At 31.8% G+C, this 72,089-nt stretch overlaps 4 protein-coding genes, 1 long non-coding RNA gene and 1 pseudogene across 6 annotated transcripts; 3 read left to right on the forward strand and 3 right to left on the reverse strand.

Moving 5' to 3' along the window:
• The first annotated feature begins 1,764 nt into the window (after positions 1–1,764).
• LOC105763939 (auxin-responsive protein SAUR32) lies at positions 1,765–2,647 on the forward strand. The gene has a single exon (XM_012582347.2). It carries the CDS (start codon positions 1,954–1,956, stop codon positions 2,320–2,322), a length of 369 nt encoding a protein of 122 aa, XP_012437801.1. The 5' UTR covers positions 1,765–1,953; the 3' UTR covers positions 2,323–2,647.
• Positions 2,648–14,301: 11,654 nt separating this feature from the next.
• On the reverse strand, positions 14,302–17,074 carry LOC105763941 (uncharacterized). The gene is made up of 8 exons (XM_012582348.2): positions 16,919–17,074; positions 16,083–16,403; positions 15,844–15,936; positions 15,556–15,700; positions 15,353–15,463; positions 15,184–15,266; positions 15,047–15,104; positions 14,302–14,691 (listed from the first exon to the last, which is right to left on the reverse strand). The coding sequence occupies exons 2-8, from the start codon at positions 16,377–16,379 to the stop codon at positions 14,612–14,614; spliced, it is 867 nt and encodes a 288-aa protein (XP_012437802.1). The 5' UTR covers positions 16,380–16,403; positions 16,919–17,074; the 3' UTR covers positions 14,302–14,611.
• A 252-nt stretch (positions 17,075–17,326) lies between these two features.
• On the forward strand, positions 17,327–20,109 carry LOC105763940 (nucleolar GTP-binding protein 1-like; annotated as a pseudogene).
• A 5,702-nt stretch (positions 20,110–25,811) lies between these two features.
• Positions 25,812–28,060, forward strand: LOC105763942 (rho GTPase-activating protein 5). The gene is made up of 5 exons (XM_012582349.2): positions 25,812–26,321; positions 26,414–26,534; positions 26,599–26,718; positions 26,820–27,050; positions 27,372–28,060. Exons 1-5 carry the CDS (start codon positions 25,918–25,920, stop codon positions 27,864–27,866), a joined length of 1,371 nt encoding a protein of 456 aa, XP_012437803.1. The 5' UTR covers positions 25,812–25,917; the 3' UTR covers positions 27,867–28,060.
• A 10-nt stretch (positions 28,061–28,070) lies between these two features.
• On the reverse strand, positions 28,071–28,987 carry LOC105763944 (hevamine-A). Its single transcript, XM_012582350.2, has one exon. The coding sequence runs from the start codon at positions 28,965–28,967 to the stop codon at positions 28,071–28,073; it is 897 nt and encodes a 298-aa protein (XP_012437804.1). The 5' UTR covers positions 28,968–28,987.
• A 7,906-nt stretch (positions 28,988–36,893) lies between these two features.
• On the reverse strand, positions 36,894–38,289 carry LOC105763945 (uncharacterized). Of its 2 annotated transcripts, XR_008192031.1 has the most exons (3): positions 37,976–38,178; positions 37,528–37,768; positions 36,894–37,410 (listed from the first exon to the last, which is right to left on the reverse strand). It is a non-coding gene; the product is annotated as an uncharacterized LOC105763945 (long non-coding RNA). The 2 variants fall into 2 exon arrangements; XR_001124482.2 differs by having other exon boundaries at positions 37,528–38,289.
• Positions 38,290–72,089: the final 33,800 nt, after the last annotated feature.

A 72,089-nucleotide genomic window follows, 5' to 3' on the forward strand; every position in this document is an offset into this window, starting at 1 on the left:
TTTTATTGAAACTAATTTTTGGATATATCACTTTTGTGAAACTAATTTTTTTATCAATATATCAAATAATAATTAAATATTTTTTGGATAAACTATAAAAATAGTCACTTTTGTTTGCCTCAAATTACATTTTAGTCACTTACGTTATTGTTTTATCACGAAGTGACCACTCTACTATTAAACTCTATTATCTCCCTAACGACAGACCTACGTGGCAGTCTAAATGGGTTTTAAATGCCAACTTGGATGTCTAGTTGTTGGGATGAAAATAGGTTTTAAATTAAATAAAGTTAATTTGGACTGCTACGTAGGACATCCAAGTTGGTATTTAAAGCTCATTTGGACTGCCACGTAGGATCACCGTTAGGGAGGTAACGAAGCTTAATGGTAAAGTGACCACTTCGTAGCAAAACGATAACGTAAGCGACTAAAATATAACATTTTAAACATAAGTGACTAAAATATAACATGAGGCAAACAAAAGTGACTGTTTTTATAGTTTACCCATATTATTTTACCAAACAAAAATTATATATGTAAAAGAGAGAAACCATTTAACACGTAGTAGCAGGAATACGGTTCCACAGTATTTTTAAAATAGAAAATTTAGAAAAGATTAGATGACATGTGCAATATTGATAGAATGATAAAATAAATAAATATTGAATATTTAAAAATAATCAAGCTGTTTTTTAAAGGTAAACAATTAAATAGTCACTTTTGTTTAGCTCAAGTTACATTTTAGTCGCTTATATTTGAAATGTTAGTTTTAGTCACTTACGTTAACGTGTCGTAACATTTTAGTTACTAAGCCACCTAAAATTTTTGTTTGAAATGATGATTTGACGTTATACCATTACATTTTAGTTTATCGTTATACCGTTGACAACAATTAATGGCCTAGTAACTAAAACGTTATAACACGTTAATGTAAGTAATTAAAACGTAACATTTCAAACATAAGTGACTAAAATGTAACTTGAGATAAACAAAAAAAATGACTATTTTGATAATTTACCCTTTTATTAATCATATAAAGATGAGGAAAATTAAAGTAATTATTTCATTGGTTTATATGTTAGTAATTTTTAAAAAATATTTGTATTTAATGATCACAAAGCTGACGTGACCTTACCACCATTTTCATGTCTGTTTGGACACAGCTTTCCCTTCCCTGACTTCTATTTTAATTACTTTCTAGATCCTATTTTTTAATTTTAAAAATACTAGAAATAACTGAGTATTAAATTATATTATTATTAGAACTGTAAAACGACATCTATGTTGTCGTCTGTCGGCAATCTCTTTCTTTATTTAAAAAATATGCCACATTCGCTTCCACCTCCATCCACGCGTCTTACCCCTTCGATTCGTTATTAATTACACATTACGCCATTCCTACCCCAATATTTATATTCTTTTTATATTAAACTCTAAATTATTTTTAAATTTGAATCAGGTGATATTGGTTTGATTTTTTTTAAACCATTCAACATAATTCGGTTATTGATTTTTTAGTTTGAATTTTTAAATTTATTTTGATAAAATTAAGTCTTTTTTTTATAATTTTTAATATATTTGTAATTATTTAGAACAGAAAAAAACGTAATTAATCTTCCTCTTCTTGTCATCATAAGATTCCCTTTAAAATCAAACGTATGGGAACAAACTTTCTCCAAAAAAAACAAAGAAAAAACCCTAGTCCTTTCCGTAGCATATAACCCCACTCCCCTTCTTCATAAGCCTATAGTGTATAAATAAAGGTAATAAATTTAGATGTTTGGTATGGATTATCAACCATGACTAAACTCCTTCTTTACTCATCACTCCCTATTTTCATACAATCCTTAGCAAAGAACCCTTGGCCTTTCCCTTGTTCTTCCTTATAATACAACCCTTTTCTTTTATAAGCTCTTAGGGTTTTCATTTTTGATCATCACCTTTGTTGAAGAAATGGGTAATGGTGAGAAAAATTCAAGGAACTTTCATTTACACATACCCCATCTTCATCATCATCATCATCATCATCAAGGGAAGAAGCAAGCAAAGGGTGTGCCAAAAGGGTGTTTGGCTATCAAAGTAGGACCAAAAGAAGAAGAACAACAAAGGTTTGTGGTGCCGGTTTTGTATTTTAATCATCCTTTGTTCATGCAATTGTTGAAAGAAGCTGAGGAAGAGTATGGGTTTGAGCAGAAGGGTATGATTACCATCCCTTGTCATGTAGAAGAGTTTAGGAATGTTCGTGGGCTGATTGATGGTGAAAAGTCACTTCATCATCATCATCATCACCATCACCATCATGTTGGCTGTTTTAGGGTTTGATGAAAAGAAGAAGAAGAAGTTGTTATTAACACCTCAAATGAAAGAAAGAAAAAGGGGTTTTTATGGTTTTGCAAGTGCCAAACAATACTAGGCCAACTTAACCGTAAATGAAATAGGTTTGATTGTTAATTATTAGTGTATTAGTTTTGTAAATTTATGAATGTTTTCTTTTAATTTGAGAGAGATAAAATTGTAAATTGATGACTTGATTAATACGAATATTTTATCCCATATATATTTGGTTGGTGGATATATGGGGATGGTTATAAAAAAGGTTGATCATAATGGAAAAAGGAGGAGCAAATGCCCATTTTTTTGTTCTTTCTATCCATTTATATATATTTTTCAATGCTAAAGATGAAAACAAAGTGAAGACAAGGTCCATTGGTAGGGACATGATTGCTTTAAGTTTTTTAAATGTGGAAATCAGTCTAAGCCATCATGGCTTTAAAGTATACCAAAAATATTCTTTTAACAATTTAGTCCTAGATGGTGGCTTTAAAAGTTTTTTATAAAGCTATTTTGGATGAAAATTTCAATATTCATAGTTGCCGATAGGAATTGAAAGCAAGTCAAAATTACAGTATGGACCATATTCACGAAATCCGGAGTCACTGGTAATTAATTCCTTAAAATAAGCGCAACACTTAAAGCTTCGGTGATTCGAATCATAAATATTTTGATATCCATAAATAAAATTTTGGATTCCAATAAAAATTTTATGCTACTTTAGGTCATCAATTTTGTAATAAATTCCATAAACTATTTTAAGAATGGTTGATGTGTTTGTCGAAATTAATTTTTTGAAAATAAAAATTTAGTTGTCGACTTTAAAAAATAAAAATTGGAGTCGCCATCTATCCTTGATGGAGGTGTGATCGGCTCACCTTAAAAACGGTTTTGGTCTACGAAACTTGAGAAAACGGGTTCGGGAGCCAGTTACGTACGAGGAAGGGGTTAGCACCCTCGTAACGCCCAAAATCGGTACCGAATTGATCGTTTAATGTCTTGGTGTTGAAAATTTGAAAAGATTTTAAAAGGAAACTTTTTTATCCTGAATGAATTTAAAAAATAAGACGTTCTTATTTCAAATAATTTAAACGTCACACCCACTAAGTTAGGCGCAATATTTTTAATCTTCAAAATTAAGTTTGTCTTTTGATTTTTAAAACTCGTGCATTTAAACCTAAGAAGGGTATTTGGTTATTTAGGTAAAATGAAGAAAATCGAAACCCAGTAAGTTAGGGCACAATTTCTCAAAATTCCAAATACCGAACATTGCCTTTATTTATTTACCTTTTTTAAAAATTCTTATTTCGAGATGACAAAATGTCATGTCCAGTAAGTTAGGACCCAACATGTTCGAATTCCCGAGAATAAGCTTTTATTTGGTTATTTAGGTAAAATGAAGAGAATCGAAACCCAGTAAGTTAGGGCACAATTTCTCAAAATTCCAAATACCGAACATTGCCTTTATTTATTTACCTTTTTTAAAAATTCTTATTTCGAGATGACAAAATGTCATGTCCAGTGAGTTAGGACCCAACATTTTTGAATTCCCGAGAATAAGCTTTTATTTGAATCCGTGTGATTTTATTGCAAAATAAATACTTGGCTCTCTAAATTCATCGAAAAAATAATCGAAATCCAGTAAGTTAGGACACGATCTTTCTCGAGAATCATGAATGTCAAATATCTTGAAAACTTACAAAATAAGATAATTTTAATGCTTTAATAAAAACCAACATTGTTTCCTTTAAAAGTGTGATAAAATGTTTAATGTACAACATGAAATCAATACTTTAATTTAAATTATACATGTATATGTACTATAAAATGTCAATGCATATATATACACACGTATACAAAAATTATAACAATAAAATAAAAATAAAAATATATAAAACATATACATGTATTTACAAAATAAAATAAAAATTGTATAAGTATAATATATTAGTAACTTATGAAAATATGAAAATATATATATATATATATATATAAATGCAAAAATATATTTAAAATAATTTTGAATAGTGTATAAAATATATATTATAAAAATATATATATGGATTATATGGTATGGAAAATGTATAAACATTATAAAATATAAATGTATATACGTGTATATGTATATATAAAGACTAAGAAAATAAAATAATAGTAAAATATATAAAATATGTATATGTATTTATTTAAAAAACATTTAAAATATATACATATATATTATAAGATACATATGCGTGTAAATACGTATAGGCATAATAATAAAATAATATAATAGTAATTAATATAACAGAATTAATAATATAAAAAAATGAAAAAAAAATAAAACAACAAATTAGGGATTAAATTGAAAATAAACGAAAATTCAGAGGCAGATTTGAAATAAATAAAATGCAAATGGGCCAAATAGAACACGCGCTTAACAGTGGAGGACCAAAAGGGAAATTAATCCCTCCTTCCAAAACGCTGCGCAGCAACCCGGATTAAATTGAAACAGTAATAGAATATGCAGTAAAATTTAAAAGAAATAAAAAAATTAATTTAGACACATTATAAAACAAGGGGACTAATCGCGCAAATAAACTAGTGCAGTAAAAAACGCAGGTCTGGTCGGGTTCTGGGTCGGGTCACATGGGATATTAGGTTACACTAATACGGTGCCGTTTTTCAAACCAAATAAATCTCATTCAAACCCTAATCAAAACCCTATTCCCCTTTTCAGCAACAATAGCCGCAAGGACTGCTTTCTCCCCCTCTCTGCTCCTCACTGAAACCTCCTCCCTTTTCAATTCCGATTCGAACGAAACGCAGCAAGGGCATCAATGGCGCGCCACTACTAGTAAGAACCTCTCCTCTTCCACTTCGTTTATTTATTTTAAGAAACAAGTAAAAGAAAACAAAAAAACAGTAAAAGGAAAAAAAAACAGAACCAAATCAATCACCTTCCAAAATGTTTTTTTTTTCTTTTCTTTCGTATTTCTTCAATATTTCAATACAATATTTTCTCCCCCTTTTACAGATTTCTATTTGGCTTTAATAGCCGAAATAAGGGAGCCAAAACTCCCAAAAACTGTTCTTTTTTTTTTTTACATTTTTCCTTGTATTTTTCTACTATTGTTCGTGGTCGTGGTTTGTTGTTTGCTGCAGGAAGAACGCGCTGGAGCGCGGGACAACGTGTACGACATGCAAGGGCGACGTGGGGCGGAAGCGGTTGCTGTGGCCTCAAGGCTAGGAAGAAGGCTGCTTCTGAAGACTCTAGGGTTTCCAAATTTTTCAGTTTTGGGCTGATTTGGATTGTAGGGTAATCGGGCTGGTGAAATCGGGCCACATCCATGTAAAAATAGACTATTTAATTTTTTATTTGGGCTTCATTTTTGGTCTGTAATATGGACATTATTTGAATTTGTTTTGTTTTCTGTTTTTGCGGGCCTGGGCCAAAAATTTTGGTATTACAGCTGCCCCTCTTTGCTCGTTATCGTGTAACGAGAACAGAGAAAAGACTAAAAAACCCAATTGTGCCCGGTCACGCTAGCCCTTAGCGCTCTTCTTCTTTAAGTAGCCTCATTCCATCCCACTGCATCCTCAGAGGTGTAGGAACTAGTGCTTCGATCCACTCCGCTGCAACGTCAGAGAGATAGGAGTTGTATCTTGTAGCTTCTCAAAAGAATAAAATTTGCTATATTTAGTCTACTCCACTGCAACTTTAGGGAGATAAGACTAAATGCGATCTGCTCTCTGCAACCTCAGAAAGATAAGATCTGTATGTTTTAATCCACTCCACTACAACCTCAGGGAGATAGGATTTAGGTCTTCAGTTTGCTCCACTGCAACTTCAGGGAGATAAAACTTGATGTGATCTGCTCTCTGTAACCTCAGAAAAATAAGATCTGGATGTTAATCCGCTCTACTGCAACTTCAGAGAAATAGGATTATTTACTTCAATTTGTTTAACTGCAATGTCAGGGAAACAAGATTCGCCGTCACGACTTCAATCTATTCCATTACACCGCCAGGGAAGTAAGATCCACCGTTGTGGCTTCAATCTTTTTAATTGCAATGTCGGGGAAACCAAATCTACCGTCGTAGCTTCAATCTGTTCCACTGCACCGCCAGGGAAGTAAGATCTGTCGTTGTGGCTTCAATCTTTTTAATTGCAATGTCGGGGAAATTAGATTCGCCGTCGTAGCTTCAATTTGTTCCACTGCACCGCTAAGGAAGTAAGACTTGCCGTTGTGGCTTCAATCTTTTTAATTGCAATGTCTGGGAAACAAGATTCATTGTCATAGCTTCAATCTGTTCCACTGCACTACTAAGGAAGTAAGACTCGCCGTTGTGGCTTCAATCTATTTAACTACAATGTTTGGGAAACAAGATCCACCGTCGTAGCTTCAACCTGTTCCACTACATCGCCAGGGAAGCAAGATTCGCCGTAGTGGCTTCAATCTATTCCACTGTAATGCCAAAGAGACAGGATTCGCTGCCGACAGCTTTAATCCACTCCACTTCAGCTAATCCAAGTCTTAACGCCAGGGAGATAAGATTTGCCGTCATGGCTTCAATCTGCTCCGCTGCAACGCTAGGAAAGTAAGATTCGTCGTTGTGGCTTCAATCTATTCCACTGCAACGTCAAGGCAATAAGACTGGTGTCTTCAATCTGCTTCGCTGCCAGTACAAGAAGGCAATATCTGCCATTTTCAACCTACTCCACTGCTGCTCATGGAGACAAGGCTGATATCTTCGATCTACTTCGTTACCAATACAGGAAGACAATATCTGCTATTTTCAACCTACTCCACTGCTACTCAGGGAGATAAGGGTTTATGGTTTCACCAGTTTATTTTTTGGGGAACATAACCTGTATAATTCAATTCATGAACCTAATTATGCCTAGTGATTAGGATGTCATAAACAAAATGAATCAAATGCTCCTAACTAGACGTGTATGAATGACATTTGAATGAATGTAGAATATTATTTTTTCGAGAATGATCTTTCTTTATCGCTTAAGTCGTCATTATTCAAGGTTTATTAAGATTTTATCACTGATATACTACAACGCCTTCTTGCTTGGCTGGCATCTCCGAAGAAACACTTAATCAAATAGCCCCCACTGTAAACTTCAAAGTTCAATCTACTGGGATGCAAAATTTGTACCATCTTTCTCCCGCTGTAACCCAAGGGTAGAAAAATCTGGCATTTTCTCAATCCTCTCCTATCACAGTTCAAGGATACAGAATGTGAAGCTCTTTGGTCCTTTACACCATTCCCAGGGTGTCATACCAAATGCCCATGCACAAATAAAGGCTTTCTTCTCCAAGGAAACCTCTTCCTATTGCTTGGTGATCATTGTTTGCTTGTTCATTGAAGCCTTATCACCGACACAACATCTTGTCATTTTGTTCAATAAATGCTTTGACAACAAAATCTGAAGGGATAGTCTTAATTTAAACTTTTCCTTCCTAGATATTTTAACCTTTAAACTTGGTGCGTTCTAAATAATAGTCCTATTTCAGGTTCCCGTATTATTTAAAAACCTCTAGAGTAATATGCAAAACTTCCCTTGTGAAAGTTTTATTAGTCCATTAATCGTTATTCTAATGCAACATGCTTGCAAAAAGAACCAAACGATGGATAAAATTATACATGAAATGTACTATAAAATGTTTCCTTTAAAAGTATGATTAAATGTTTAATGTACAACATGAAATCAATACTTTAATTTAAATTATACATGTATATGTACTATAAAATGTCAATGCATATATATACACATGTATACAAAATTATAAAAATAAAATAAAAATAAAAATATATAAAAGCAGATACATGTATTTACAAAAAAATAAAAATTGTATAAGTATAATATATTAGTAACTTATGAAAATATGAAAATATATGTATATATAAAAAATGTGAAAAATATATTTAAAATAATTTTGAATAGTGTATAAATATATATATATGGATTATATGGTATGGAAAATGTATAAACATTATAAAATATAAATGTATATACGTGTATATGTATATATAAAGACTAAGAAAATAAAATAATAGTAAAATATATAAAATATGTATGTGTATTTATTTTAAAAAACATTTAAAATATATACATATATATTATAAGATACATATGGGTGTACATATGTATAGGCATAATAATAGTAATAAAATAATATAATAATAATTAATATAATGTAATTAATAATATAAAAAACTGAAAAAAACTAAAACAACAGATTAGGGATTAAATTAAAAATAAACAAAAATTCAGAGGCAGATTTGAAATAATAAAATGCAAATGTGCCAAATAGAACACGCGCTTAACAGTGGAGGACCTAAAGGGAAATTAATCCCTCCCTCCAAAACGCTGCGCAACAACCTGGATTAAATTGAAACAGTAATAGAATATGCAGCAAAATTTAAAAGAAATAAAAAAATTAATTTAGACACATTATAAAACAAAAGGACTAATCGCTCAAATAAACCAGTGCAGTAAAAAACGCAGGTCTGGTCGGGTTCTGGGTCGGGTCACATGGGATATTGGGTTACACTAATACGGTGCCGTTTTTCAAACCAAATAAATACCATTCAAACCCTAATCAAAACCCTATTCCCCTTTTCAGCAACGGCAACCGCAAGGACTGCTTTCTCCCCTTCTCTGCTCCTCACCGAAACCTCCTCCCTTTTCAACTCCGATTCGGACGAAACGCAGCAAGTGCATCGACGACGCGCCACTACTAGTAAGAACCTGTCCTCTTCCACTTCGTTTATTTATTTTAAGAAACAAGTAAAAGAAAACAAAAAAAAACAGTAAAAGGAAAAAAAACAGAACCAAATAAAAAAATAGCAAGGGCTACGTGGGGCGGAAGTGGTTGCTGCGGCGCCAAGGCTAGGAAGAAGGTTGCTGCTGAAGACTCTAGGGTTTCCAAATTTTTCAGTTTTGGGCTGATTTGGATTGTAGGGTAATCGGGCTGGTGTAATCGGGCTACATCCATGTAAAAATGGGCTATTTACTGTTTTATTTGGGTTTATTTTTGGTCTGTAATATGGATATTATTTGAATTTGTTCTGTTTTCTGCTTATACGGGCCCGGGCCCAAAATTGGGTATTATAGTGTTGATTGAGCTATAGCCCGTTCGACATTAATATTGTTGTTAATGTAAGAAAATGTAAATTTGAGTGTTCTAAAGTGTATTATACTTTAGAAAAAGTTATAAATAATTCTAAATTTAATATGAAAGAGCAAAAATTATAACAAACAAAAAAATAGTTGTGGGTGTTAGTGAATGAATAAAGGTAGGTGATGGGAATTGAAAGAGGTGTCGAGAGAATGAAAGTCAGTAAATGGACGGTGGATTCAATTAATACCCCTCCCCCTGTTTTTGGGGTTTAGTTATATGTAACTCCTTTCATTCATCCCAAGGGTTCTTTTTAGGCTTTATATATATTTTTATACTTTAATTTTGTTTTAGTGTTTGGAGTAAAATATATCATATGTTTATGTATTTTTAAAATTTTGGTAATGAGTTCTTATATTTTTATCTTCAGAAATTTAATTTTTATTTTAAAATTTAAGTCTGATAATTCTTTTTTTCTAAAACAATTAGGTTCATCGCAATGTCATATGTGAGGTTTTTTTAAAAAGAAATTTAAAATGTTACACCAATAAATTTAATAAAAATTAACGGTATTAACAATTGGACCTAAATTTTAAAATGTGAAAAGAAAGGGACCAAAGTTTTAAAAATAAAAATACATGGACTAAATTTCAATATTTTAAAGAGTACAACATTTAGCACATGAATTGTAAATTTCAAAATTAAAGGTGTAAAGGAACTAAGATAAATTGAAAAATATTAACTAAATTTACATAGGTAATATAAGACTAATAACATAATTTAATTAATATCATTTCAGTCAAGACTAAAATATTAAAATTTAACAAATATAGAAATTAAAATTTACCAACTTGAAAAATATTAAAATTAAAACTATAATAGATATTAAAATTTTACTTTTTCTATGTTTTCTGTAGGGCACACACATCTGCATGCCCTCAAAACCAGACATTATAGGGAATTTACAAAGGACATTTGGGCCTTCGAGGTGGTGGAATTTGACTTCCAAATTGTGGTTTATATTTTAAATTGATTATTAAATTTTAAAATATTTCAATTAAGTCCTAAAATATTAGTATTGTATCGATCAACTCTTTCTATCAACATAACCATTAGCTTAGACATTAATTGTAAACACATTTATATTTATTGTGTGGGCATCATAAATTTGACGTGTTAAAAAATAGTCTTCCTTAATTTTATTGACACTATCTATTTAACAAGTTAGATCTATTTTGCGTATGCTCAATATTATATTCGAACTGAAATATAATGCCTAGAGTGACATTCAAGTTGAAAAAAGACTTGGTTGATAAAATCGTAATATTTTAAAAACTCAATTAGAATGTTTTGAAATTTAGAGGTTAATTTAAAATCTAACAAGAGTTTGATGGCATTTTATGGAGTTAACCCTTACTTTAATTTTTTTTAAAATTATTGCCAATTCAAACTCAGTCCTCATTAAATTAAATTTTATGGAGTTAACAAAGAGCTGTTATTATTTCAAATTGTTTTAATTAATAGAGGCTTGTGGAGGATTAAATTAAAAAAAAAAGAAGAAGAAGAAGAAGGAGAGAGGCATTATTCTAGCTATATAGCTGACCAAATGTTATATATCAAACTAAGTCCTCATTAAATTAAAAATTATTTTCTAACAACTTACAAAGTTTATTATGAAGATGATGTGATTTATGAACTCATTCAAAGTCTATGGGATTAAATTTAAGATTAATAACCTATTCATGATGCTATAGAGGTATCCAATTGGGACATTAAGATTGGTTCCATGCATAAACTAACATAGTTTTTTAATTGCAAGTTTCAACATCAATTGGGCATTTGTTTTCTGTGATTAGAACCAAGAATTTTGTATGAAACATGCCAATGGGTCAAACAATAAATCAACTTTCTTGGTTGAGTATAAAACTTTGCTTCAACGTTTCATTTTCTCTTCTTTGATTTCACACCTTGATTATGAAATGATAAATGTGACTCATATGTTAATTTTGATTTTGTGTAATTTTATATATGAAATTTTGATTTGATCCGATTCTCACGAATTATTAACACAATTATCAATAGAACATCATTTTATATTTACATATTGCATACACATATAATTACATTTGTCAAATATAAAAATAAAACGATGTATTTATTTATTTAAATGTATATGATTGAATTAAAAGTAAAGTTTCATGGATACATTTGAACCATAACTAAAGTTTAATGTGTATAATTATACCAAATCTAAGTTCATGTATCAAATTACACATTGAATCAAAGTTCATGTATAATTTTGAGATTTATCCTTACTAAAAAGGGATAATTATTTGATACACCGCCAATGGTATTTTTAGACTCTATAAACGGGTTGAGCGTGCAATAAGTGACATTTAAATATTTATTTATTTTATTATATCTATAAAACACTTGTCACACCCTAAATTCGCTTATGAAGTTTTAAAAAACTCTACAGCAGTGTACGAGATAATTTTTCATTAAAAATATATTAAAAATAATATAATTGTGCACTCAGATAATTGGCTTGGTGACCAAGGGTCATTTACTTATAGGGCTTATCTGGGTTCGAGCCTTCAAAAGAGTAAGTGCTATTTGGACAGCTTCCTTTAAACGTAGTGTGATAAGTGATAATTTTTTTATCTTTTTTTTGAACAATTTGATTATAGGTTTTGATCATATCTGCTATTTTTGACACAATACTTAAAACTACTTATAACCCCTCCCCTACACAAAAATAGGAAGATAATGAGCTTTAGCACACTCAAACCCACGTCCTCCTGCTTTAACAATGCCCATATCAATTTTAACATAGTGTAAATATGTTTGTATCGTGTAAGTACTAATTAACTCTCTAATTTTACAGTTAAAAAGACATATAATTCAGTTCGTTTAGCTGTAAAGGTTTAAAATTTCATTAAATTGAGCACTGAATATTCCCTGTGGGCTGATTTGTCCCAAATTCTATTTTTTTTAATATTTTCTTTCCTTTTCTGTGTTTTATGGGCGGTGGGCAGCTATGATTAAATTGTTAATTAAGCCCTACTTCATCATTAAATATTTTGGAATTTTCTACACTAGAGTTGACCAAATTAAGAAATAATACTAATAATACGAAACAAATTAAGTTTTTTTTTAAAATTCATTTAATTAGAAAGAATGTTTTTCTTTTCATCAGGCCAATGCAAAAGAGGTTTAGGCTTGAAAGAAACACATGGAATGCTAGTCATTGGCTAGCAATAAGCGGTCACTCGGTTCTTGGCTATATTTGCGAGATGAAGTTGAAATTTTCAACCTTAAATTTGACTCTCACCATATATAAATTATAAATTATATGTAGGTTAATTGCTTAGTTGAGTTAATTTAAAGTGAGTTTATTAGTGTTTGTAATTACTAATTTAAATTTTATATATTCCTTTTATCCTTTGTTTACCTTTTAAATTTATTGCTTAATTAAGTAAATTTGATACTAAGAATTGGCTGTGAAAAATCGGATTTTTCTAAAAAGAATAAACTCTTTCAATACTATCCCATACATAAAACTCGAACTTAAGATTATAATTAAAGAGCATTGAATTCACTTTACGATTACTTGTCTTTGACAACGTTTAATATATAATATTAAAATATGTTATAAGTTTTATACTCTTCACAAATTTGGAATTCAATCTTTATAATTTTATTTTAAGGAATTTTGTTCATACGGTTAAATTTGTTGGTGTGACATTTCAAAATAAAAATATAACTAAAAAAGATGTTGAATTAAGTTGAATTTAACAAAACAATTTTAACAATATTAACGATTGAATTTGAGTTTTGAAATCTAAAAAGTAAAGGGTTTAAATTCTTAAAATAAAAATACAAAGACTAAATTCTAAATTTATAAAGAATAGAGAGATTTATATCATATCTTAACCAAATATGTAAATTCCCGAAGGTTTACTTTGTTAAGAAAGGAGAATTTTTTTTCTTTCTAAAAGCTGTTGGTATGCCAATTCCAGCTGTGAAATTGTTCACAAGACCACAATATTACTACACTATTCAAACCATGATCATCACATCCTCTTAAATCTTCTTTATTTAATATAGAAATTTTGTATTTTGCATCCAACTAAAACTGTTTGAGCATTCATCGGAGTTCTAGCCGAGTTGTGTTGGAGAATATAAAAATATGCAATGCTTTTACATTCCGAACCATAGTGACTTTGTTCAGGGCTGCTCCTTTTATTGGAAGTGATAAAATTGGACTTACAGCAGTGATGCCTACGGAGTTGGCATTAATGGCTGAGGTTGAGAATGATGAACTACCTGACTTGTCAGGTTTATCTCATCAGGTAAAACGGGGTTGTAAATTTGGGCCGAAAAGAACTAGTCAAGGTTTATACCCATAGCTCTGAGTTTCGAACAAAAATAGTTAGATGCGATAAATGCATGTTTTTCTCTCAAGACTAATACATACTTATACCAATTTAATTCAATTCTTAATGTTTTGACTGGTACAAAATGAACACTTGCAACCGATACAAGGTGAAATTTTCACCAATGCGGAAAAGAAACTAAATGTTAATGATACTTAAGATTTTAATACGGAAATGATGCATAGCAACCAATACAGGCGAAACCAAAGCAAAACTTACCTCACTGGTTTCAAATTCACCCTCAAAGCTATCTATACCAAAAAATACATCATGGGTAAAATTTATACCACTGTGTATCAAATATTAACCTATATTTGTATTATATTATACAAATACTAAAAACCTATATATATTGAAATTGTTATATTTATCAATAAAATATAAATATATAATTAAATTAAAAAAGCACAAGGTTGAGTAACATAACAATTTGAAACGAATTTGGTTTGGATTAGCTTACATGCTAAAATATTTTCAACATCGATACTAACACGTACCGTAATCCCGTCTTGGTCTATTGCTATCCCTATCAAATAACATCTTTTCTCTTGAAAATATTTTTCTAGCTGCTCACTTCCATATATTACCTAAACAAGAAAACTGCATATTCCGTTTTTTTAACATAAAATAAACGTACCACATTATAAATTAAAGTAATTCATCATTGATAATCTATCCCAAAATCGAAGCCATTGCAACAGAGAGAGACATATTATATGGGTGTTACAATATGCTCCACTTATCTGCCAAAGCTTCAGTAATCCTTGCAATGCACATTGCAGCACTTAGCGGATAACCGGAAACTACAATAAGAAATAAAACCATATAAGACAATGATTGTAGGTCTTGTCCCCTTAAGCATGCTAAAAAACAAATTTCATGCTTGTAAAATGTAAGTCTTAGATATTGTAATAAAGCTTGGATTTGGATAATCGTCAACTACAAGTATGGTTCCAGCAAGTGCATATTCTTGGAGAATCATACACCTATATCTATATCCAATATAAGTAAGCATTGGTAATTTAGCTTTCGTCTATCTTATTGCCTTAGCTTGCTCAATTCAATGGTTCTTATGGGATTTGAGGGTTACTAATCAATATCCTTGAAATTTTCGCAAAACAATCTAACAAACATACAGATAAGAAATGTGGAACTTACTCGCTATAAAATCATCTATATAATCTACCTCTATTTTCCCATGGGCCATTGCACCCACCTGAAAAAAATGCACAGAGATAGGATAAGGAAGCGATTATAAATAAAGAGAGAAGGATCCTATGTCGCACAAGACTTACCACAAAAACAAGATTCACATCATCACCAACAGCATCTACGTATTTCCTCATTTTAGCTAATTTGTCTGAGCTATATGAGAAACCTGATGTGCAAGAAAAAGAACTTGAGTTCCGGAAACAACGGATTTTTACAGACAACACGAGAAACAACAATCAAAGTCAAACCCACCTATTTTGCGAGAGTTGACAGGAAAGTAATTGGTTACGGGATTCTTTATCACTCGTAAAAGCTTTTCACGCTTGCCAACGGCAGTTATATTTAGTTTTTGTAGCAGTTGCACTGCATGATTGTTAAATAGGTCAATAAGAAACAGACTAGTAAGAGTTTCAAAATGCAGCAGAAGAGACATAATCTCAGCCATGATAACTTACACATAATACCAGAGAACCGCTTATATGTTCTCGGAATTCTAACATGAGGTTTAACTTCAAAAAGTACACCTTTCTCAGTTCTAACATACACAGCTTGCAATCTCCCAGCCTTATTGACCGGACTATCTAGAATCGACAGTAGAGCCTATAGGGAAATGACAGAAATAGCAGTTAGTTCATCATAGTTTTAACAAAAGAGGATCAAGAATGCAGTATCAATTAATTCATCATAGTTTTAACAAAAGAAATATAAGATAGCAATAAATAACAAAAAAGGAGGAAAATAACCTGATGTGTTATGTCAGGTCTGTAATCAGCAGGATTCTTGTTATTTTTCCGCAAGAAATTGGCATGATCATCTGAGTTCAAGAGTTGAAAACTCTGTAACAATTTACAACCAACAAGATAAATTACAGTTGAAAACCAAACTTCTTTAATGAAAATTATCAATTAAAAACTACAAAAACTCATACTCGTAAACGATAACAGAAGCAGTAAGCACATTACGAAGTCCAAGTTCCATATACCTTTCCAACTTTAGCAACTTCCAATGAAGCCTTCTCAAGAACAAAAATTACACCATTTTTGTTATTCTTTTTATCAGAGGGGGCAATTGGGATTCCCTCAAGTTCATCTGTTCCAGCTTCACCTCCTTCCTCTTCTTCTTTACCTTCGACTTCCTCTGTTGGCTTTTCAATAGCAGCTTGTTTTGCTGGTTCTCTCTCTTCTTCTTCTACTTGTTCTTCATGTTCTTGTTCTTCTTTATCATACTTCTCGCCTCTATTCTTCCGTTTCTTCCCTTTAATAGCATACGGTCGTACCATTTTATCGGCTTGAAATATTTTATCCTTTAAATAAGAAGCAACATAGTAAAAGATAACACTACATTAGATTAAGAAAATAACAAGCTTTTTTAGTGGAATTACTTCCATTGCTATTTTAAGAACCCAATGCCACGTTAGATTAGGACAACAATTGAATTTAAAAAACAAATAGCACAACTCCTATTCAAAGTTAGCTACTCGAAATTCGGTTCAAGCTCTCTGCTCGAGAAACAATCCATGCTTGATGAGTATCGTATACTAATTTTCCAATACTCAAACTCCAGTTTGAACTGGAAATTAAGCTTTTGCATATACAAGACAAAATTTATATCAATTAAATTTAATAAACAAAAGAAAAAACTCAAGAGGGTATAATGATCAGAGTTCACATAGTGGTGCGTAGCGGTGTGTTGGCCGCTTTTTCTTGCGGTGGCGGCGCCTTCCACCACCGCGAAAGACGTCAATAGCGGTGTGAAGAAATAAAACAAAGCAGAAAAGAATGGGAAAAAATCATAAAAGAGAAGTCACGAACAACTTACAGTGGGCGGCGGCGAAGAGGGCGTAAACCGATCGACGGACGGGGGAGGCGTTCAAGGACGGCGATGGGTTCTGTTTAAGCGACGGCTGTGAGAAAAAGAGTGAATAGGTAGAAGAAGAGAACCCTAGAAGGTTTCTGACTTTAGTTTTAATTTGTTCAAAATTTTATTTTGGTTAAATGTCTTATTAGTCCCTGTTGTTATACAGAAGTTGAGATTTAGCTCCTATATTTAAAAAGTTAAAACTCTATCTTATTTTTTTATTTAAAAATCCTAATCAAATTATCACCGCCATTGATTGTTTTCGTTAAAGTGTGCCAAAAAGAAACTTTAAGGATCAAAGTGAAAAAAGGTATACATTAGGGACTAAAGTGTACATTAAGCCATAAATTTAATATGATATAAACATACTCCCGTTCGTTTCACGGGCTTTAGTCGGCTATAAAAACTAAAACTCTAGTGTGCCTCCCTCTTACTCTTCTCTTTGGCTGAGCAGGAGCTTGTGAACTCCATTTCTGTTTGGTTTGAAGGAAAAAGAGGTACTAAACTGAAACCTGTGAGCGTTCTTCCTGTTTTCAGTTCTGATTACTGTATTTTATTGTTAATTTCTAAGCCTCTACTACAAGTTGTCTTATTTTATTGAATATCATATCTCAGTTGATTTGTATACCTATTAACCTGTATGGGTTTTTTTGAGGGCTTTTATATTATTTTTCTAGAAAATTGAATCTGTTTGTGACTTTTCTTTTAAATTTGCTTAGGGTTTTTTTTCTTGAATCTAAGGAAAATAATCTCATGAACATATCTGTGTTTGATTTATTTGGCGGAAAACTAGCTCTTAATCAGATGTCTATTAAGCAACGATTTCAAATTGTTGTTAAAGTCCTTTTCATTTAACCTAACTCGTCTTTGTTTTGCTGCAGGTCAATAGTAAAAATGGTTCAATATAATTTCAAGAAAATCACTGTTGTACCAAATGGGAAGGACTTCATAGACATTATTCTCTCACGTACCCAACGGCAAACTCCAACTGTTGTCCACAAAGGGTATGCGATTTCCCGTCTCCGCCAGTTCTATATGCGTAAAGTTAAATACACCCAGCAGAATTTTCATGAGAAGCTTTCGACAATAAGTGATGAGTTCCCTTGCCTTGATGATATCCAATCCATTTTATGGTGATCTTCTTCATGTTCTCTATAACAAGGATCACTACAAGCTTGCTCTTGGCCAGATAAATACTGCTAGGAATCTCATTAGCAAGATTGCTAAAGATTATGTCAAGCTATTAAAGTATGGTGACTTGCTATGTCGGTGCAAGTCGCTAAAGGTTGCTGCTCTTGGTCGTATGTGTACTGTCATAAAGAGGATTGGTCCTAGTCTAGCGTACCTTGAGCAGATTAGGCAACATATGGCAAGGTTGCCATCTATTGATCCTAATACTCGAACCATGTTGATTTGTGGGTACCCTAATGTTGGTAAGAGTTCATTTATGAACAAAATCACGAGGGCTGATGTGGATGTCCAACCTTATGCTTTCACTACCAAGTCACTCTTTGTGGGTCATACAGATTACAAGTACCTTAGATATCAAGTAATTGATACACCTGGAATTTTGGACAGGCCATTTGAAGATCGAAATATTATTGAGATGTGCAGCATTACAGCATTGGCTCACCTACGAGCTGCAGTGTTGTTCTTTTTGGATATATCTGGGTCATGTGGGTACAGCATTTCCCAGCAAGCAGCTCTTTTTCACAGCATTAAATCTCTCTTTATGAACAAACCCTTGATCATTGTTTGCAATAAGACTGATTTGCAGCCATTGGATGGCATATCTGAGGCAGACAGGAAATTGGTCATGGAGATGAAAGGTGAAGCCATGAAGACTGTGATTGGTCAAAGGAGGTGAGCCTACAAATGAAGAAGGGGTGCTATTGATTATGAGCACTGTGACTGAGGATGGAGTGATTGCTGTGAAGAATGCTGCTTGTGAAAGGTTACTGAATCAGAGGGTAGAGTTGAAGATGAAATCGAAAAAAATAAATGACTGCCTTAATAGGTTTTGTGTTGCATTACCAAAGCCACGTGATCAAAAGGAACGGCCAGCTTGCATACCCCAGGCAGTTTTGGAAACTAAAGCCAAGCAAGCAGCAGAGAAAGAAAAGAGGAAAACTGAAAAGGATTTGGAGGATGAGAATGGTGGTGCTGGTGTGTATTCTGCTAGTTTGAGGAAGAACTATATATTGTCAAATAATGAATGGAAAGAGGACATAATGCCTGAAATTCTTGATGGTCACAATGTGTACGATTTCATCGACCCTGATATCTTGTTAAGGCTTGAAGAGTTGGAGCATGAAGAGGGTCTTTGACAAGAAGAGGAGGAAGGTGATGACTTTGAGATGGATGGCCAAGAATTATCCCCGGAAGAGCAAGAAGCACTGGCTGAGATCAGGAAAAAGAAGAGCTTGCTTATTCAACAGCATAGGATGAAGAAAAGCACTGCAGAAAGTTGGCCTGTTGTACCAAAAAAGTTTGACATGGATAGGAAGTTCTTAACTGAGAGGATGGGCCGGCAGCTATCTTGTTTGGGGCTGGATCCCTCTCTTGCAATTAATCGTGCTCGTAACAAGTCAAGAGGCCGGAAAAGGGAGCGATCAGTTGATAGGAGAGTCGGTGATGATGGAGATGCTATGGATATAGATGACAACCAAGCAAGCAAAAAGTTCCGTCTAAGGTCTACATCTCGGTCAAGGTCACGATCACGACCTCCTAGTGAAGTTGTACCGGGAGAGGGCTTGAAGGATTCTGCTCAGAAGGTAAAGACTATTAAATTGGCCAAGAAATCTGTGTTAAAGAGGAACAAGAATGCTCGGCGTGGAGAGGCTGATAGAGTTATTCCCACATTGAAACCAAAGCATCTGTTCTCTGGAAAACGTTCCATTGGAAAAACTCAAAGGCAATAAGAATTGTAAGTTATTCTTAGTTCTGTTGCTCTTCATTGAATGATGCGCCATCAACCATGCATTCTCTGTGCTTAGTCTTTCTCAATCCGGAGACATAAACTTGTGTAACTCTATCCTGTGGTTATTTGTTATAATGATAGTTTGAATGTGGATGAATATGAGAGATATAATTAGGACTTGATGTATGAATTTGTTTTCTATTTGTTTACCAGCTAAAGATGGTTTGTTTGATTTTGTTTTGCGGGGTATCAGATTATGTTGGGTAGAGAAGATTTTATTTGGTCGTTTGTTTGTTTTTTGGTTGGATTGTGGCTATTTTATTTATGTTTCCAAATGATTAATCGAACCGAACTATAGTATTAACCGAATTAACCGAACTTTTTAATCTTTTAACGGTTAACCAAATTGAATTTTTTTATAAACATTAATCGAGTTGAAATATTTCGATTAATTTGATCTAAATTGTATTATTAATTATTAAGTTTGGTTAATTTAGTTAATTATATTCAGATAATAACTGAACTTTTAAAAATTTATTAACTAACTTTCGATCAAATTAGATTGGTTAATTGACCGGTTAATTGAATTAAATGGATTCGATCAGTTAATCGGTTTTAATTGAAATTGAATACCCTACCTCTTTTTCTTATTTCTATTTTCTAAAATTTTTAAAATAAATTTTATTTTATTTTATTTTAAACAGAATTTAAATTTTATTATTATTTTCATTATCTAAAAAAAAAAAACTATCTTGGGTGGATATCTAAATATGCACGTTTCAAAACTTCAGAAATAAAATATGGAAACCAAATTAAATTAAGGTAAATTACATTCATGGTCATTTTTGTTTACTTTAGGTTACATTTTAATCACTTATGTTTGAAATGTTACGTTTTAGTCACTTATGTTATTGTGTTGTAACATTTTAGTCACTGAGTCGTTAATTGTCGTTAATGGTGTAATGGTAAGTTGACGTGGTACGTTAAATTATCATTTCAAACAAAAACTTTAGGTTAAATTATACTATTGGTCTCCATAATTTTTCGTTTTGAGCAATTTAATTCTTTTATGTTCTTTTAACTTTCTTTCTTTTTCTTTATTTTTCATTCTCTTCTGCTTATCCCTCTGTTTTCCTACCTTCTTTATTTCTTTTAACATACCAAGAAGTCGTATTGGTAGTGAAGAAATAAGCATGGTATGGGTTTATGGGTTTTGGTTATGGGCAAATGATGACAGTCGACTTCCTACTTCTTTTTTCACTGTCAATTCGACTTTCTAATATGTTAAAAGAAATGGGGAAGGTATGAAAACAGAGGGAGAAACAAAAGAGAATGGAAAAAAAGAGAGGAAAGTTTAAAGAACATAAAAGAAAAAAAATTAAATTACTTAAAACGAAAAAAATATGGGGATTAATTGTATAATTTAACCTAAAATTTTGTTTGAAATGATGATTTAATGTGCCACGTCAGCTTACCGTACACCATTAACGACGATTAATGGCTCAGATATTAAAATATTACAACATGATAACATAAATGACTAAAACGTAACATTTCAAACATAAGTGACTAAAACGTAATCTAAGGTAAACAAAAGTGACCATGGGTGTAGTTTACCCTTAAATTAAATCTAACTTGATTAAAAATTAAATCTTAAAAAACTAAGCCCTTCCTTTGATTCCAATTTTAGAATTAAATAACAATTTAAATTTAAAATCAAAATAAATAAAAAAATTCATGGCAATTAGAAAACCTTTGGAACCCAAATCGAAATTGCAGACACACTGTAGGACTATGAGAATGCTAGAAGATGTATTACTCAAAATTACAAGTTATATACAAACGATGATGGGTGGCTTAGCCAAAGCCCCTCAAATTCTACTATCAACATCAGTTCAATTCCACGGTTTATAACATGTCTCTAGAAAGATTTAGACTACCTTACTCTACTCTATACAAGATTATAGAGCTTCCGGAATATTTTAGTTTTATTCTATAAAGTTTACTTCTTCAAATGACCTTTTGGACTCTTCAAGTGTTTATCTGGCATCTTAGAAATTTTCCGCACTTTTTGGAAACCTTCGGTGTTTCTCTCTTCCTTCGAGTATGTTCTAGTTCTGTCGCATGTGAGGGGAGGCCCTAGTGGCCACCGTTCGCGCCCTTGGTGGGCTTCTCCACTACGATATTTTAACTTAATTTTAGGGAATAATTTACATTAGGATGATCCTAAAAATTAAAGTTTTTAGGCACCAATAAAAGTTTGCTACATCATCAAATTTTGAAGACCTGAAGTTATTATTATGCACTCATCTATGGAGAAATTATTTTATGGACCATTTCCACCACATTATTCATGGTCTCTTTTCAATTATTTAATAACATTTCAACAATTTTTTACATATCCCTTTTCATCCTAAATCCCAAACTCCAAATCCTAAATCTTGAATCTAAATTCCGAATCCTAAATCCAAAACATAAAACCTTAAACCTTAAACTCAAACCCCAAACCCTTGAACCATGAATCCCGAACTCATAAATCGTAACCTTGAACCCTTGAACCTTGAACACGAACCCTAAACCTAAACCATGAATCCAAAACCCAAACTCGAACCCTCAACTTTAAATCCCGAATCCAAACCCTAAACCTTGAGGTTCGGGGTTTAAAGTTTTAGGTATAGGTTCGAATTCAAGGTTCAGGGTTTTGGGTTGAAGGTAAAATAATTACCAAAATTATGTGTCAATAACATGAAAAAAATTGCAAATGAAAATTACTATTTTTTTTGTTAAATTTGTAAAAGAAGAAAAGATGTTTGTTTATAATTTAAAAAATCGATTATTTTAAGTAATTTAATTAAAGTTAAATTAAGTTGGAGAAGATATTAGATATTAGATATTTTTATTTTTTAAAAGAATTAAGAATTCAATTTAAATATTTTTAACAATTTTTTAAGTTTAGCGTTTCAAAATTTTAGTAGTTAACCTAACCTATCGAAACAAAACTCCTGATTCCCTCCATATATTCTTAAATATTTTAAAAGAACCCTAATATTACTCTTTGGTTTGTTTATGTGTAAGTATATAGACCTACAATCCATAATGGGTCTTTGCTTGGGCCTCAACCATTTTTGCATGAAATTATGGACATATGCATGATATCTAAACGCTTCCATTTAGTCAATGTTGAGTTGTTGAGGGCGTTAACATCACTGCCAACATATGTATCTTTACTCCATTTTCACTTTCACACACATATAAATCCCTGCATGTTTGCTGGTAAAACCCTTCTTTGCATCTCTAAAGCATGTAGTAGTATCAGTGAGGTCCTGAATACAATGACAAAGGTTGAGGTTTTGGGTTTTTTAGTATCAAATTTTAAGTCTCAACAACATGCACAATTATTATGTGTGGGTCTTTAATCTCACCATGTGTTGATGTCATATGTAGATTTTAGTTTGGTAAGTCAATTTTAGTCTAAATTATTCTGATTCTTAGCTGCTCGTGATTGTATTTATACTTATAAGCTTTTATAAAAATAAAGTAATGCAATAATCTACATCCCTTACTCAATGTAGTTTTTAATTAGTCTAATCGCTAATTTCATCCTCATATTTTACGAAAACTTAAAATAAGTAATTCAACAAAAATCATCAAAATTTGATGTTTATACTTTATCAAATTTGAGGAGTGAAATCGTGTTGTTAGTAAGTACATGAACTTAAACCCTTGATTTTTTCATTAATAATTTTGTATATAAATTATTAAACTCTTAATTTTTGTTAATTATAGGTGTTGAGGGGAAATCAACTCTTCAAAGAAGTTTTATCTTCAAAGTGTAATTCTCTGGACAATCAATCCGGACTTTAACAATCAAATGGATTGTCCCTGTATCGAGGTCTTATCTTTAGTATCTATGGAGAGTTATGTACAGTTCATAAAAAGAAAACACCTCGATTAGTGAAGATTAATACTTTTTAAAACTTAAGATAAATATTAATATTGAGCGTGTGGATAATTATATGTTATATATAAGGTGAAGGTAGGTATCTCTATAAATTTTGGTTGACATAAAGTAAACTAGACTTCCGAGATGATTCAATATGGTTTTTAACTCAACAAGATGTACATCAGCATCCAAGAAAAACAGGACAAAACACCAAGAACTGAATTGCTCAACAAACATAAACAAGTTCAATAACTTTTCTTGATTTGATCACCAAAATCAAAGCTTCGGGGACTTAAAACAAAAGTCAGAACATTTAGAACCCCCAGCAAATGTGTCTATACCTGTGCATGCAAATTGCAAACTGCAATGCAACAGTAGACATGTGAAGTGTAAAAAGCATTCCACTTTCCAGTTCAGACAAGATTAGGGATATGGGACCAGGAACCGTAGGATCAACACCAGGCGGTGGGACTATATCTGCATGGTAGGTGTTCATTGTTCACGTGTCTCGTCGTATTTGCCGCTGCATGGTCATGGTGTATTTAATTAACTGGTAGCTACCCTTTCCATGTCTGCCTTTTACCTCCCTTGCTTTCACAAAACTTAGTTCTTAAAAGCACAAAACTCTTTACCATGTCTATCTGTACAGAACTATTTAACAGGCTTTTCCATCCACTTTTATATTAAAAGATTGGTAAAAGTGCTATAGAATTCCATCTATTAGTTGTTAGATTACATTTTGTGTCCCCGTATTTAAAAAAATAGCAAATTAATCCCTGTATATTAAATTAAAAAGTAAACTGGTCATTTCTATTAAAATTTCATCTATTTCTACTGTTAACAATTGACATGGCTGACGGAATATAACCAGACAATTACAAGTGACATGCCTAGTGTACCTCATTCTAATGTATAGGGAACAAATTTTAACATTAGAAATAGATGAAATTTTTAACAAAATGATCCATTTGCTTTTTAATCTAACGTATAGGGGCTAATTTGCTCTTTTTTTTAATAAAAGAGACAAAATGCATCTGACTTCTAGTATAAGGGCCTCCATGACACTTTTACCTAACATATTTTGTTTGATCAAAGCTAGATACTTTTTAAGTAAAGTATTAAATTTAAGTTTTATGAATGGAGAAAATAGCATTAGAACAAATTTGGTCCCCGAATCCAATTTGATTTAACCTTGATTTCAATCGAGGTTTTATGTAACTATGGGACATTGAAGGTGTCATATAAAAGAAAGGTTAAATTTTGCTATCACTCTCTTTATTTTATAAAAGTTGTGGATTTAGTCCTTATGCCTTTTAAATTGGTCAATTTTAGTCTTTTTACTTTTAGAAATTTAAAATTTTAGTCATCACCCAAATAATAACAGTTAAATCTATTTGGTTAAATTCAATTAGTCTAGCACTATGCGCACAGTTGTAGATTAGTCTATATTCTCCAATTGTATAATTCTAAGTCTCTATACTTTTCAAATTTGCCATTTCAATCTTGATACAAATGACTGTCATTAATCCATTAATTGGATTTTTAGTGAATAATGTGGAAATAACAAGTTGACATAGTATTACACATATGATAATATATTTGTCACATCAAATTTTGAAAATAACGAACGTAACATAATGGATTTAATAGTTATTCTTTTGGTGAGGACTGAAACTTTAAAATTTAAAAAGTATAAGGACTAAATTCACAAGTTTTGTAAAGTTCAGAGACTAATAACATAATTTAGCCTAAAGAAAAGATGTTTAATGGGACCTTATGTGTATATATTACAAAAAAAGGCTATTTTTTTTCAAATATATTTTTTTAGTGATACTCTTGAAACTGTCTTTCTGCAATGACAGCTTATTAGTAGGGTAGAAAGCACCCATAAAAGCTTCAGATTTGAGACAAAAAAGAAACCTTGCCATGTGCCCATGTGACTGTACCGTGGGCGACAAGAAGTGTATATATAAGTATATATATGTACACTCTAATTTAAGTTGAATTTTAATGCATTTTTATAATTAATAAGAGCTGTTATTTTCATTTTCTCATATAATACATATTTTAACTTAAGATTTCGGACGAGGGAGAACGATGGCTGGGTTGTTTCGATCCAAATCTTGTGGACTGCTCGGACTCAGTGAGTTCTTTCACCAAACCAAGACCAATGACGACCATGAAGAAGAAGAAGATTTTGCAGAAGATGGGATGAACCCTATTGCTACGACGCCATTGATAAGCTCGAAATCGAGATTTGGTTGTAGTCATGGAGGACGACGAGACAACAACCAATTCCAGTTTATGGATATATTAGCAGCGTTGTTAAGGAAGTCATTAGTCACTTGCAGTGTGGACACCGACGACATATCTTCCCTGGATATTAGCTTACCAACTGATGTCAAGCATGTCTCTCATGTTACTTTCGACTGCTTTAATGGCTTCCTCGGCTTACCTACTGAACTCCAACCTGATGTTCCCTCAAAGGTTCCTAGTGCCAGGTTTGTTTCTTCTTAGCCTTGGATCCATGAAAGTTCTGGTTACGGATTCTAAGAACTCAATTGATCTGTTTCTGTTTATTGCATGTTTACAGTGCAAGTGCTTTTGGGGTTTCTCCTAAGTCAATGCAGTGTTCTTATGATGGTAAAGGGAATAGTTTGCCAACAATTCTTCTTATGATGCAGAGTCGTTTTTATGATGAAGGAGGTCTTAAGGTAAGAGTCTTAGCCTATGTTGGTTTAATGACTAAATTGTGTTTTAATTGTGTTTCATTTGAAGGCAGAAGGAATATTTCGGATTAATGCCGAAAATAGTCAAGAAGAGTATGTTCGAGAAAAGTTAAACAAAGGTGTCGTACCGCACGGAATCGATGTCCATTGTTTAGCTGGTTTGATAAAGGTACAGATATATATAAGCATGTCTGGTTTTAGACCTTGGTGATGGTTGAATTTGTGCCTTGCGATTCACGGCATATCTGGTTTCGGATTAATGTTTCGTAGGCATGGTTTAGAGAACTTCCTAGTGGAGTGCTCGATTGCCTTACACCGGAGCAGGTGATGCATTGCAACACGGAAGACGATTGCGTTGAGCTTGTGAAGTTGCTTCCTTCAACAGAAGCTGCTTTACTTGATTGGGCTATCAATTTGATGGCAGATGTTGTGGAGTATGAACAATACAACAAAATGAATGCACGCAACATCGCGATGGTTTTCGCACCGAATATGACTCAGGTACTTTTCTTTGTTGCATTTAGGGGTCTTGCTAGTTCAACTGCACCGGGGCGAGTGGCCTGGTGAAGTGAGTTCACCTTGTGTGTTTCACAGCTGCCCTGTTTCGGACAGTAATGGAGGGCCTAAACATGTGGACATTGGGGTAAACATTATTGTCCATTGGGGTAGTATAGTATTGTTGGCCTCTCATCTCGGCTGAGTGGCAGAGTGGAAGGTTAGGACCGGAGAGAATCCGCCATAAGTGATTTCTCTTTAATTCTGTTTTGAAACACTAGTTTTAGGAAAAAAACTAAATGAGAGGAATATATCTACCTACTGCAGATGGCCGATCCCTTGACAGCATTGATTCACGCCGTGCAAGTGATGAACTTCCTCAAAACATTGATCTTAAAGACGATTCGAGAAAGGGATGAGTCCGCTACCAAGGACAGGTTGCTTCCATCTTGCTCAGATTGTCCTACTGGCCTAACCGATACATGTGCATCTAAGGAACCTGCCACTGCTAAGTTCTTGAGGGTTGCCACATTGAGTAGACTCGAAAGTGACCCCGAAGAGAAACAATGGAGCATTCAGGATAGTAACAGAGAAGAGGAAGTTGAGTCCATTTCAGGCAACAACATACTAAATGAATGGGAAATGGGAAATGTTGAAACTGAATGTAGAAGTGGATATGATAATGGTGACCGGCTAAGTTTAAGAAAAGGTGTAAGGCGATTATGCAGACACCCGATATTCCAGTTGAGTAAGCCGACGAAGAAGACACGGAATCTCGGGATTGTAAATACTAGAGGAAGAGGCGGAGAAGCTTGGGTATGATACAACATCAATGGTGATTGTTGTTTGTGTAATATGCATTATAATGGTATTCTCCTTGTACTCGCGTATGATGTGCAGTATTGAAAAAGTAATGAACTGAATCTTAATCTGCAATTTTAGGTAGCATAACTGAAAATAGTTTCATAAATGTAGACCATATATTTATAATACGAGTAATATATAAGAGTTGAGTATATATAGGTCTCAGACATGGCTCTTGATGGAAGAGCTATATCCACTTTGATCATCATAATACTTGGACCAAAGCATAACTCCGCCGTACTTGGAGGAATTCTTTATGGCTGGTAGGACCTTGGATGTGAGATCGTTTACGGGGATGAAACCGCTGCCTGCTGCATCAGGAGCTGCCGGTAAGCCAAGGAAAATCTTGGTTGCTGGGATATCCGAAGTCCATTGTTTCCATGCATCTTCAAGGTTGGCAATATCGGCCGACGAGTATTGGCAAGGAGGGTTGTTATAGAATTGGACCCAAACATAATCAAAGAGACCCGTTTTCAATGCATTTCCAACCCAAGCATCAGGGAATGGGCATTGAGGAGCTGCGGTTAAGTACACTTTCTTGCCTTTCTTGCTATATCCCGAAAGGTATTTCGCGAGATCGTCCCAATGTTCCCCTGTTCCTCCCTCGATATCAAAGTCGATCCCGTCAAGAACAGCAGGTCCAAGCGGTCGAGACGACGACGTTCCCCCCAAGAAATTGTTCCAAAGATACATCGCGACTTGCCTAGCGTCATCAGACGAAGAAAGGGAGTAACTACCAGCACCTCCTCCTATCGAAAGAATCACTTTGACACCTTTAGCTTGACACGATTTAATGTCGGAGCTTAACCCAGTACAACCATTGCTATAAGGATCACAATGACCGGCAAGGTTTATCATCGGAGTTTGGCCATTACCAAATGTTGCCAAGAAGGCTATATTCACATATTCATAATTTCTCGTCGCACAAGTCTCCGCTAAGGTGCCTTCATTACCATTTTGGCCCCAGTAGATGGAAATCCCGCCACCATATGAACCAGTGGCTAACACCAAAACCATCAAGCAGATGAACGAAACTGATATATTCAGCTTGAATGCCATGTTCTTAGGTTACTTTATTACACGACCGAGTTGTTTGTGTGTTGAAACCATGGAGGTGAAGCTCCATATTTATAGCAGAAAAAGGGTGCTTGTTGTTTGACAATTATTCTGAAAATTTGCAGCTAAGAACGCAGCGTACCAGTAGGCTAATACTGTCTCTATATTTTAATGATTTACCGTAGACTTCACGCAAGCAATATATGCCAATTTAATGGCAATACCTGAGACATTTTTGTTGAACACTAATTCCTATGACATTTCATTAAAGAGTTACTAGCATTGATCCTTTATTAATAATTTTTTGGTTAGTAAATATTTGAATATTAAAACATACTTCAAAGTTTAAGTAATTTTTATATTTGAAATTTAGTATCAGTATTTTTATTTTTAATAATTTAGTTTTTTATTTTTAAATTTAAAATTCAGATTCAATCGTTAACACCATTAAATTCTTTTGTTAAATTCATTAATTTAACATTTTAAAATTAAAAAAATAACTCAGTAGCCATGTAACAATAAAAAAATTGTAATGGATTTGAATTTAACAAATAATTTTAATAGTGTTAATAACTCTTAAAAGTTACGTCAACATTTTAATAAAAAAGTATTAAGCTAATCAATGACATTGTAAAAAAATTTTAAGGTACCAAATTATGTCAAAATTGAAGTATAAAGATTGAATATTAAATTTGAATGTAACATAGGGATCAAAATTAAAATTTGGCCGTTATTATATAATCTAAAATTTGAGTGTAGCATAAGGACTAGAATTGAAAATTTACCATTTTCTTATAAAACGCAAAAAATAAAATAAAAATGAGGAGTCTATTTTGAAACTTCCTTTTATGTATAGTTATGTAGATAATAATACTTGTGTTAAATTATGAAGTACAAATTTAAAGGTTAAAATATACTCTAATCTTATTTTTAGAAATTTAGACCATTTACTATTTGGATTTAAAATTAATGTCCAATTGTTACCACTATTAAAATTCTTCTATTAAATACACTGGTGCGACATTTTGAAATTACAAAAAAATCACCCAATAACAATGTAACAATAAAAATAACATCGAAAATGTTTAAATAGATTTTGTTTTGTTAGAATACTATTCCTAAGAAAAATTAACATTAGATTTTAATTGAAATAGTTAATAATATTAAATATTTGGACTAACTAATAACATTATAAAAGTAAAAGGATCAATTTATATCAAAAATAAGATATATAGATTAAATCCCAAGTTTCAACATAGTATAAAATCTAAAATAGAAATAATAATAATAATAATAATAATAATAATAATAATAATAATAATAATAATAAAGGAAACAAGATAAACCTAAAAGAAATAAAAAGCTATTTATCCATCTCTAACACCCTTAGGGCATCCAATTAGATATAACCACTGTAATACCCAATTTTAGCCCGGGCTCACAAAAAAATAATAAACCAAAAATAATAAAACAAAGTCTAAATCCAGTACAAAATTATATCATTTGGCTTGATCGAAATGACCCATTACTTGAAAAGGTTGAAGGTCTATCTACAAGCTTACAGAAACATAATCTTCAAGGATATGCAATCTTAGATATGATCTTAGATATGATATATGCAATCTTAGAAGATATGATTTTGTAATCTTAGAGATTTAATTTGTAGATACCCTTTAATATTAGTCGTTGATGTAATTGATCTGTACCGTTGGATTTGGGGAGGCTCAACTATAAATAGAGGCCTCTCCCTTCATTGTAAAGGGGGGAAGTTGGGAGTAATAATAATTCTTAAGAGTATTCCCTCAAATTTCTCTTTCTCTTGCATTTTTATTTTCTTTGGCGTGTTCAATAGGGTCCTTTCGACTTCATTTATTTGCGGATTTAGGCCCAAAATTTATGTCAAAGCTCATTTAGTCTTTTTTTTATTTATTATTTATTTTTATTAAATTTGATTTTCTTGTTATTAAGTTATTATTATTGTTGTTGTTATTATTATCATTATCATTATTATTATTATTATTATTATTATTATTACTATATATACACATACGCATATTTTTTACAATAATATATATACATACATTTGTTTAAAAACTTTTATAAACACATGCACATATATATATATATATATATATATATATATATATATATATATATTATTCTATTTGCATAACTTTTATATACATATATATACATTTACATTTTATATACATATACATTTTTATTTCCTAACTTTTATATGCATATATATACACTTTTATATTTTTTGATAAATATGTATATACGTATATTTTCTTATATTATTCTTCATATTTTTTTATATATATATTTTCTAAATTAATTAATATTAATATATGTAATTATCTTTTTATAATCTATATATATGTATATACTTTTTTTATATATGTACATGTATATATTTTGTATCCTTTTTCTCTTTATATTTTTTATTTATTTTCTTCTTTTGTTTATCAATTTATGTTTTCATTTATATTTTAAAAGCATGTTTTTTTATTTCGCTCATTTATTTGATGCTTTGCATGTTATTGATTTTATTTATTTATTTGTTTATATTATTTCTATGCCATTGGTGTATTTATTACTATTGTATTTGTTATCACGATATTTATACATACATTATCTTTTACTCGAATTTAAAATGGAAAATTTTCAAAATAAAGATAATACTCATATTTAGGATTTTCAATAAAATTGAGCCCTAACGTATTGGGTTTCGATTTTCTTTGTAAAATCTAACAATCGAGGATTATTCTTTAATCAAACAAAATAAAACTTGTCATCGGGAATTCAATGTGTTGTGTCCTAACGTATTAGATGTGACACGTTGATTTCTCGAGATAAAGATTTTTAAAAAATATATATATATAAAGGAAATATTGAATGTTTGGGATTTTAAGAAATCGTGTCCTAACGTATTGGGCTGCGATTTCTTCATAAATTTTAAACAATTAAATATTTTCTTAAATTTTATTATACGAGTTTTTTGGACCAACTCATCTTGAAGAGAATAAAATGTTGTGCCTTAACACATTGGGTGTGATATTTTTCTTTTCAAAAAGAGAAAGTCTTAATAAATAATTTCATTTAACTAAGGATAGTATTTTTTTTAAACTCTCGATTTTAAGACATTAATTAATCAATTTGGTACCAATTTTTGAGCGTTACGAGAGTGCTAATTCTTCCTCGTACGTAATTGACTCCCGAATCCGTTTTTTCTAAAACTCGTAGACCAAAGCTATTTTTTAGGTGATCCAATCACACCTTAATAAAAGATTGGTGGCGACTCCCAATTTATGTTTTTTTAAAGTCGACAACTAATTTTTATTTTTTTCCAAAAATAAAAAATGGTTTCGACAACCACTTAATGTTTTAATCAGAAAATTGATGAAATTAATTATTTGGACTAATTAATAACATTATAAAACTATAAGGACCAAATTACATTAAAAATTAAAGTGTGGCGATTAAATCTTAAATTTAAACATAATAAAAGAGTCAAAACTAAAATTTAACCATTTTTAAAATTGAAAGAAAAAAGATAAGCACTCATATAAACCTAAAATAAATGGGAAGTCACGTGTTAATCTTTAATACTTTTATTACGTAATAATTTAATCGAAAAATTAATTATATTAACTATTTGGACTAATTAATAACATTATAAAAATTTAGGGTCAAATTATTTTAAAATTAAAGTATTTAAAAATTTCAAATTTAAACATATTAGAGAGACTAAAGGTGAAATTTAACCATTTGTGTAAAGGCACCATGGTGAGAGAGCCACATGTCAGCCCAAGGTTTTTTATATATAGGTATATAATATTAGAGGGACCAACAGTGAAATTTAATCATTTCCACAAAATAAAAAAAAATGGTCAGAGAACCCCATGTAAAGTCCTTTGAAGCTTCCATTTATATATATAGATTGTTGGGTTAAATTATAGGGATACAATTTAAAACTTACAATATGTTTTAAGTTTTTGTATTTTCTGTGTATTTTTTAATTTTTATAAATTTAGTTTCTATTTTTTAAATTTAAAAATTTATATTTAAGTATTAACATCGTTAAAAATAGCCTGCTACCCTAGCACGCTACTGTTTGTCTTCTCTGGCAGAGTTTTAGGTTTTTTTTGTTTAAATCTGGTTTACTGTGGCGACAGTTGTTTTTTGGAAATTGTATTTTTTTCTTTATTTACTATCTCCAACGTGTGAAATTTAATCAGCCTTCATGGAAGCTGAATTTGCTGGTTTAACTCTTAATGAAAAAGAGGAAGCGATTTTACAAATACAACCTTTTTCAATCCCAGAAAAGGAAGATGGGATTTTTCACCTAGTGGGATACTTTCTAACAGCTAGCGTGATTCACTTTTCGGCTATGAAAAGCAACATGGCAAATCTGTGGCATCCGGTCAGAGGAGTCCAAATTCTGAATCTAGGGGAAAAAAGATTTTTATTTCAGTTTTTTCATATTATGGATATGGAGAGGGTTTTGAAGGGCTCACCATAGACTTTTAATAATCATCTGTTGATATTAAATACGTTGTAGTAGGGAGAAGACCCTTTAAGAGTCCCTTTAATTTTGACGCCTTTTTGGGTTCAGATCCACGATGTTCTTGCAGGTTTCTTTTTTGAGGCTTTGGCAAAGCAATTAGGTGATTTCATAGGTACGTTCTTGGAGTATGATGATGCTAATATGGGGAAGGGATATCAGAATTTTTTACGAGTCAAGATCCAATTGGATGTACGACATCCTTTAAAGAGGAAAAAGCAGGTTATGTTTTTATGGAAATCGGTCATATGACAGATTGAAATATGAAATATTAACATTTTTTTGTTCCTATTGTGGTCGTTTGGGACATAGTGACTCGTTCTACGAGGCAAAAATGGCATTAGGGGTGGAGATTATTGAGATGGGCTGGGATCTTTCGTTACGAGCACATTCTAAAAGAGCCCGAGCAAAAAGTAGTATCTGGTTACGTGAGGAAGAAGAGGGAGAAAGGGGAGGAAATATCGATGGAAATCAGACATCTGAAAGTAGAATATGGGGTACGATAAATAATCCTGGAAGTGGATCTATCATTGATCCCATTTTAGGATTTAATTTGGAAAGGAATTCGCCTGCCTATTTTAAAAGGGGTGAAATCAATCAATAGTGGAGAATCAATTTGCAATGGATCATGATGCTGAAGAAGGTGTTTTAATAGGAGAGGAGGGGAAAAAGAGACAAAGAAGAGAGACTGAAGGGTATACAGTCAGCGAAGAATCTAGTAGTTTGGTCATAAGGGATAGAAGAATGGTGAACAACAATCTTTTATTATCGACGGCTGCCAAAAGGCAAGCCGACCAGGAGCAATGAAAATCTTAAGTTGGAATATTCGTGGTTTGGGGAATCCACGGACAGTGCGACAACTTCGGCATTCGTTGAAGATATATAATCCCCAGATGGTCTTTTTCATGGAGACAAAAATTAATAGGAATCAGATGGAAAGAGTCCGAAGGAGTTTTGGTTTTCTAATGTTATTGATGTTGAATCAATTGGTTCTAGAGGAAGGTTATGTTTGGCGTGGCGTGGGCATGTTAGTATTACGCTTCAAAGTTTTTCAAAAAGGCATATTGACGTGGTAATCGAAGACACTAATAAAGGTAATAAGTGGAGATATACTGGTTTTTATGGTTCTTCTTATATGCAGGATAGGGATGAATCGTGGGATCTTTTAAGAAATCTGCGTAGTGCTGATGAGCTTTCATGGTTAGTTTGTAGAGACTTTAATGAAATTATGTATGACTTTGAAAAAAAAAAGGCTTACCTCAAGAGGAGAGATGAATGGAAACATTTCGCACTGCGTTGGAAGATTGTCATTCGTTGGATGTGGGTTATTTTGGAAACTGGTTTACTTAGAAAGAGGAAATTTATCAGAAACGAATATTCAAGAACGTTTGGATAGGGGAGTCGCTACCGAAAAATGGATGTCTATATTTCCTGAGGCTTTAATTTAATATCTTCCCTATTCTTTTTCGAATCATTGTTCATTGCTTATCACTACGAAACGAGAAGACAGAGTTGCTTGAAAGAAGTTTCAAGTTCAAAGCTTGGTGGGTTTTAGAGGAATCGTTTGCTGAGGAGGTTCAACACATTTGGGATAATTCAATAGGAGATCTATTGCGAAAGCTGGAAAGTGTAAGGAAAGGTTTGGAGAGATGGGCTAATTGAATTCCTTGAAGTAGAAAAGAGAAAAAGGAGTTGTTAACTTCTAGATTGGTAGAGTTGTCGGAATCCGAAAAAGATTATGAGAATTTGGCAGAGCTTATTGACACAAAGATCCAACTAAATTTTGAGATTGAGAAGGATGGGCATTATTGAGAATAGAGGGCGCGAGTGAATTGGTTGAAATTTGAGGATAGAAATACTACGTTTTTTCATAAACAAGCGATACAACGACGAAGAAGGAATCTTATCCTCAAAGTGCATGATAGTAGAGAAACGGAAGAGGTTCAGGAAATAGAAGTAATTGCTAGATCTTATTTTCAGAATCTGTTTTCAGCTGGGGGAGAGGAAATCATGAACATCTTCTGTTAGGAATTGATCGCTGTGTGTTCGATGAGGACAATTCTCGGCTAATGACGAGATATACACAGGTGGAGATCTGAGAGGCATTATCCGAATTGGGTCCTACAAAAGCGCTAGGGGAGAATGATTTTCTGACTTTATTCTATCAGAAATGTTAGTCAATTATTGGGGAAGATGTTACATCCTTTTTTCTACAACTACTAAATGGAGGTATGGATATTAGTTCGATCAATAAAACTAATATTGTTCTAATACCAAAAATTTCAAACCCTTCAAATATTACTCAGTTTCAACCCATTAGTTTATGTAACGTGTTTTATAAATTGATGGCTAAGGTCATTGCAAATCATCTTCTAGTAGTGGTAGATAAATGTATTGATCTAGCACAGAGTGCTTTTGTACCGGGGAAGTTGATTTTGGATAATATTTTGCTAGCTTATGAAATTTTACATACCTTAAAACATAAGGAGGTGGGAAAAAAAAGGGTTTATGGCGATGAAATTAGACATGAGTAAAGCGTATGATAGGGTTGAATGGAATTTTGTGGAAGAGATAATGAAGCAAATGGGTTTTGATCCATGTTAGGTTGATTCTTTAATGAAATGCGTATCTACAGTTTCGTATTCGGTGGTCTTTAATGGTCATATTGGAGAAAATTTTCGCCCTACTAGAGGACTAAGGTAGGGTGACCCTTTGAGCCCCTTCTTATTTTTAATTTGTGAGGAAGGCTTTTCTAGTCTTATGTGGCTCACAATGAAGGGAAACATAGTTAGAGGGGTTAGGGCAAGTAGAAATAGTCCGCAGGTTTCACATTTATTATTTGCAGACGATTGTATTTTGTTTGGGGAGGCTACAGAAAGAGGAGCTCATTCATTGAAACAAATTTTGCACGAATATGAGAATTGTTCCGGTCAGTGTGTTAACTATGATAAATCAACTGTATTTTTTAGTACTATGATAAATTTAATATTGCGTTATTAACCAATCTAGGTTTTCAAAACCTTAATAAATTTAATATTGCGTTATTAACCAAACAAGGCTGGCGTCTTGTTAATTTTCCTAATTCTTTGCTAGCCCAAAGTTTTGAAAGTAAAATACTATCCGAATTTGAATTTTATCAACACTCAATTAAGGAATTTACCTTCGCTTACCTAGAAGAGTGTTTGGGCAACAAAAGGACTTCTGGAGCAAAGTCTATGTTGGAGGGTTGGCATGAGGAATCGGATTTCTGTTTGGGGTGATTTATGGATATCGGGAGTTGATGCAGACAGATTACAGAATGATGCCAACAATGAAAATATCAAGTTAGTACCGGATTTGATTGATGACACTAATAGAACTTGGAACAAAGATATAATTGTTAATACTTTTAAAGAGGATATTGCAAAGAAAATTCTACAGATCCTTTTGGAGGAGACAACATACGGAGAGGAGAACCGTCAGGTAATTTCTCAGTTAGAAGTGCTTATAAACTATTACAGGAGGCTAATTCGGGTCCTAGTAATAATTTTATACAGACCGAGATTAAAGATTTTTACAGGAAAATATGGAATTTACATCTTACTTCGAAAGTTAAAATTACAATACGAAGAATCTCCTGGAATTATATCTCTATTTTAACTAATCTCAAGCATAAAAAAGTGGTTGTGGAAATTCATTGTCCCCGATGTCGTAACTCTGAGGAAGACAACAATTAAATTTTCCAATATTGTCCTACAATAATTGAAGTATGGATGAATTTAAATCATCCTGGGTAGTTAATAATGTCATTCAAAGCAAGTGGGAGTGGCTTATCTGGGTTTTTGGTCAGGGGACTAGCCAACAGTGTCGTCTCTTTTGCTGCGGACTATGGTCAATCTGGACACATAGAAATCGGTTAATCTATGAAAGAAAAAGTATGATGGGTATGGATATTTCGAAACAAATCTATAGCTATATTTCTGAGTTGAATGGCTTAGAGGAGAAAAAACTCACCTTAAAAATAGACAGAGGCCACAAACAAACTGAAAGGAGAACGATGGTGACAATTTATTTTGATGCAGCCTTTGACAAGCGATCTTCCAAATCTATTTTGGGACTGCTAATACGAGATGTGGGGGGCGAGATCTTGGCATCAAAGACGGTTATTCACACCGAAGTACCATATCCGTTTGCGGTGAAGGCACATGCAGGATTATAAGCCATTCGGTTAGGAATTTCAATGGGTTTTAGCATTCTGGAAATAGTGGGGGATTCAAGAATGGTAATAAAGAAATGCCAAACTACAGATCTCGACAAATCAGTTATTGGGGCACTCATCAGAGATATTCACAGTAAAAAGGTTCATTTCTAGGAAATTGGTTTTCATTTTATTCCTAAAGCAGAAAATGAATATGCCCATATTCTTGCGCAAGAAGCATTGAAAAAGGGAGAAGGACATTACCTGCTGGGTGCTGTTCTAAGCTATGTTCGTCGCGAAATGGAGAAACGGCGGCCGAGACAACCAGACTGATAAGAATAGAAAAGGCTTTCATGGAAATTGATAGCAGAAGATTAAAAGATCTTTTGGAATCTGCCATCATCAAAAGTTGAGACCGTGATTTGAAGAGACAATGGATTGTGGTGTCCAGCTGTTGCTATTGACTGGATTAGGGTTAGGTTTCTTTTTTTATTAATTTTGTTTTCATGGGTCATTCCTTTTTGGTTTTGGTCCCGCTGTTTTTTTACTTTTGAATTTGTTGGTTTTATTTTTGGATTCAAGCCCAGTGCTGCTGGAAACTATCCTTTTGTTTTGTTCTGGTTTAAGTTATTATAAAAAGTCTAGTTGATTTGAAAAAAAAAAAAAGTATTAACATCGGTAAAAATCTTTTGTTAAATTTATTGATGTGATATTTTAAATTTAAAAATATACTCAATTTAATAATCATGTGACAAAAATGACATTTTAATGATTTTGGATTTAACATTGAATTTTAAACTATGTTAATAATTATTAAAATTTACCTCAATATTTTAATCAAAATAAAAATATTTAAACTAAAATTGAGGTACTAAATTATATAAAAAATTAAAATATAAAAATTAAATATCAAATTTGAGCGTTAAATAGAGACTGAAAAGGAAATTTGACCATGTTTATATAATTTAAAAACTAAAGGATAAAAATGAAATTAATACAGTAAATAAAGGAAAATTTCCATGGACATGTGAATAAAAGAAGGCTTAATATAAAATTAAATTTCAAATTTGAGAGGAATTTTATATTAATTAAAAAATTAAAGAAGACAAAATTAAAATTCAATCATTTATTAATAATATTAAAAATAGCTATAAAGGCATGATATAAAAGGAAGGCCTCATTACCTTTTATATTTATTTCATCATTACGAAGATTAATCCATTCCAAATGTAGCATTTGCATTAAGTGGGTTAATAAAAAATAAAAAATTATTTTAAAAATTTATTACTAATATAACTTTATAAATATATGTGGTTTGAGTTGGTTCAAAACAGTTAGATATTTTATAATTAAGCAAAATAATTTAGATGGTATTCCAATTTTATAAAAATATTTATTTTTATTTTTAAAACTTTTAAATTTATATTTTTTCAAATTATTCTCAAAATGGATGTAAAAGTTAATTTTTTAATTTTGCTAACATGACATATGCGTGGATTACCACGTAAGCATTTAATTTTAAAATTTTAAAATTCAAAAATTATAAAATTATTTTTAAAAATCAAAATTTATTTAAATTATATGATAAGTATAAAATGATAAAAAAATATTTTTAATTTTAAAATTTAATTAAATGCTAATATGTCATCCATATGGCAATCTATGTGTATGTCACATCAATAAAATTAATAAACGTTAAATTTTTCATCAATTTTAGGTAATTTAACCAAAAATAAATACAAGTTCAATGGCTAAAAGAGACGAAAATTTAAATGGATGACTAAAATGATTTTTTGTAAAGTTAAGCGGGTTAAATAAGTCATTATGCCTAGATATTATTATTATTATTATTATTATTATTATTTGATATCTTGTCAATAGAGTTTTGTAGACTCTACAAGTAGGTTGAAAGCGTGACAATATTTATTCATATTTTTATTTTTATTTTTACCATACCTTATAATACACTTGTTAAACCCTTAACTCACGTGTGGAGCCTAAAAATATTCTTGACGATGTATTAAATAATTTTTTAATAATATGGTATAATAATAAAGTAGTAAAGTGTAACATATAGTAACGAGTACTGATTGAATTTATATTTGATGTCATGTATAAATTTATATAGGCTTCAAGCATAGTTTTATAAAGTTTTTTTTTTCATTTCCGTAATTTTTTTTATCTAGATTTGTTAATCCATTAAATTTACAAGCGTTTAAAAATAGTTGAAATAAAACTTAATTAAAATGGGTCACATGGCACTTCAAGTTAGTTATAAAGTGTCATGTGGCGATTAGAGGTGGCGAAGAGTGAGGTCAAGTGAACCCAAATCAAAATTTTTTTTGAATTCGAGCTCAAATAGAGTTGAGTGGTTTGAATTTTCTAAATTATAAATATTTTAATTTTAAATATAATAATTCATTTTATTTTTATATAATGACAACTTAATTTAAATTTATCTTATAAAAAAGATAAATATTATATTATATATGTATGTAAAAGTTATATACAATAATTAAATTTCTCTTATAAAAAGATAAATAATATATATATGTATGTAAAATTTATATATAATAGAGTTTTATATACAATAATTAAATTGCTAATTGTATGTAAAATTTATTATATGATATATATATTAATCGATGAAAATATTTTTTTATTGTTTGTTATTATATCATATTGACAACTGAATAATTTTGATCTTTCTTATTAAATTTAGGGTAAACAACATCCAAAGTCACTAAACGAAGTTTTAGCCATTCAACTTTAAAAAGTTACAAAATGATCACTAAGTTTTTTGAAAGTTTTTAAGCCATTGGACTGTTAAAATCGTTGTTGTATGACCTTCTTTGTTCACACTACTTGCATCAATTGAAAGCTCTCATTCCCATTTTCTTCTATAGTTCAGTTATTTTCATGAAACAAATTTGAATGTTACGAATTTGCAAATCAAAATTCAAACAGGTTTCTTCTCCAATCTTTGACACTAATTGTTAGATCAACTTGGATCTAAGGTATATTCTTCTACTAATTGATGGGTACTGATCCATTATACTGATCGTCAAATCATCAATTGGAGCTTGCTAATTGGAGTTTTTTAAAAGAAAAACTTAGCAGTCTAATGACTTGAACGAAAACTTTTGAATAGTTCAGTAACCATTTTATAACCTTTTGAAGTTAAGTGACCAAAATGTAAACTTACTAATAGTTTAGTGACATTGAGTGTAATTTACCCTTAAATTTATAAACCTAATACTCATACACCAAACTACTTTGTTTTAAAACCCAAATATATTACACTAAGCCTTAACTCAAATAGTATACCCATTATTACCCAAAATCAAAATAAACTAATTATAATCCAAATCTTAAGTCCAATTTTTTTAAAAAGAAGTACCTAAATACAATTTGTAATTGTTAAAACCCAATTCAAAATATAATTTAATAAAAACAATATTTTATCAAGATATCAAAATTTTAATAATATTTTATGTATTACTAGTTATAGGCATGTATTATATACTAAATTACACATAATTGTTAATATTGTATCTTTTATTATAATATATAATATAATAATAGTTATATATATTAATAGTTTGTCATAGTAATATAGTATATTATTATATTATGTACTAGTATATCATCTATTATAGTTAGCTATTAAAATTGACTTAATCGGGCAAATTAACCCAATTCAAACAAATTGGTTGATAAACTTAATTTTGATTTTAGACCAATTAATAGTTATATATATAGTTTTAAAATATGTTATTACATTATGTAATGCTATATCACATACTATAATGACAATACATAATACATTAACTATTGTATCTTATTATTTATTATTATATTAGTTAAAATATGCTCTAATTCCTTATACTCTTCAGTATATTTTAAAGTTAGCCCTCTTATAATATTTATGTTGTTATATCATATCATATAACATATAATATATTAATAGTTTATATATTTTAAGGTTTGGTTAGATAATCGGTTGATTTGATGTTAAACCAAATTAATCAACTTTACACCAATTAAAATGTAACATTTAATTCTGCTATTAGTACATGTATTTTGCAAAAGTTGTATTTAGTCCCAATACTTTAATTTGACCCAATTTAGTTCTTGTATTTTTCGAATTAGTTAATTTTAGTCCTTGTACTTTTTGAAATTTGACAATTTAGTCCTGACCTAAATATTAGCAGTTAAATTTATCCTGTTAAATTCAATTATTAGCCCTATACTATTTATACGGCTATAACTTTCGTCCATATTCTCTAATTGGATCATTCTAAATCCATATAATTATCGAATTTTGAAATTTCAATCTTGACGCAAATGGCCGTCATTAATCCATTGATTGAATTTTTAGTGAGTAATATGTGAAAATAATAAGCTAACTTGGCATTATACATATGATAATATGTTTCCCGCATCAGATTTGAGAAATAGCAACACTTAACTGAATGAATTTAATAATTATTGTTTGGTGAGGACTGAAATTTCAAAATTTCAAAAGTATAAAGACTAAAATGATCCAATTAAAATACATGAATTAAATCCATAATTTTCACAAAGTACAAGGACTAATAGCAAAATTTAACCTAAATATAATATATATTTAAACCCAAACCCAGTACCAACAAAACCTAAACCCAGTACCACCCAAACCTAATCCCAATTTAAAACTTATTCAAAACCCAACTTAAATAAAAGTAAACCCATTCCAAATTACAAATTAATATAAAGATAATTATATTAATCAAAATTTAGTATTAATGAAAAAATTAAACATTAATAAAAAACTAAAAGTAAAACATAAATTCCCAAATAATTAAAATTAAATTTATTAGTTATGTTATTAGTATTACATAATAAATCATGTTTAATCAATAGGATAAGAATAACACTGATTATTATATTATTAAATTAATATATTATGTCATTATGTATTTTATATATTTTAACAATGATTAATTTTATATATTTATTATTTATATAATTATGGTATTAAAAATATTTTTATTCAATTAATGTTTTTAAAGTTTTATTTTACTTTATAGTTTAATATAAAAATTTATTATTAATTACTTTTCTATTAATAAAATTTTATTATAAATATGTAATACCTAAAACACATTTTCATAAATAAATAATTATCGTTTACCTTTAATTTAAGTAATATAATAAATTATATTAATTATTAATGTCTATTATGATTGTTCAACTATAAATTCGGATTTTTCAAGTTTTGGGTCGAATTTATCTTGGGTTTGGGCTAAATCAGTCTTAAACTTAAATTTTTATGGACTTGAATTTTCTCGAGCTCGAATTTTGTTGGGATCAAAATTTCTTAACCTCGTACTTTCTCAAACTCAAATTTGTTACTGACTCATGCTTTGATCAATATGGGATGAGCTTTCAAACTTGAACATATTTTGTATCTCTAGTGTCGTCCATATGTATTGAAAATAAAGATAGATATATAAATTCTCAAGATTTCTAAAAAATAAATGTCGAAATCATTTTTTTGAAAAAAACAAAAATTTTAGGTTATCAACTTTAAAAAATGAAAATTGGGAGTCGCCACCAATCTTTTATTAAGGTGTGATTGGGTCACCTAAAAATGACTTTGGTCTACAAATTTTAGAAAAATGGGTCCGGGAGTCGGTTACGTATGAGGAAGGATTAGCACCCTCATTACGCCCAAAAATTGGTACCTAGTTAATTAATTAATGTCTTAATGTCGAAAATTTGAAAATCGTAATTCTTAGCAAAAACTTAAAACGTTACGTATTAAGACCCTTATCATTTTAGAGAAATAAAATATCACACCCAATACGTTAGGGCACGACATTCTAATTTTCCCCAAAAATGAATTAGGGCAAAATACTAGTGCAATAAAAAATGTAAAAGAATATCCATTTATTCAATATTTAAGAAATCACGGCCCAATACGTTAGGGCACAATTCCTCTAAAATCCTAAACTCGGAATATTTCTTTTATTATTTTTTTAAAAAAATATTCATTTCGAGAAATCAATGCGTCACATCCAATACGTTAGGACACAACGTGTTGAATTCCCAATAATGAGTTCTTATTTTTTTGATTAAAGAGAAATCCTCGATTGTTAGATTTTCAAAAAAATCGGAACCCAATACGTTAGGGCTCAATTTCCTTGAGAAATCCTAAATACGAGTATTACCTCTATTTTGAAGCGTTTTATTTTAAAATTAAATAAGAGATAGGGTAATGTTATGTTGAATATGTGAATGAATGCCCCTTAAACAAATATCAATAATAAATACAACAATTTCATAGAAATAATATGAATAAACAAATAAATAAACAAAATAATGACGTACAAAATATCAAATAAATAGGCAAGATAATAATAAAAATATGCAAACATAAATTAATAAGCGAATAAAAAATATACGGTACACATAAAAAATACATAAGTTTTAAACAATTAATATAATATTAAAATTAATTAAATAAATTAAACATGTGTATATAAAATATAAGTATCTGAAAATTTTGTATAAAAAACATAAATACATGCTTAAATATACATATAAAAAAATAATTGCATATGAGAATTATAAAATAAAAATTAAAAGAATACAATTGCATTATCAAAAATATTGATTTTTAAAGAAAATATGAAAATGGACTAAATTGGATCGCCAGTAAAGATCTGGGGTAAATTCACAAATAAATAAAGTCTGGAGGACTTAATTGAACGCTCGAATTACATAGAGGGGCTGGAAGGACAATTTTCCCTTCTCCTCTAAACGACGCCGTTCAAATTAGACCAAATTGATATAAAAATAAATAAAAGGGTAAATTAAAAAAATAAAAAAAACTTAATTACAAAAACATTAAAAGGCGGAGGGGCTAAATAAAATAAATAAAATTCGCAGTGGTATCACCTTCTCCCTTTTTTTAAAATCGTAAATAAGTAAAAAATAATCAAAAGAAAAAAAATAGTAAGCCACCTTTAAAAACCTGCCAATCGTTCTCTTTTTTTATTCATTCTTTTTTTTTTTACAATGAAGGGAGAGGCCTCTATTTATAGTTGAGCCTCCCCAAATCTAACGGTACAGATTAATTACATCAACGGTTGAGATTAAAGGGTATCTACAAATTAAATCTCTAAGATTACAAAATCATATCGTCTAAGATTGTATATCATATCTAAGATTATATATCATATCTAAGATTGCATATCATATCTAAGATTATATATTATATCTAAGATTGCATATCAAATCTAAGATTGCATATCATATCTAAGATTGCATATCCCTGAAGATTATGTTTCCAAAAGCTTGTAGATGGACCTTCAACCTTTTCAAGTAATGGGCAATTCCGATCGGGCCAAATGATATTACTTTGGGTTTTTTTTTGTGAGCCCGGGCTAAAATTAGGTATTACAATAAATAAAAATTATAAAATATAATTAAATATTTTAGAAAATTACCGTTGATCAAATAGTATTTTGAATTCTTTATATTTTAAAAATTTAAGAAAACTTTTACAAATTATAATTTTTTAAAAGTATTTTTACATAAAAGGTTTTTAAAAAAATATGCATACATGATAAATTTTAACCCAATCTTTTATAATTTCCATATTATAATTTACAAATCTAGTATATATAAAAAGTAAACAAAAATTTTTTTTTTGCTGGTTGAAAAGGTAAGAGTATCGAGAAATCTCTATACTTAGGGGCAGGTTGCATTTTGACCTGTATATGGAAAAAATGGATAAATTAGTGTTTATACATTTCAAAACATGCAAATTAGCTCATTCGTTAAATTTTTCTGTTAAATAATGACGTGAAAAATGCTGAAAATTAATTTTTTGGGTAAACTATAAAAATGATCACCCAACTATGCCTTTCATTCTATTTTAGTCACCCAACTATTAATTTTTTTATTTAGTCACTAAGCTTTTTGAAATTAAATATTTTAGTCATTACGAGTTAATGTGGATTTTTTATTGTCTAGTAATAAAATTATCTCTCTAATATTTAAACATTCTAACTATTTGATCCTAAATATAAAAATTTAACAAATTTAGCCCTCAATGTTTACAAAATTTTTATTTTAGTTCTAATTATAAAAAATTCAATAAATTTGGCCCTCAACAATTTAAATATATATATATATATACATATCTAAAAAAATCATTTTTAGCCATTTATAACCCATCGACTAACTAGTGATGGCAATAGGGTGGGGTGGTTTTTTACTCTCCCTGACCCCGACCCCGACCCGATGCTCTATCGCCATGTCCCACCTCAACTCGACCCTGACTTTAAAAAAATTTAACCCGTTTCAAACCCAAACCTGAAAATTAATAGTATACCTGACTCCCACTCTATTCGATCCAACCTGAGTTTTTTTTTTTGCAAAATTGTGATTAATTAAAAATTTTAAATAAAAGGTTTTGTCACCATTTCTTATTAGATTTGCTTAATGATTTATCTCTAGAGTTGTGCGCCAATGTATATTTACACACATGTTGTGATTACATCACAGAAGAAAAAAGAATGAACAAATGCTCATTTAATAAACTATTAAATTAAAAAGATAGAAAATGGGGGAAATAAACTTACAGGGGTGAAAAGAGGGACCAGTATAGAGGCGGTAGAATGAGATTAGTACTGATAAATTTTAGGGTTTTTCATAATTTAATTAATATTAAATATGTATAGAGCGTATGTAATCTCTTCAACTTGGCCTAGACATTAGAGCCGAATTCGAGAGATTACATCGGCCATCGAAATGGCCTAGTAGCAATCGAAGTTTTCTAAAACAGTCATGTTAAATCATTAGTTTATTTTTAAAAGAGAACTTAGTCCATTTTAAGAAAACTTAGTGCTTTTTCCTCCCTTTTTATGAATCAATATAGTTAATCCAAAACTAGTTGATTTATAAGTTATCTATTCATTTAAAAACTCATTTTTCAACAATGCAGCTAAAAAGTGATAATAACGTAGTTTTAATGAAAACCATATTTCATGCATTATATAATAAGATAAAACTCATGATCTAATAGCTTAAGAATACCATACATGCCCTAAACAAAAGCGAAACTAAGTCATGTGCCACAGTTTAAATAAAATGTTACAGTTCTCAAATAATAGGAACTATAAATAATAATAGGCATAAAAAATACTTATATATCTTTAATCCGAGTCGAATCCTCTGATTTACCGATTCCACTTCCTAACCTAGTGGGTTATCTGTAAAGATGTAAATTAAAAGGGGTGAGCTATAAAACTCAGTGTAAGTTCGATTACAAGAAAATCGAAACAAAACAGAAGAAAAAGCACATGAGTTAAAAATTCTGAGAATAATCACAATCATAAATCACTTTAGATTAACATTTTTTCATATCACTTCATTGCACTATTTTAAAAATTATAGTTTTATATGCATATGCTAATGAATGACAATGCAATTTCAATTTAACAGAAAAAAGTCCTACCTAACTCTGCTACACACGTTACTTATGAGTTCCCCAAAACTCATCTACCATATCACTTCGAGTTGTGGATTAACCACCATTGATTTGCAGATAAACTGCCACTTGTTGTGGATACACAACGTAATTGCAGATAAAAGTTGCCACTGAGTTTGTAAAAAATTGTGGGTAAACCACCATTATTTTTAGATAAAAACATTTATAGCTAAGCTACCACTTGGTTTGAGATCGAACCACATATTTACAGTTATTGCCACTTGTTGTGAATGCACAACATATTTACAGATTAAATAAACTGTCACTAGGTTTGTGGACAAGCCACCACTTGTTTGTAGATTATTAAACTGCCACTCTTGCTTTATACAAATCATCCCACCCCATGCAATGTAGTATGACAAGCTTTCTAATAGAATTAATCAACACTAGCAGTACTAATGCTTAACATGTAATCGATTTATCATTAGCAATTAACATGCTTTAACAGGTATTTCAATAGGGTGGTGTCAATATTAACACTAATATATTATTTGTTTCACAATGACAGTAGCATGTAATATACACTTCACAGACGATATAGCCATAACACTGTAGTCATTAAATCACAAATTCCATAATAACACAACATCAAGGACTTAATTGAGAAAATAAAAACTCTAAAAACAATTCAGGGCATATACAGGGACTAAACTGAACATATCATAAATTTTTGGGCAAAGCTGTAAAATTTGTAAAGCAGGGGACACACGGCCGTGTGGAAGGCTATAAGTCCTGTGGAAGGGTTACACGATCGTGTAACAAACTGTGGCCATGTGAAAATTACAAAATTAAGCTACAGGGGAGACACGATCGTGTGGAAGGGTCTAGGCCGTATGGTTCACGAACTACACTAAGGTTTCTAAGGCACATGATCGTATGGTGGGTCGTGTGGCTCTAATCCTAGACACGGTTTGCCCCGATTTGCTTGTAAAAGAACACACACCTTCTAACGGAATCTCTACTGACGTTCCTCGTGTTCAAATCTGGTCTGATGCACCTAAAACGGGTCCTTCAAACGGTAATTTAACACAGGTTAACGTTTGTTTCCCAAGATTCATCAAGACTCAACGGTATTGACGAAAGATTCGTCAAAAACCGTGAAAGATTGACTAATTGATTTGAAAGATTAATATTAGATAGAAATTCTATGAACTTTGGGGTCTAAACTTTAGATCGAGATGTAATTATTGAACTTGATGGAATTACGGAGGCTATCAACGAAGAATTCAACAATCGGTAGATAATCAATTTATCAGGGATTGATTTCATATGAAAAGCAAAAATAATTTCAACAGCAAAATGTGTAAAATTTGATGTAAAAGTAAGGAAAGAAAAGAAAAGAGAGAAGAAGTAGAGAAAAGAAAGAAATTCCTATTTGGGGTTGAAGAGACAAAATCCTAGTTCAATTAGGGAAAGTTGGATTAAATATCTAGTGGTTTGGGAACCCTAGGGCGGCAAGAGCAATTTTCCCTACGTTTTGGGTCGAAATTTGAAGGAAAATTTAAAAGAAAATAAAAGGGACAATTTTAAGGACGAGGTGGCTCAAACTCAAGTATGCAAGGGGGAAGAAACAAGCTTAACCATTAAGCTACTACCTATACTTGATAAGTTTTCACTCTTAATAATATTTGTTTTAGTGTGATTTTTCATCCTAGTTTGCTGAAAATAAAAAGCAAAAAAATGGAAGAGGGGTGGATAAAACCTAAGACCTCTAGGGAGTGCACTAACTACTTAACCATTAGGCCTAAGTCAATTACTTGGTTATTTATTTCAATTAACCCCTTATATTTTGGGGCATGACAGGGTAATTTCATAAATATCTTGTGGCGAGGTGGGGCAGTTTCATTCTAAACTAGGCTTGACTCGACTATTTTTAAAAATTAACCACCCTGACCCACCTCGACCCTCGACTTCAAGAACAAAAAACCTTGACTCTATCGTGTCAGATAGGCTCGGAACCCGTCAAGTTCGAGTTTTTTTGCCATCATTATAGCTAACTCATATGAGATCTTAAAATAAGAAAAAAAGTACACTCTTCCAAGTTACTTGCAAATGAACTCTAAAAAGTTGAAATAAAACAAAAAAAGTTTAAAATTCAAAAGTAAATAAAGACATTAAAAATGTTATATGTTCGGGCAGTAATGCAAGCAATTAATCCAAATAGGTTCTAAATCAATTGAATTGGTTCAGTGTGAAGCCTAAATTATAGTAAAAGAAATTAGGAGTGAGCAAAACTCGATTCGACTAGAAAAAATAAAAAAAAATCAAATTTAAAGTTAAACTAATCGAGTTATTCGAGTCAACTCAATTTTTTTTTTCAAATTTCGAGATCGAATCGAGTTTAATATCCAAATTCAGATAACTCAAATAAACCGAATACCAAACTATAATATTTTACATTTTTACCCCAAACCTCCAAACCTTTTTACTTTCCCTAATACTTTTACTGTCTCTCACTGTCCCCCAAAACTTTTACTCCTATCCTATCTCTATTTACCCCAAACCTATTTCCCCTCCAATTTTTTTTTGAAATATTTTCTCCCTATTTACTTTCCTCCCAAAATTTTACTCCCCTACCCCTTAAAATTTTTTATTTCCCCCTAATCTTTTACTTTTCACCTTTTACCTCAAGTCAAAAATCATCTAAAAAAAATCCCTAAACCTAAATAGTAATAATTTTATTTACATCTACTACTTATATTATTAAATTAAGTTTCATATTTTGTACTATTTATATTATTGAATTGTTTAATCATATTAAATCTTTATAAATTTCTATTAAAATTGAATTATTGACGATGTCGTAAAATATTAAGTATTAAAATTTTATGTTGGTATCAATTTCACATTTTATGTTTAAGATAACTTTTATTAAAAATCACATTTTTTATATTTAATATATTTTTAATTTCAAAATGCATAGTGACAAAAATCGGAAGATAATTAAAGCAATCAAACAAGCAAAGAAGCTAACCCGTATATAAAAGATTAATAAATAAATTATGATGAGGTGAAAGTTAATAACAAATTTGATTACAGTGGACAAATTTGATTACAGTGGGTGAAAGTGATTACAAGAATCCAAAGTCGTTTTTTTAAATTTTACTTGAACAAATATATTCGATTCGATTTGAATTTCATCTCTGTAACGCCTCAAAACCTGGCCTAGAAGTTTAAACTAAATTTCGGAGGTCACATTGATCACTAAAGTGATCGATGAAAAATTTTACAAATCAAGTTGTCACTTCGAATCGAAAACATTTAATCATTTAGAATTCAGTCAGAAGAAGAAAAAAATACAATTAAGTTTAATATATGAACAAAATAAAATGTACGAGCGAAAATTCCAAATAGAACTTGTACCACAGTTCTTATAAAACACAATAGATCAAAATGGTAAATCAAACTGAAAACTGAAAAGAAAATTGATAAATTATTTTCAACTGAGACTGTCCGAGACCTCCGCATACTGAGTCTAGCTACAGAAAACGGAAGTGTACTTGCAAGGGAAAACACTAAAGGGGGTGAGCTAGACTAACTCAGTGTGAGTTTAAAATGATTAAAAATATATTTCAGAAGAGAACCCTAGATGACAATTCAATAGCAAAACATACTTGCAGATATATGCAGAAACAGATACCAAACATGGAACCAACGCCCCAACACATGTAATAGTCAGAGCACACCAAGTACACACAGAATACTCAACACAAGTGTTGTTCAGTCGAACTAAAATACGGTCAAATAATCTTACACCCAAACAAATGCATATGAATGCAGTCTAGTACTAAAACCCACCCATCCAGCCAACACACCTCTCCGTCCCCGATCACACCCCAAAAGAGCTGTTAAAGCTCATTCAACCAATCACACCAAATAGGACCTCGAAAGGCCCATCCAACCCTACACACCATGAATGTGGACTAAGCCACTCAGATAATAATACGTAGCAAAGCTAGCGCATATGCAGTACAGTGCAATACGGTAGTCTGCTGTATAGACATGTTGTAGTTTAAACTGCTGGATCAAATAATAGTACGCAACAAAGCTGACATACATGCGATGCAGGTCTGATGGCATTTACAAATAAGTTCTGATGAAGCGCCAGATCAGATCGAAATCAATCTCCCTTCTCTTCGTAACCAACCCAAAAATTTACTTTATGCAAGTGTATGTATGCATACAATCTCACAAACAATGAACACATTGACAGACAGTTGAACAGAACAGGTATGCGTACACACCCAACTAACTGGGTTCAGAATCAGACATCTCACACACAACAGTCACAAATAACACATTAGCTGAAGTTCATATCAAAGCTTTATTTACCCTCACTAAAGCCTAGCCAATAGTCGAAACACATACAGACACGATTTCAGATCAAAACATACACAGAACCAAAATAAGTGACTTAGGGCCACACTGTTGCGTGTTCTGTCTATGTGGAAATTCCCAGGCCGTGTGGGGGGTCTAAACGCCCGTGTGAAGAGAGGCATACGATCGTGTGGCTGAGGCACATGCCCGTGTGAGCCAGGGACATGATCGTGCGAGCAAGCCGTGTAACTCTCTGTTCATTTGTGTTGAAATATAGTACAGAGCAGACACGATCGTGTGAGGGTCTCACATGCTCGTGTGCCCACCAGACACGGCTGTATGTCCAAAACACATTCCCGCGTGGGATCCCTAAATCCCCAAATTGGCCATACGACTGTGTGGCACCAAATATCTAAATCCCTAATTCCCAATCACACACTCCAGTGTACCCATGAGACACAATCGTGTTAAAATAAACTAAAATTCCCAAATCGGCCACACAGTTGTGTGGCCAAGCCGTGTGGCACCAAATTTTACCTCGAACCCTAATTTCTAATAGCATACGACCGTGTAGACCGCCCGTATGGGGGCACACACCCGTGTGGTCACGAAACCACCCATAAATAACCCTGAAAAATCTACTTTCACCCTCGAAGCACTTACCCGCCCTCGATAATTCGAGATTATACCAAAACTAACAAGTTTCAAGCATAAAATAGCGGTAAAACATCGAAAATAACTGATTTGCAAACACATGCACAAACTATCGACTTCTCACAGAGTCGTATTGAAATTCAAAAATAAATTAGAAAAGGTACGAAACTCATACCTGATTCGCGATTAACGATGTCCCGGTACTAACTCAATAACAATGAGTGAAATTCTCCCAAAATCTGCCAATAAAAATCATTTTCAAAGGAAAAAGAAAAAAACACAAGAAGAGGAAGAAATGAACGTCCAAAAAAAATTAAAAAAAGTAGAAATAAAATAAATATAAATGGTTAAATAATTTAACTTAAAACAAAACTACTATTTACTAAACAAAACAAAATAATAATACTTCTCTAAAACACTCACACAAAGACTCAAACCCAAAACCTTGAGGTACACTAACACCCACTTAACCACCAGACCAGTAGGCATGTTCTGTCACTTAGACGCTCAACTAAACACAATAACACAACCTACTAACTGATTATAACCACAAACCTCAAAAATTCTAGCCCAGAATTTGGGGTGTTACAATCCACCACTCATTAAAAAAATTTTATCCCCGAAATTTCCAACTAATAGAACAGTGATCTAACACAAGCTAGACCACCACACCCCCACTGCGCATTCTAGCCCAAACAGTACCATACCAAAATTAAGACCTCAAACACATACCCCGAACACTTAACCACTGAAGCAGATACATATTCATCCTATCACACACAATTACTATGCTCTAATCAAAACATCAAATCATTCACAACCATATTTGACTTAAAGTCGTAGAGGACATTCCCAGACCCGATGTTTTATGGACCCAAATCAAAAACATGCTCCCGCCTTTTTTTCAACAATTGCAAAGATGACGCTTCTTACAGTGCTCACAAAATGGGGCGTTTGCCCGACTACCGACACCCTCCGTAAAATCGCTATTGCCACTCAAATGTATTCTAAGATGCTTCATAGACCGAGGCTCTAACCTCGAAAGACTGCGATCTCTTTTCTTCCCACAATTTACGCACCTAGCTTGAAGCATTTCTCTAGTCTTCTCTAACCTAACCTCAAATACTTTCTCTAGCACTTCCCTCACTACCCGAGTTAATGCCTTAATACCAAGCTCCGGGTTATCGCTACTCAGAGTTGGTGGAACCTTATTGACTTCTGAGTCCTGAACAAACTCACGTTTCGGAGAAGTCAACGACTCATCGAGAGTCTCACCAGATTGACCCTCACAAATATGCTTACCATTCGAATCTATATCCTTCTTGTCGCTAACTTAGAATATCTATATTTTAGAAAACAAACACAATTCAAATACAAGAGTCTACATTTCTAATCCTACAATTTTGAATTTCTACCCAGACCAGTATCAGAGTCTCAGACATTTTGTTTTTGTAAAATATTTCCAAAACACAAATCATTTCCTCTTACTGTAGTAAAGCTTCTCAATTTTTTTCAAAACAAGCACGTGCGCATACGAATACGTAAAAACACAAGTCGAGTTTTTGCAAATCTGGCTCTGATACCACTAAATGAAGTAGATACACAGTTGTGTATCTTTGTTTTAGAGCCAGGCTTGCAAAAACTCGACCTGTGTTTTTACGTATCCGTGTACGCACGTGCTTATTTTCAATATATATTAAAATGAAACTTTGATTGAGTGATAAATTTAAAGTTTTGAAAATTTAATTGGTGTGGGTGTACAGAACATCAGGCTTGAGAGTGTCCTCGACGACTTTGAGTCAGGCATGGTTGTGAATGATTTGATATTTTGATTAGAGTATAGTAATTGTGTGTGATAGGATTAATATGTATTTGCTTCAGTGGTTAAGTGTTCGGGGTATGTATTTGAGGTCTTAAGCTTGGTATAGTACTGTTCAGGTTAGAGTGCGTAGTGAGAGCATGGTGGTATAGCTTGTGTTAGATCACTGTTCTGTTAGTTGAAAATTTTAGTGACTAAATTTCTTTAAGGAGGGGTGGGGTGTAACACCCTAAATTCTGGGCTAGAAGTTTTAAGGTTTGTGGTTATGGTCAGTGAGTAGGTTGTGTTATTGTGTTTAGTTGCACGTCTAAGTGACAGAATGGACCTGCTGGTCTGGTGAGTGAGTGGGTGTTAGTGTACCTCAAGGTTCTGGGTTCGAGTCTTTGTGTGAGTGTTTTGGAGAAGTATTATTATTTTGTTTTATTTAGTAAATAGCAATTTTATTTTAAGTTAAATTATTTAACCATTTATATTTATATTATTTCTTTTCTTTTTATATTATTATTATTATTTTTGGACGTTCTTTTCTTCCTCTTCTTGGGTTTCTTTTTTTTTTCTTTTGAAAACATTTTTGCTGGTGGATTTTGGGAAAATTTCACTCATTGTCATCGAGTTAGTGCGGGGACGTCGTTAATCGTGAATCAGGTGTGGGTTTCGTACCTTTTCTAATTTATTTACGAATTTTGATACAACTCGGTGAGAAGTCTACAATTTGTGCGTGTGTTTGCAATCAGTTATTTTTTATGTTGTACTGCTATTTTATGTTTGAAATCTATTAGTTTTGGTATAATCTCAAGTTATCGAGAACGGGTAAGTGCTTCGAGGGTGAAAGCACATTTTTTGAGGCTATTTGTGGGTGGTTCCGTGACTACACGGGTGGCCACATGGGCATGTGCCCCCACACGGGTGGTCCACACGGCCGTGTGCTGTTAGAAATTAGGGTTCTGGGCAAAATTTGGTGCCACACGGCTTGGCCACAAGGTCGTGTGGTCGATTTGGGGATTTTAGTCAATTTTTACATGGCCGTGTCCACTGGGTATACGGGCGTGTGTGATTGGGAATTAGGGATTTAGTAATTTGGTGCCACACGGTCGTGTGGCCAATTTAGGGATTTAGAGATCCCACACAAACGTGTGTTTTGGACACACGACCGTGTTTGGTGGGCACACGGGCAGGTGAGATCCTCACACAGCTGTGTCTGCCCTGTACTCTATTTCAGCACAAATGGACAGAGAGTTACACGGCTTGCTCGTACGACCATGCACACGCCCATGTGCTTCTCTTCACACGGGCGTTTAGATCCCCCATAAGGCTTGGGTATTTCCACACAGCCAGAGCACATGGCTATGTGGCCCTAAGTCACTTATTTTGGTTTTGTGTATATTTTGATCTGAAATCGTGTTTGTATGTGTTTCGACTCTTAGCTAGGCTTTAGTGAGGGTAAATAAGAATTTGATATAGGCTTCAGCTTATATGTTATTTGTGACTGTTGTGTGTGGGATGTCTAATTCTGAACCCGATTAGCTGGGTGTGTGTGCATAACTATTCTGTTTAACTGTCTGTCGATGTGTTCATTGTTTCTGTGAGATTGTATGCATACATACACTTGTATAAATTAAATTTTTGGGTTGGTTGCGAAGAGAAGGGAGACTGATTTTGATCTGATCTGGCAGTTCTACTATAACTTATTCGTACAGCGATTTACCATACTGTATTGTATGTACGTCAGCTTTGCTGCCTACTATTATCTGTTCCAGCAGTTTAAACTGCAACATGTCTGTACATCGGACTACTGCATTGCACTATATTGCATATACGCTAGCCCTGCTACGTGTTATTATTTGAGTGGCTTAGTCCACATTCATGGTGTGTAGGGTTGGATGGGCCCTTCGAGGTCCTATTTAGTGTGATTGGTTGGATGAGCTTCAACAGCTCTTTTGGGCTGTGATCAGCGACAGAGAGGTGTGTTGGCTAGATGGGTGGGTTTTAGTACTAGACTGCATTCATATGTATTTGTTTGGGTATAAGATTATTAGACCGTATTTTGGTTCGACTGAACAACACTTGTGTTGAGTATTCTGGGTGTACTTGGTGTGCTCTGACTGTTACGTGTGTTAGGGCATTGGTTCTGTGTTTGGTATCTGTTTCTGCATATTGAACTGCCATATGGGGTTCTCTTCTGAAATCTGTGGTTAATCGTTTTAAACTCACACTGAGCTCGTGTAGCTTACTCCTTTTAGTGTTTCCCTTTGCAGGTACACTTTCGTTTTCTGTAGCTGGACTCAGTATGCGGAGGTCTCAGACAGTCTCAATTGAAAGTAATTTATCAGTTGTCTTTTCAGTTTGATTTACCGTTTTGATCTGTAGTGTTTTATAAGAATTGTGGTACAAGTTCTATTTGGAACTTTTCCTCGTACATTTTATTTTGTTCATATATTAAACTTAACTGTATTTTTTTCTTCTTCTGACTGAATTCAAAACGATTAAATATTTTCGGTTCGAAGTGACAATTTGATTTGTAAAGCTTTTCCATCGATCACTTCGGTGATCAATGTGACCTCCGAAATTCAGTTTGAACTTTTAGGCCGGGTTTTGGGGTGTTACATTTAGTTTTTTTCTTCTTTTGACTGAATTCTAAACGATTAAATGTTTTCGGTTCGAAGTGACAACTTGATTTGTAAAATTTTACATCAGTCACTTCGGTGATCAATGTGACCTCACTACACCAAAACAGGCTTTTAACGGCATTTTTAGTGGCGTTTGGATAAAAAACGCCGCTAAAAATCAAGCATTAGCGACGCGTTTTGGAAAACGCCGCTAAAAATGAGCATTAGCGGCGTTTTTCAAAAAGCGCCGCAAAAAACCTAAGCCCTACGACACTTTTTTGGTATTCGGGGATTTAGTGGCGTTTTTTAAAAAGCGCCGCTAATGCTTAGGGTTTTAGCGGCGTTTTTTGTAAAGCGTCGCTAATGCTCAGGTATTTAGCGGCGTTTTTGAAAATGCGCCGCTAATGCTCAGGGTTTTAGCGGCGTTTTTTAAAAAACGCCACTAATGATCGGGTCTTTAGCGGCGTTTTTGAAAAAGCGCCGCTAATGCGCTAATGCTCAGGGCAATAGTGGCATTTTTGTTTCAAACGCCACAAATTTCTTCTGCAAAAAGGCGCCAATTTTTAATCATATTTGAAATGAAAATCCCTCTTTTTTTATCCCCCTTCTTTTTCCCAAAATCGATCCCCCTCACCCTAGAAATCTTTCTTATTTTTTTTCCCATTTTATTTTTCCCAAACCATTTCTCCTCTCCCCCGATTCCCTTTATTTCCCCCCCCAATTTCCCCAAATCGGCAGCCCTCACCCTAGAAATCTCTTCTTCTTCTTCCTGATTTTTTATTTCCTCAAGTCACTGTATCAATGAAGTGCCCCGAAGGAAAATTTATTTGGGTTTTTATTTTTCGAGAACTTTCTTTGGTTTCTCCATTAAAAATTGTTCATTTTCTTTTCTTTTTTTTTACCCATTTCTTTTGCATCGTCTCCGTTTGTCTGTCATCATGCACCTATTTTCCATCTTAGCTAATATGGTAAGCTTCTCTGAGAAAGCTTTCATTGGGTTCTGTAAACCAATATATTATGTTGATGGCTTCTGTAAGTTAACTTGAAGTTTGAAAGTTTTTATTCTTCATTGTGAAGGATGCCATTCTGTTACTTTTAGGGTAATACTTGATATTATACATTAATTTCTTTCGGGCTTTATATGCATCGTGGATAAATACCTTCATGGTTTGTTTGGCCTTGCTAATGACCTGCAGCAGAAGTGCGGAAATTGGTGAATAGTTTCTCCTTTTCTCTTGTATTCTTATTGTATTTATAATCCAACTTTTGCGTGGAATGATCTCTGTAAATATTTCTTAATTTTCCTGTAATTTACTATTGAAGCCTATAAAACTTGACATGAATTACTTGTCATTTCGATTTTCGATTTCAGTATTTATATTGAATCTGACCTTAGAATCGGACATGCTTTGTCATCTAGTCTTTGGTGTTAATGGTTCTTGTCTTTTCTTCTATAATGAAAGCTGCTGAAATGTTGGACCATGCAAATATATATATCATGTAACTGAATACTATGAAAAGGTTATTTTCGACTCTTTTCATGATTTCATCGTATAACATTTCCAAATTTTAATAAAGTGGTGATGAATTGTAGAAAGCTCATCATTTCTTCCAAGTTTGTGCATTGTCGGATCAATGTTTCCTTTTCTTTTCTTGCCACATGATCGAGTTTGCAAAGCATTTGTTCACTAATTGAAGTTCGTCCATCATTCGGAGGTAGGTATTGCGTTATATTGTAACATCTTTAGTTCCATGTCATTCTCTTTTAAGCTGTTTACAAATGCATTTTGTTTTTTCGATGTCACTTTCCATTATTTAATGACCACATATGAAGAATGTAATTGAATATATGTTGCAAGTAAATAAGGACAACGATCTTGAGGTGGCACTTGAAGCATGTGAATTTTGGTAACTTTCTTTGTTCATGCCATTTTTAGTTTTTTCATGTCTCTGAAATTAGATCCTTCTTTTTCATTTTTATTTTCAGTTTTTTGCCTCTGCTTGTGTCACAATATATGGCTTGTTATCCGTACACCTTAATATGAATTTAAGCTAATATGGATAATAAAAATAAAAATAAAAAGAGAAAAAGCAGAATTGAAAAGGACATGGTCGCTTGCTAGCTTGCTTGCTTTTCTAGTCCTTACTATATTTGTAGTGGCAGCTGCAATTATGAACTCATCATGTGATACTTGGATAGGATGTGAAAGGTATCTTAATTTTTATGCCTTGGAGAAAACAACAAGGAGATTGATCATCTATTTTAAAATTACTGTTGATAATACAGCTATTTAAAATGCCCCCAAGAAGATTTCAACCTAACTCTTTTGATTTCATACATTATATGATTATTTACACTTATTTGTCAACCAATTATCATAGTTATATAGTGTTTTTAGTCATATATAATTATAGAATATGAATTACACCTCCAACCATTTTAATATGAGTAAATTAGTTTTTATACATTAGATTAAAGAGTAAATCGAGGCTTTCTATTAAAATTTCATCTAATTCTATTGTTAAAAGCGATGTGGATGACAAAATAATCAAATAGTTGCACGTAATGTGTCATATATATCTCATTTAACATATATAAAATAATTTTAACAAATAAAATAAATAAAATTTTAATAGAAAAAGAACTTCTAAAGCAACTCTAATATATTAAGAAATTTGATTTTGGCTGAAAATAGGGATCAATCATTCATGGAACAATTTGGATGTCGACTAAACAGACTCTCTTTTCAAGTTCCAAAGACAAAATGGCATTTTAGGGTTTCAACATCTGACAATTCATATACATATATATATATATATATGTATTTGGTATCTTCGAATGACTTGTTCCATCGCCTTATACTAAATGCTTTGATTAGACACATCAGTGCAAATATAAACATTTTCTTTGCTTCTCTTAATTCTAGGGTGCAGGGAATAGTTTTGGAACAAGACAACATAGACCCTATGGTATGTCCAGTAGTAATTTGTAGTTGTCCCCATCCCATTTATTTATTATTTTTCACATGATTTATGCATTTGAAATTTTTATATTTAAAAAAATGGAATGAGAGAGTGCAAAAGGATAAAAAGCCAATAAATATGAAATGGATATTAATGTGCAATGAAAATCATGTCATTTTCTTTGTCCCCTCCACATGTTTGTTTAGTTTTTACTAAAAATATTAATATCCCGTTGCTTAAATTGTACAAACCAATGCTCTTTTTAGAATGGTCAGTACACCTTCAAGTAAAGATAGCTTATTGGAAGAATTCTTTCCAGATATATGCCTAGCAATATGGACTACAACTCCGTGGACTGCTCCAGCCAATGCTGGTATGTCTTCTTTGACGTTTCCCTGCATTTGCCTATATCACTGTCATACTTGTCCTTTTCAGCTTGTTAGACATGCATCTTACAGAAGTGTCGCATCCTTACTTTAAGTTGGAATGGTGGTCTGTATGAAAATTATGGCACTTTTGGCTTCTTTTTAAAACTTGAGTAGGCATCTTATTTTTGGGCCTTTTGGTAGTCTTTTGTCACCATTGAAAAGGTTTAAAAAGAGATTTTGGTACAAATATCCTATTAGGAAAATACGCTTGTAACCTATCTGATGTTTACAATAACTGATGTTTACAATAGTTTGGGACTTTTTTCACTTTTGATGTTGATGTGACTTCCTATTTGCATTTGGTACTAAGTAGAGCATGCTGGCATAATCTGTTCTATATGGATTGCAGCATCTTATGGGAGAAAAGCTATGTTGTTGTTGTCGTAATTGTAACACGTGTCATTGCTATTATTTTTTTATATGGTAGAATTTGATTAGTGAATCTTTACTGCTATTACTCTTATTGATTATGTCCACTCTAAGGAGTATCTAAATAATTTTATGAAAAATTTTATGCCAATTTTTTATCATTACAACAAGTGTTATGTTGAATTTGTTGTATTCTGCATGTAGTTAACTTTTCCTCTGTTGCATTTATTTTCTAAATATTGATTTCATTTCTTGAAAATACCTGTTTTAAACTTATGACCAGATGGACTTTGTAATGAATGTTATGAAGAGATGGGCAGCCATGTACCTACTAGGCGTTCTTATCTTCTTTTGCCCGCTACAATTGTACCACTGGAAACTGTTCTATCATTGAAGCTCAAGTTCATCTTTATTCTTGGTAGTGCAGTTCATGAAGGTTTCAGGAGGGCTCGATGGAGGATCGAGATCCACTGCATTCCAGCGTCTTTGAGAAAGAGAGATTGGCAAAATTATCTATTCAGGAAAATGCTAAAGTATGTTACGTAATCATACTTTCTAAAGGTTTAAGGACGTTGAAAGGTTGAAAATCCTAATTGTAATCACTTGATATATTTTACTTTACGAGAGTCATGTGGGCACTCAAGTTATTCTCTCACAATATACTTCTCTCCTTCCTAATGTGCTAACGATCTCTTATTTGTGTTATTAATTTATTATTTTAAATTCTAAAACTAAATTCATTAATTTTTATATTTAGTTTTAAAGTTAAAATTTTCATAAAAATTTAATTTAAATAATATTTTATTTATCCTTCAAAGTATATTTAAAGTTCAAATTTAAAAAATAAAACATAATATAATATTTATATAAAAATAAATATTTAAATAAAAATTTTTAAATGTTATGTTTTTAGCGGCGTTTTTGCGAGAAGTGACGCTAAAGGCTTGTTTTATAGCGGCGTTTGTGGCAAAAAGCGTCGCTACAGATCATGACCTTTAGCGGCGTTTGTGATAAAAAGCGCCGCTAAAGCTTGTGATCTTTAGCGGCGTTTTTGTAAAAGCGCCGCTAAAGGTCGTGATCTTTAGCGGCGTTTTTTGTAAAAGCGCCGCTAAAGGTCATGATCTTTAGCGGCATTTGTGGCAAAAGCGCCGCTAAAGACCATGATCTTTAGCGGCGTTTTTTCACATAAACGCCGCTAAAGTTAGTGACGCTATTAATAGCGGCGTTTTTTGCGACGCTAATGGAAGCGCCGCAAATACTTTTAGCGGCGCTAAAAAGCACCGTTAAAGGCCTAAAAAACGCTGCTAAAAGTCTGTTTTGGTGTAGTGCCTTCGAAATTCGGTCTAAACTTCTAAGCCGGGTTTTGGGGCGTTACAATCTCAGTCGAATCAATTCGAGAAAATTTCAAATCGAGTTAGGATGATAAAATAAGATTCGTCACATCGATTAACTCGAAATTTATTTCATTCGATTCGGTTCGATCGAACGCTCACCCCTAAAAGAAATTGTTGCAAGTGACTTGAAAGAGAGTACTCTTTTTCTTATTTTAATATCTCACATGGGTTAGCCGATGGATTATAAAGGACAAAGAATGATTTTTTAATATATATTTTTAATTTTTAGGGTTAGGACTAAATTGATAGATTTTGCATATGTTGAGGCCAAATTTATTATTATTTTTAGAATTAGAAGTAAAATGATAAATTTTGTCAACATTGAGGGCCAAAATTGTTGAATTTTTTATATTTAGGATCAAATTGATAGAATGCATAAATATTAGAGGGCTAATTTTGTTACTAGACCAATAAAAAAGCCAACATCATCTTAGAGTGATTGAAATATTTAATATCGAAAAATTTAGTGACTAAATTGAAAACATTAATAGTTGGGTGACCAAAATAGAACGAAAGCCATAGTTGGGTGACCATATTTATAGTTTACCCATAAAAATAATTTTCAGCACTTTCCATGTCATTATTTAACAAAAAAATTAAATAAAAGGCAATTTACACATTTCAAAATACATAAAGATTAATTTACCTATTTTTTCAATAAAAGAATCAAAATACCGTAATTTTACCGATTAAAAGGCTAGACGCCAAGTGATTACACTAAAAGTAAAGCACAAATATTTTTATTTTTAAAAATTTAATCTATTTACCTTTTAGATTTAAAATTAAAGTTCAATTGTTGATATTTTTATTTTTTAACTAGCATCGTATTTATATAACTAAAATAATAGTATTATAATAAACTTAAATTTTTAAAAATAATTGTCTTAATAATTAAACTCACATTTTAAACTCAAAAATTGAAGAACTAGATTCTTTAAAATAAAAATAGAGAAACAAAATTCTAAATGTACAAAAATTAAAAAAAAACTTAAAATATAATTTACCCTAACAATGCAGATATCAACAATGGTATATAAACCCTAGAGCCCTTATCATTTCAAAAAGCCATCACAATTTAGTTTAAAGCAAAATTAAATCTATTCAAAGAAGCATGCACAAACCATAAACATAAACATAAACATAATAAAGTAGATCAAAAATTAAATTAGTAAAATATGGTATTTAATGGAAAATTTTTATGATTAAAATATTCCATAGGCTTCTATATTCTTCATAAATTTAGAATTTAGTCTCTATATTTTTATTTTTAAGAATTTAGTCTTTTATTTTTAGATTTAAAATTGAAGTCTAATTATTAATACTGTTAAATTTTTTGTTAAATGTTTGGTATGACATTTTAAAATAAAAAGTTACTCACTTAGCAATTTAACTAAATAAATAAACAATGGTGAATATTGAGACTAAGTTTTGAGGGGCCCAACTAAATTTTCAAAAATTTTGTGAGACTAATGAAAATTAAAAAATAGAAAACTTAATTAAAAATTTTAAAAATTAAAAGCCATAAAAAGTTTTCCAAAAATTTTGGGCAATTCAATGTAATAAAATAATTTTAACAGTGTTAACAGTTGGACTTAAATTTTAAACTACAAAATAAATGAACTAAATTTATAGAAATAAAAGTATAGAGACTAAATTTTAAATTTGTGAAGAGTAGAGAGAATAACCAAAGTTAATACATAATTAAGGCATAGGGAGGGAAGCGGACTGACCCTACACCTATGACTAGTGATTGGGCAACTCGTTATCAGTTCACGTGGTTGTGGTACACAATAATAATGACGTTTCTAATAGTCTGAATTTGGACACGTCCTACGTCGTATTCTTATTTATATACTAACCTGTCAATGTTTGTAAGGTCTGGCTTCATACATCGAATCTCTCAACTATTTTTAATCGATGAATTATCATAAATAATTTGACTAAGGTTTAGTATCAATGACCGTCCATTTCAAGAATTATTTACGAAAATAAGTCGTTTTTAAAAATAATAACGGGTATAGATTAAAAATTCAAAAATGCATTGACATGGACGTATTTTCAGGGGATAACCCAGAAAAGTACTTTCACGCCAATATTTTTTTCTTTACGTCAGACAAAAGCGTGTTAATGTGGAAGCGCTTTACTAAAAAGCGCTAACAAGGACGTGCTTTTGGTTGTGTTTTCCCCCCAATTGTCACCTTCAACGACAGTTTAAAAATTTGACCGTTGGGCCTCCAACGGTAAGGAAAAAGAAAAAGTATAAACCTCCAACCCATTTTTTCACACCAAATTTTATTATTCTTCCAAATTTCTCTCTAAATTTCTCAAAAAAGCTCTCTAATTTTTTTTTATTTTTGTCTGAATTATTATTATTTTATAATTTCTAAGAAATTTGATTGTGTTAGCGATGACCCGGCAATTAATTCGTTTCGATGATAAACATATCTCCGTCGACCAAATGCAAATGGTAAGGGTTAATTTTATTTTTTAATATTATTTAATTTTTATAATTTAATTAATATTTTTTTATAATTTTTTATAATAGCCGGTACATCGAGTGTTACAATGTTTTAAATTTTCCTAAACCCTAAACAATTAAAAACCTAATACCTTAATTTAAAATTTCTTAAACCCTAATCAAACCCAAAAGCCCTAAACCTAGGCCTTAATTAGCAAATAACCCATTGGGGATTACACGGCCAAAAGCGCTTCCACGTCAGCGCGTTTTTGCCTGACACAAGGAAAAAAGCGCTGACGTGGAAGCGCTTTTCTGGGTTATCCCCTGAGTTTTTGGGTTTTCGGTCCATATCCGTTATTATTTTAAAAAACGGCCCATTTCCGTAAATGATTTCGGAAATGAGCCTTTATTGGAACTAAACCCTCTAAACTAGCTATTGTTATAATGATAAATAATAGACATTAGCAACTATCTAGTTTTTTTTCTCCAACATATTTTGTTTTATTAATTTTCTCTTATTGCATTAAAATTTTTAATCTTATTAGTTTTTTAGAAAATGTTAACTAAAAAAATATTTTTTAATATTTTGTTTATTTTTCACATGGTAAGTATGTTATAGGACTAATGCTGCTTAAAAATTTTATTTGACACAAAGTCGAAAGTTTAAATTTTGGATAACCTCTTCTCTTAAATGTATTAAAGAAAATCAATATGAGTAAGTATCTTACTTTTCTCTTTTGTTTTCTAAAGGGTAGTGTTTGTGTCGACGCTATTCGGGTTTCCACCCAAGTTTTGCTGGCGTTTAAAATAGAGTATATGCTAGGTTTGTTTTTTAGCTATCATGTTTACGAGAGTTTTTGTTTCTTTTCAGTTTGTTAATAGCTATAGGCTCTATTTAGGTAGATTTGTTGTTGGTGTCACGTCTCTAGCTTGAGTCTATCCCATTGCATGTTACAAACTACCATCGATAAATTCTCTCTAAGTACTACCTTTTCTAGTAGTCTTTCTACCGCGACCGATTTTTCGTTGGAATCTCAGATAGGAGATCCTCGGCGACTATTTGATTCTTAGACTTAGGCTTAAGTGTTGGAATGGTGGTTGACTATTTGACCTTGGAACAACTAACCACCGAGCTTCGTTCAAACTCTAGTTTCATCTAGATGCCAAATTTCAACCATTTTTTTAGGTAGGATTAGGTCAAATTGAAATAATAAGCTTTTGGTGGCCCGTAGTTAGGTTGTTTCCCTCGAATCACTTAGACTTGTTTATTTAAGTCCTTTGTGATTTTGATTCATTGAGTCTTTCGAATCTTGATCCTCTCATGTCTATAATGATTCTTTATCTTCATGATTAGCTTTTTCCATCCATTAATCAATGAAATTGGAAGACTCATATGGTAAACAAGATCATACACATTTATATGGCTCCTCTATATAAATGGTTGAAACCTTTTAAAAGGATTATTGTTCCTCTTTGCATGGTGATGATCCCTTTCCCAATTCTACTAGTAGACGAATTAATTGGTATTTGTTTGTTGCTTATGGTGAAGTTGTTGTTTGTTTCTTTCCAATTTGGCTGGGATATTATAATAGTTTTGGTTTGGACCTTTCCTCTTTTGAAATGAAATGAAATATTTTACTTGTTCAAAAAGAACAAGTTACTACTGTAACACCCCTTACCTGTATCTATCGCCAAAATAGGGTTATAGAGCATTACTAGAGTTTACTAATTAATTTTCAGACTTTTCTTTTCATCAAGCATTCATATTTATAACCAATCAAAATCAAAACATTAATGAACTAACGTTAACCAATTTCACTTGTACATGCCATTATAACCGGAATCAAATCATCCAAAATTATCGATAGAACCAATGGATAATGTGATATATCTCTAACAAGCTTCCAACTCAATCGAGCTTCCGATAATCATTTCAATGCATCAAATAATTATACATATTACTAATAATAATTCAATTCCAATAATAACACACACACACACACACACACACACATATAATATTCATTACCAAATAGCATTCACTTCAATTAAAATTATACAGAATATAGTTCATACGAGCTTACGGGCTAAATTACGAAATACCAAAATTTAGGGACATTTTGAAAATTTTCTATTTTCTCAAATTTCCACCCAATCTTGATCTAAATTAATATTTCATTCAATTTACTAATTTAAATAATAAAACAATTCATTTCATGCAATTTGGTCACTTTTGATATTTTTACAAATTTACCCTTAAAGTTTTACTTTTATTCAATTTAGTCCCTGAGCCTAAAACGTGCAAATTATCCATGCTAGCTGAATATTCATATATATATTTTCCTCCTCCTCTCCATTCCACATCCTTAATTTATATAATATGCTTATAAGTAACATTATCTATGATTTTACTATTTACTTGTAAATTTATTCAAAACTGTCCATTTGAGTCATAGCCACTAAATTATTTTTATATTGAGCTAAAGAACTCCAAATTAGGATCCGCTAATTTTCCCTAAAACTTGACTCACATATATTCTTACCATAAAACTTTTATATTTTTTGGTTTATCTAATAAGTACAGTTTATTCTTTAAAGTCACCTCTGTTCTGCTATCTAACAGTTCCGACCCTTCTTCACTAAAATTTAATTATCTCCTTGTACAGAATTCAGATGATATCCCTGTTTGTTTCTATTGAAAATAGACTCTTTAATAATTTTAAAAATATAAATTATAAACCATAATTATTTTTTTAAAATTTTTTATGATTGTCCAAAGTCAGAACAGGGGAACCCGAAATCATTCTGACCTTTATCTCACAAAATCTATTATATCTCATGATTTACAATTCCATTACTTACACCGTTTCTTCTATGAGAAACTAGACTCAGTAAAACTTAATTTCATATTTTTTTCATTCTATAATTTCATTTCCAAAATTTATGGTGATTTTTCAAAGTTAACCTACTGCTGCTGTCCAAAACTGTTTTAGTGCAAAATATTAATTACTAAGTTTATAACTTCCTTATTCCCTTTCTCTATAATATTTCCCATCACTTTCACTTATTTATCTTCACTAATATATCAAGAACATAAGAATTTATATAAGAAAACTCTACTATAACATCTTTTCCATGCTATTTCAATAATATCAAACTTAAAAATATATTGAAATCTCAATGTTCTTACCTTGTCCTATTGATTTCAACCTTTAACTTGATTTTCTCTCTCCTCCAGCTTCAATTTCTTGAATCCAAGTTGATATTCTAGCTCCCCATAGCCTCCTTGTTATCTTCTTCTCTTGATGGCTATGGAAATTCTTTTGATTTCTAAGTGAAAATGGTGAATTTTTTGGTAGAAGGACCAAATTGTAAAGAAAGCAAAACTTTCTTTCTTCTCTTCTCTTCTAACGTGAATTGCATGGAAAAGATGGTGGGTTGGTTCCTTTTCATCTTTCTTTCTACTTATATATACTAAATAATAAAATAATAAAATAATAAAATATCATTTAAAATCAAATTAAAATATTAATAAACTAATATTTATTTATTTAATTAATCGAAAATATCTCCAATATCATCATTATCTTCTAGATTTATCTCTCTTCTAAATGACCATTTTGCCCTTTATGATTTTTTAAAATTCCATCCTTGAGTCATTACTTAATTTGGTAAAATTACAATTTAGTCCCTCATAATTCTTCACTTATTCAATTTGGTCCTAATTCATCCATTTTCCTTAGTTTCTAGATTATTCCAACCTTAAAATATTTGCACTATTGGTCCTTCAACTTTTTCTTATTTGCACTTTAACCCCTCAAATTTTGAATATTTACCCTTGGGCAACAAAACTTATCTCACTTTTGTGATTTAATCCTTTTTTGAATTAATATGTCATAATTTACTTCTTAATGTTGACATAACTCAAAATTACCCTTTTTATCACTTTATTTCCTTATTTTACTATATCAGGAATATTATTTTACTTTCTTACTGTAGTAATTTTCGGGGTATTACAACTACTTGATCTACCGTAATTTGTTACGTTAAATTAGGCTCTCCAATACACTCGAGGAGCTTATTCTCAAGCAATTTAAGTGTCTTGTCTATGTTTTTGTTGAGTTCTAGCTTTTACCATTAATAAACATTTTTGCTTAGTTTTGTCCCTATTTAAACCTAAATTGACAAAACTGTGCCATGAGAAACCTAATGATGTGTTTGATTTGGTGTAGGAAAACGGCAATGACTTGACCTCGAGAAAAATATCATTTAGAGTGGGTGTCGCGATATTGATGCCATGAAAGTGCGACACTAAATCCCTTTGCCTTAAGGATGCAAAACTTCAATGCAAAATCAACATAGAGCCTACTATCGAGAGAGTTGCGACATTGCCAAAATCGTGACACCGAGCCTCCAAGATCGTGATATCCCTGAAGGTGTTGAAGTGAAGAAATTGGAGTCAATACCAGTGATGCTGCGACACTGATCGAGGGATGTCGCAACACTGAGAACCACACTTGTGCTACTGTCTAAGGTGTCGCAACACCATTGCCTGGCGGGGAGAAAATTGCTGCAGGGGTAATCTTTTGTCTAACATCATCCCAAGCTAAAACACAACTTTTAGGGGCATTTTTGTCTTACATTTAGATTGTATCTCAACTTATTAAAAGCACTTTTGGTTGATAACTTCAAAAGAGCCATCTTTTCTTTCATGTTTTAAGCTTAGTAGTTACTTCTTCTTCATTTTTAGGGTTTAGTTCATAGCTTTTGAGTTTTAGTTGGTAGTTTAGTTAATTTTTACTGTAGTTCTTATGTTATTTTCACTTTGATACTCAAATTGCATTTTGTATTTTCATTTTCATCTAAATCTTTTAATATATTTCAGCTCCATTTTCTTTTCAACGCATAAAAATATGAACTTTATTTGTGTTTTCACCTCCATTGTTGTTGTCATCATCCTCTCCACGCAACCACCAAAGAAATTCCTCAGCTTTCTTTCACCTTACTATTGTGCTTATTTTAATGTATGACTTAAGTATGTGTTGGATTGTTATTTGCATGAAAATGATGATTGGTAACTAAATTTATGGTGGTTGGTTGATAGAAGTATTTTAATGTATGACTTGAATATGTGTTGGGTTGCTATTTGCATGAAAATGATGATTGGTAACTAAATTTATGGTGGTTGGTTGATGGAAGTGTTGTTTGGTTAGTTTTTGGTACATTGACTAAATTGTAAAAATTGGACTAAATCGAATAGACTTGAAAACTTAGAATTGACGGCTCTAAGTGAATATTTAGATAGGTGAGATCGAGAGGAGATACTATTGAGAACCAATTTGGTTGTCCCGAGTTAGTTTGGTGAGGTTGAGAGATAAACCAGACTAAATCATCTAATTTGGTAAAATGATGAATGCATGGTAAAATTGAGCCAATTAGATGTTTAAGCATTTTAGATCCCTAATCCAAAGACTAATCAGCAACATGGAAGTCAACCAACTGTTTGTATGTCTTGGATTATTGATTGCATAATTTTAATTGTTTTACAATTTGGTCCTTATTAGTGCTAGTTAGTTAATTTAGTGTAGTTACCTTCCTTAATTATGATTTGTCGTAATATAATACTTAGAGATTAGTTAGTTAGATTCCCTCATATGCTTGTTGCTCATTGATCACTTTGTCCCCAAACTCTATTGGGTTTGATCCTTGGAATACTCGGGTGTTCCATTGTACCATTACAAATATTACAATTCGACCTGTCACACTTGCAACATACTGCTAGATATTTAAATTTAACTGTGTTGATTCATAGCCCTTGTGTACACACACCAAGGAACAATCACTATTGTAATAAATTAAAGTTCTAGTTAACATTAAATCCAAAGTTAAAATTTTAAACACTCGCTTCCCATAAAGATAATAAAAAAGAATAAATATAACTATGACCATTACATGAAAAAAATATTATTTATATATGAAGCTTTTTAATTTTATATTATTCTTTTTTCTTGGATAGAAAACAAAGGCTAAACCAGTTAAATAGTTCAAATTAAAGAAATAGTAAGGAGGGAAACTTCAACAGTGGGTTAGCAAACCTATCAACAAAAGGAACGTCTTCATATAGTAGCCTTTACGACCCAGTTCATGACTTTATTATCCTTTCTCGAGAACAAAGAAAATAAAAATCTTGAAAAAGTAAGACCAAAGAAAAATATATCTTGTTCTACAGTAGCAGTAGCCCAATTTCTAAAAACATTGAATGAGTTGAGCTGAAAATAACATTTAGGAAATCTGATTTGAAAGTGAGCTTAGGCCATCTGTTATCTTTAACCTTTAAACACAATGCATAGATAGTCAAGGCTTTAGCAACCTCAATGTATAAGGCTGCTACCAGGTCTGAATAGCCACCAACAATATTCCTGACATGGTCTCGCACAATAACCCCAATATTATATAAACCTAAAGCAAGGTCTAAAGAGGAATCACATTTGCATTTAACAATACCAATAGGGTAGCTTACCAAAGCGATATTGATCAAGATGTAGGTTGAGTGTCTCTAGCAATAGTTCGGGGATTGAAAAAGTAGGATAACTCTTGAAAGGTAACTTGCCAAACTGTGACTGGGTTCGAAATGGTACCTTTAAAGATGAAGATAATACAAACTTTCTATAGACACTGACAAAGGATACCTACAAGACTTTTAAAGCAAAATGATCTAATTGAAGGGAAAAAAACAATGTTACCCTACTAATCCTTAATACTTACAAAACGCTCCTTCCATGAACTGTAATTAATCCCAAACTGTAACACCCCTAACCCGTCTCCGTCACTGGATTAGGGTTATGGAGCATTACCATGCAATTCCGAACACTTTAATGTCAAAATATTCAATAATGTCATTTAACAATGATCACTTAAAATTCATCAACACCCTAGCATACATGTACATTTGGACCTTAAATTGGGCCTTCGTGGCTTTAAAATCAGTTTGGGAACAATCCAGGACTAAATCAAAACAAATAAGAATATTTGGGAAAAAAGTTACAAAATTTGAAAATAGGAGTTACATGGCCATGTGACATAGCCCAGACCTTGTAATAATCGAACAAAGGGACATACGGCTGTGTCCCAGCTCGTGTCTCAAACCGTGTAACTCATTGAGTTGGGTCACACGGCCGTGTGCCAAACCGTGTAACTCTCTGACTTGTGACACATGGCCGTGTAACAGGCCGTGTGCTAGGTCGTGTAACACACTGACTTGAAATACCAAAAATTAACAAGTGACACATGACTGTGTAGCCAGGCCGTGTGTGTTACACGACCGTGTGCTCTATAGTTTGACCCTAAAAAAAAGCCATTTTAAGGCCAAAATACATCTAATCAACCATCCATTTGTTCACCTTTTAAGAACTTATAAAAACCTTTACATTTATACCATTCAAACACTTATAAACATACCATTCAAACATCCTATTTAATCTAAGCAATATGCCATTCAAAGGCACTACATTTATACCAAAACTTCATTAACCAAAACAAATCAATATATAGGCATATTTCAAGCATAATACCTAGTTCCTTTAACTACCAAATGATATCACATATAACCATTTACATTTCACCTCAAACATAACAAAAAGAACCATATATTTTAAGTACCTAAAAGTGGCCAAAATGACTTAACTTATCAAGGCACTAAAGTCCACCAAACAAAACATAAACTCCAAAAGCATATTTATACCAAATTGACCATTAACACATTCAAGTACTATCATTATAAAAGGTCCTATACATGCCATCTATAACCTTGGCCAAAATAACTTAA

The sequence above is a fragment of the Gossypium raimondii genome, chromosome 12 (assembly GCF_025698545.1).
Source record: "Gossypium raimondii isolate GPD5lz chromosome 12, ASM2569854v1, whole genome shotgun sequence".
NCBI lineage: Eukaryota > Viridiplantae > Streptophyta > Magnoliopsida > Malvales > Malvaceae > Gossypium > Gossypium raimondii.

Excerpts from the sequence above, each read along its gene's own strand:
- LOC105763942 (XM_012582349.2), top strand. The coding sequence starts at position 25,918 with ATGGCTGGGTTGTTTCGATCCAAATCTTGTGGACTGCTCGGACTCAGT. Across the intron at positions 26,535-26,598 it reads ATGATGAAGGAGGTCTTAAG|GCAGAAGGAATATTTCGGAT; the intron begins GTAAGAGTCTTA and ends TTTCATTTGAAG. Across the intron at positions 27,051-27,371 it reads TCGCACCGAATATGACTCAG|ATGGCCGATCCCTTGACAGC; the intron begins GTACTTTTCTTT and ends TACCTACTGCAG.
- LOC105763941 (XM_012582348.2), bottom strand. The coding sequence starts at position 16,379 with ATGGTACGACCGTATGCTATTAAAGGGAAGAAACGGAAGAATAGAGGC. Across the intron at positions 15,267-15,352 it reads TGTCAACTCTCGCAAAATAG|GTTTCTCATATAGCTCAGAC; the intron begins GTGGGTTTGACT and ends CTTGCACATCAG. Across the intron at positions 15,105-15,183 it reads ATGTGAATCTTGTTTTTGTG|GTGGGTGCAATGGCCCATGG; the intron begins GTAAGTCTTGTG and ends CATTTTTTTCAG.
- LOC105763944 (XM_012582350.2), bottom strand. The coding sequence starts at position 28,967 with ATGGCATTCAAGCTGAATATATCAGTTTCGTTCATCTGCTTGATGGTT.
- LOC105763939 (XM_012582347.2), top strand. The coding sequence starts at position 1,954 with ATGGGTAATGGTGAGAAAAATTCAAGGAACTTTCATTTACACATACCC.